A 72,089-nucleotide genomic window follows, 5' to 3' on the forward strand; every position below is an offset into this window, starting at 1 on the left:
GGGCAATCAAGTGTCTTCAAGATCTTAATAACGTCTGTAAAATGAAAGAGAAACTTCAGCTCAGATTTACTTTGTCTAACAAGACATGATAAGTATGTATTATGCTATTCCTACTTGTAAGTTTGTAATTTTGTATACACGTATATGGTAAAATCGATATTTCAGTTTGGGGATGACCTTTTTCCGAAACTATTAATCCCTTTTTCATTACCTTTGAACAAAAGTTCATCGATTTATGACACAGGAACATGGGGTTACAAAAAAGTCATAACCCTAATGTACATCTTGAATACTATAATAATAATAATAATAATCCGTTGCGCAACAGCCCATGAAGGGCCTAGGCATACCTACCGACTGCCGATCTCCCTCCCACGCTTTCCTTCGTCACCTCTAAGCGTGGAGATCTTCAACCAGTATTGGAATAGTCGGGGGGGTCAGCCCGACGTATCCCCAGCCGTTATAGTAGGTCTCCGTGACCGGCATCTTGAATACTACTATATAGTAATAATATGTAGATTGTTTTCATCCTGATTTTGAGTTCATTAAGTACAGTGTGTTTCAAAAGTTGCATGACCGAAACTTTGATCGCCTGTAATATGAAAACCATAAGATATATTCACACTGGGTTTTCTGCACTATAAAGCCTCGTCCATTGAGATATTTTCCAATGCTTAACATTATTAGTTTACTCCATACAGAAAATTGTATAAAATAATAACTGGCAGAGTGGTTAGCACATCGTGCTATGACGTCAGGGGTCCCGGATTTGAATCCTGGCCTAGGCATGGATGTTTGTGTGTTCATTCATCAATTTCATCATATCAACATCTTCGCAAATTAGCCAAAAGTGGCACAAAAAGCTATGTAAAATAAAGCAAATCAATAACTGGCGGAAGTCAGAATAAATTATTTTTATTATTTCTTTCCAGAAATGCACTTTTCAGTGAGCAAACTGTGTAAGAAGTTTATGAAGGGTCATAATTAGACATCAGATGACTGATAACATGTTACTCTTGTCATTTGTGATCAATATGAGTCATTGGATGGGTTTTGGCTGGTGATTATATGGGTTAAGTAAACAAAATGCCATTTTAGAAGAATAATTTCTTAGCTGGCACCAGCAGGTCAAAACATCAATTTCAAACCAACCGAGAATGAAAGAGAATTACAATTTCCCATAATAAAAGGGGCAGGCTCACTACGAACAGGCAATTACTAGCAGTTAATTTTAACAACTTTAATATGTTTCTTGCCTGTCATAAAACAGAAAAAGAATAAAAAGAAAGCATACAAATACATGAAAAATCTGATGTTTACACCTGTATTGTCAAGGATGGAAATGTACAATGGCTAAGATCAGGTAGAAAAGTTAAAGAGAAGTTGACACAGTTATAGACATTGTTAGTTATCAACAATTGTGTCAACATCTTCACCGCTAAAAATCTGAATTATAGTTCGGCTTCCTTTAGTCAAAACCATGGACAGAAGTGTGCATGCGCCAAGTGGACATGTTCAGTGTCAAAATAGGGGTGACTGCAGAAATCGTAGACTAAAACCTATGAACTTTTGTTTGAAGCCGTGCATAATCCTGGGGCTAGAAAAATGGAAGATACACACATTAGAGCTTGTTAAGTTTTCATTTTTGTGAAGCAATTATTTGTACTCACTTGTGACGTGTAATATGTCGAGTTATATACTTCTTAGTAAACTTAAAAATTGCAATCCTGTGTGATGGAATGACACACAATCTTCAAAATAGTTGTTACAAGTAGAAATATGTTTATATTGTTTACTGTTCATTCTCGAGGTGATTATCGTATATTACTGGGGGTTCACTGATCCTGTGCGCTATAGGGCCAACCGTGCCTGTTCAAGTGGGAAAACCACAAAATATGCTTTCCCTGGTTTTTAAAACACAAGAGTGTACACTATTCAACTCCAGCACATGACATAAGACAGGCATGTCCAGAAACTTCTTTTTTTTTTTTTTTGACATGGTCATAATTTTCACAAATGATATGTATGCAAGAGTGATGAAATCAGGTTCTAAAGACTAGATAAATACTGCTAAATTTTGCAAAAAAAAATTTAGGTGTGCGAGGATATTTTCTCTGCCACTTGCATCAAATTTATTTTCACTTTGCAGGAGTGCCATATTCTCATTACTCGAGTGTTTACATTTCAATAAATAAGAAGGAAAGCAGGATCACTCTTTACAATTTCTGGTTTTTGTAAATCACTATGGTGTCGTCAGTGTATGAAAATACCATATGAACTGGATTTCTGATGCTAATAGAACTGAGAATCAGTTTCATAGAAAAAATAAATACCTATCACCACTTTTTCTTGACCTGAAACATGAACTGCATTATTTGACAATCAAGGAATCGATGCTATTCAGTGATGGAAGTAACCTATTTCAGAGTTCATTTTTCTGAACTTTTAAAAGCCCACTACAATCATAGTCTATATGCACATCAGATGCAGGTTGTACAACTTTGCCTACAGTTAGGTTTTGTTTGTGGCACTTGTGGAAGTGAAGTTCCCAGTTGGGGTAGTCTGAAGTTTGGTTGACCTTGGCATTGTATATGGCAGGTAATGATACCATCTGTACAGTCACTGATGCTTCTGGGTTATAACAATCTCACTGTCTCTCTACGGATTGTTACAACTCAGACTTGTCTGTGACTGTACATTTTTTGATAAAAGTCATGCATATAATACACATCACTCACAAGGAAAGAGCATTGCTTGGGAAACTTAAGTTTGAGATGGAACTATGTGTAGTTGTAGAGTACCCTATGGGTGTATTGATATGCCAGGGTACTAGCTTGCACTATCTAGTGATTTACGAGTTCCAAAGGATTCCAAGTACGTCTCAGGAGATTAAGATATTGTCAGACTTGCAAGTGTCCTGGTGGCAGCATACAAGTTTCACGCACCGAAGATTATGGGTTCGATTCTAGTTTGATTGACCCTATTTATTAATATATTTCTATTATCTTGAGCAGCTATTTATTCGAATGTGCTACACGAATTGTTGAAATATTTTGTTTTTACATGCTTTTACAACAACTCTGGATTGTGTACAAAATAAAAGATGACTTGGTGCATGCAGTAGATGCTGAAATCTATGAATATCACCAGTGGCTACTCGTATCACCTCTTCTGGCATCTAAAGAAGTTCCTCAGCGGCAAGCTTTTCAGCAGCAACAAAGTAGTGAAAACGGGAGTTGGGGAATGGCTTGCCTCGCATGTGGCTGACTTCTATGAGGGGGGGGGGGTCTACAAAAGTTCGTTGCACATTATGACAATGCTTAAATAACCACGGAAACTATGTGGAAAAATAGATTAACATGTTCTCTGCCACGTCGGTCATAATGACAAACTCGTGCACACCGATCATGTCATGTTGGTTATTATGACCGAAACATGAGGCTTGCACTTTGTTTTCCTAGCGTGCCATTGGTCACGCGTCTAACAATGATGCGCATAAGTAAAAGTGTTTTGGCTGTTCTATTTTCTATAGGAAAAAAAAAGCGAAATTTGCGAATTTGCAAAATAAAGTCCAATAACCACTTTTGAGCAGGAGCAGGAACTGGTGAAACCACCCTGGCAGGAAATGTATTAAGGCATGTGCAATCTGATACAAAATTAGTTTTCAGTAAAAATTTGGCAGTGCAGTTTCTTTTTTGGCAAAATGGACATTACTACATGGGGTGTTTATTATTTAAGCCTCTGTTCAGATATCAATTGTCTTTCACTGGGCTACATCATAAATGCAATTCATGTTTCACTGATCAATTAAATATTCACATCCACACACGAGAACTTGATAAAAGGGATAAAATTAAATAAACACATGCATGCCAAGCACTTTCATATATTAAATTATTTTTGAAAATACATTTATACTTGGCATGTAAGTACTCTGGTACTCACTAAAAACTGTAAAAATGCACCTAAAGGAAAACATACATAATATAGATATTCTTACGACTGGTTGAAAATGCTCCTGTTAAAATTGGGGACACTATTAACATTATGTTTCTTGAAGATGCGTATTGCAACATAACATCACAAAAGCCACACGCACAGGGAAATAACAGTTCTTTACATTGAGATCAATAAAAAAAAATATATATGTATGTATATTCAACAACAAAACATTACTAGTGGGTCAGGGAAAACAAATTCTTGCATCGGAAATTATATTGTACAATTTCTGTATTTCTTTTTGTTCTTTTTTTTATTTATTCATCCTCATACTCACACACACACAAACGCAAACATACACACACACAAAACTTTAGACTATAACAAGCTCATATGTGATGGAAAAGTTCAAGTCAAACTGCACATGCAGTGAGTATGTAATAAGGTTACTACCTTATCCAAAATTATTTGGAAAATAAGCCCAACTACGACTAGACTTCCAATACCTATGAGAAAAACTGAATTGTCTTGTATTCTTAAGAAATGTTGCAAAAACAATGTACTAAATCATTGGACGTTTAGAAACGGCTTACAAATTCATTCTTTGACTTCTCTAATAGTAAAATTGATGTTACAATTATCATTCAATAAACTATAATTATAATTTGTAATCATGTGTTGGTAAGCTAAAAAAACATGCAGGCTAGGAACAAAAGAACACCAAATGCTACTGAAATTTAAACAAGAAAACCCTACAGTCTTACACATTTCCTATGCAGAAGTTCTGCTGTAACATGCATTCAAATGATGTAAAATTACTGTTATCATGTGGTAGGTGTATTTTTAGTGAGTGCATTTATAACTAGAGATATGTTGCTGCAAATTTGTATTCTTGTCTTTAAGAAAATTTGTCTTTTGAGACCATTAAGCCAAAGATTTTAAATTCCTGTCCCCCCAGACAGTTCAAAACATGAACAATTTTACATGCCTTTACATAATGTTGGTCTTTTTATTTTGAAAAATATACATAGCTCTAAGGACAGTTTATGGTGCTTCAAATTTTAAAAATTCCTATACTTATATATAGAAATAATTCGCGCTCATGCACGAAGTTATCACTTGTAATTTTCCTTTGTAACAAGATGTTATGTACTACTCACGACCATTATACCTTCAACTTATACCTATGCATTTCATATTACTATACTAAGTTTTTTTTACAAGTAACAGCGACAATCCTATCTTGTGTTTCCTTTTTAAAAACTGGACTAGGGCGGATGCAACAAAAGATAATATATCTTAGGTTGCAAACCTATTTAGAATTTACGGAATGCAATACATACTCGCTTCCAAAATATGATTTAAGCATTCAGTATCAAAGCATTTTTGCATAATAAACAAACCAACTAACCTTGAAGAACCCTGCCAACTTACACATTCAAATTCCTTCAAAATAACAGCCATAGTAGGAAAAACAAAATTTCCTCCTACGCTATCTGCAACGTTCTAAAACTTTTAAAATGTACTAGCATTTTTATTTGGTACAATATAATTAAGACGTTAACTATTAACAACATTTTACAGGAAGAAATTTCTTTTAATACACATCATTCACGATCACATTCACCCACACAATTTACTTCTCAAACTACTCAGCATCGATCAGACGATGGTCAGGAATCATTTGGATCACTACATTTCCCCCGTTGGAAAAAAAAAAGTGTTTACATTTACATATATTTATATATATATTATATACCATTAATTGTAATTTTTAATATATATTTTTTTTTTACACATTGGGTTTCCAGTCCAGTGGATGCCAGTCATAAAATGTACCATTTGGTGATTTCTTTTGTCAAGTGAATATCAGTGCATGAAAACAGCCTGCTGATGTCGGCACTGCCAAACGAATGAAAGACTTTCTTGGAACCCCTTTTTCCTAATTCTTTGGGTTACACTGGTGGAACTAGCTTTTCAACAAAAACCTTCAAATCTCTCATTTCCTAAAAGAAAAAGAAGAAAAAAGAGAGTTTAAAAGAAATGTTATTGCATAATGACTCTACATAATTTATGACTACAACTTGTGAATCACAACGATTGAAATACAATATGGAATCACAAATTGTTACGGGATGATATCTTCGTATCATAGAATCTTTGCATGAAAGATAGGATATATTTCGGAGGTTATTCAATCTGGAAACATAAAAGTGATTCTTCTTCTAATTTTTTTTTAGGTTTCTGCACATGAGTTATGTAAGAATTTGCATGTATCTACACACAAGCCAATGTCACTGCAAGTGTAAAATATGATATATTACGAAATACAGTGACAACACAAATCCATTTTACTTTTGGATTTGAAAATAGCACATAACTGTGAATTCTTCATTGTACCTCAAAAATATTTTTTGTGTAATATTCTGTAAACAAATGTATCTGCAAAAGACCTAAAACATACTTTTAATGTAGAAACTGATATTTGGGTTGTATATTCAAGTCCATGACAAAAAACTTCAACTAAGAAAAATTTGAATAAAAGCATTGTTCTTGGCAAAATTTGGGATATTCCTTACATTGCACAGGTAAAATTGTTTCTGGAACTTAGATGCATAAGCTAGAATGTTGTAAACTACCATAGGTAAGATTTTTTTACACAATATTTTATTGAGTAATGTATTCATTTTAGCCTCTTAATTGTGCATAACTGATCGAGGCAATTCCATAATCATTGAAATTTTTCTCATCTAATAAACAAAACTACCTTCTTTTAAAAGATTCTTATGTACTGCCAATGAATGGATAGGGGACATTGAAATATTGAGAATGAAACATGACATATGATAATGAGACATGTCTTGGATTATTGCAAAGCAGTGTAGAAATATTTTGTTGACAAAACCAAATTCTTTTCATTCTGTGTTGAACACGTAGCGATACGAGGGTTGTTCGGAAAGTTCTAAGAATCGGTCAGAGATGATGTTGCACTCGGAACAAAAGCATGTGCTTTAGAAGGCCACATCTGTTCTCAACGTGCAGGGAAAATTTCATCGTCACTCTTCCAATAATCTGGTTTCCATAGGCACGTGAAGGAGCAAAAGTGCAAGTGACATGAAAACATGGAACAAAAGGAAGTTTGTGTGGTCATCAATTTTCTGGTGAAGAAGGAATTAAATGCACCAGCCATCAAAGCCGAATTGGACACAGTGCTGGGAGACTCTGCCCCATCATTTGCAATTGTTAGCAAGTCGACGACGCTGTTCAAGCTGGGACGGGACAGCTTTGAAGATGACCCCTGCAGTGGATGTCCGCCAACCGCCATCACACCAGAAACAACCGATAAAGTCCATGATATGGACTTTAGGTTAATGTGTCATTCGTCATTAAATGGTTAAAAAAAATAATCCTAAAATTCACAATAGACCAAAATTGAATAATTAACATGAAGATACACAAGTTCTTACATAAAGTTTAGGCACTTTTAGTGTTAATACTCAGGAAACCTAATTTTGCTTATTAGTAACAAAATGCATTAAAACAGAAAACCTCCTACCTCATCTGAGGATGTATGCATCATTCCTCTGTATGTTTTGAATTCAGATTGCTTTACAATTTGCTTCAGTAATGAAGCTGTCATCTGTCCCCACTTGTAGGGTACAATTGGATCACAATCACCATGACACTGGAAATAAGGGATGTCCTTATTGGCCACAGCAGCCTGCAAAAAAAACACAACCAATCAATTTAACAACAGAGTAGTTCGGTAATACATGAAGACACTTAATTGTAAGACTTAATATTAGTTTCAATATAGAATCTATCAGGTTTATTTTTTACAGACACCAACTAATACTTATCCGGAATCTGTGGTCCACAAAAATGCCACATGGCACTGTTGAAGTCTAAATATCCTGGAAATTGTGCAAAATGTGTAATTTTCTTAATTCTTGCAATACATTGGGGGATAAATTGATTTTGTGATTAAACAATTGTCTCTTGTGGAATTATGAATAAAGGAAAACTCTGGTAAATTGATATAATACAGTTCAAATGGAAGATTATGTTGCAATTTGTAAATACTCAACAATTTTGAATTGTTACAATTTTTGAGTATTGGTGGGAATCGGTAAGAATATGATTGTTGTTGATTTGGTGTTTTAAGTCCACTTTATGCACAGTAAAGCTAATCGGGACTGGACCTATAGTTTAAAGTGGGATCCGAACCACTATGTACCTCCACCGGGAACCCTTGTTTACAAGGCGACGACGCTACCACTGCACCATCAGGGAGGCCTGTAAGAATATGAGCATTAGTATCGGTTCAGCACTAAATACTATATTTTAAGTCAAAATAAAGTGAAGCTGTTATGTATAATTCTTTTTGTATGTATGTATGAACAGGGAGACTATTTCAGTTGTTTACCGCTCGAGCGTCAGCCACTCGACGGCCCCTTCATGCAACAGGTCCCACCAAATTGCGTTACAGGAAGTCCGTAATAGAAACCGCATGTTTTGTAATGTTTCCACTTTTCACAATTACACAATTACAATTTAAATAAGCACGTGCCTTGTCGCAAGGATGCTGGGAAAGGTGTCCTACCAAATACAAATATTTCTAGCACCTTATTTCTGACATCTTATCTTAGCACATCGCTACTTTATCCTCAGTTGCTGCGAGAGCGCCGGCAGTTTATCAGGGGAGTTGTCAGCCGCGAGAGGCACTTCACACTGCAAGAATGCGACACCTGTCGGCAGTGATGCCAAACGCAGGGACATGTCCCTACGCATAGGGACTTTTCACTATATTTCGCCCACGTAGGGACAGATTTTGTTAAATGAGGGAAAACGTAGGGACTTTTTTCAATCTTGGATAATAACATTTTATTGTGCAAAGCTTACTCGCCAATCAGTTGCCCTTTCTTTGTGCTCGGTTTGGAATGAATGGATTAGTTTATCTGGATACTTTAGCGAGGAGGAGAAAAAATAACTAACTAACAAATCTCAATCAGAATTTTGGAACATGTTATCAGTTACCAAGAACTTTCAAGGCAAGTTCTTTTTTGAAAACATTTCCACTCTCACGAAAATAGTGCTAACATTGCCACATTCTAATGTGGAAACGAAAAGAATATTTTCAATGTTAAGTGATACAAAAAAAAAAAAAAAAAGAAATAAAATGGGACCAAAATTGTTCACTGCAGAAAATACAGCATCACCAACCAGCATACAGCAGCAGCATGTATGACTTCAAATAACATAATCAACAGTAAACGACTCAACGATATTCATTAGGGGTGTGCGGGATCCCGAAAAGTCAGGACTGGGATCGGGAAAAAAATTTCCCATCCTGATCCTGACTTCGGGAAATGACTTCCTGACTTTTTGGGATTCCAAGCAGTCAGGGAAATACCAAATGGTCACTTTAAAAAGTCATTAATTCTCGACCTTTTCTGCATTGTAAGTTTCTGGAACTTATCGGAAATTGTAAGTTTTTATTCTAGAAATGCAAAAACCTTACACTTAAAGTGAAAATGACGTGTAGAATTCAGAGATTTCTAGAGCTTCGGGAAATTTCTAACATTTCCCGACCCGAAAATTTTCTACTTGGTCGGGAAATTGCAAATTTTTCCATCCCGAATGTCGGGATTTAAAAAAATTCCCATCCGATGCCGTCCCAACCCAAAAAATTCTGTCCCGCACACCTCTATTATTCATTAAGGCAAGAATTTACAATACCAGACCCTTCTGTAATTTCTATGCTACATCTTATACTCACGAAATAATTAGTCGTGATGATTTATCTCAAGTTAACATGTTGGGGGTGTGGTGAAAAAAATTGTTCATTAACGTGCAGAAGTTGTAAAATAAGCGTTTCAATTCTCGCAATGATTCTCCGTATACAAGTATGGTAGCCATATTTGTTGATATGAACAATTGACGTTCGCTGTCTACAGCATTGCCACACTCTTGATTTCATACTTGGAGAGCATGGATTGTGTAAGAATGGCGGAAGAGAACAGTAAAAAAAAAGTTGTTAATGTTGTACAGATTGTTAGGTTGAGTGTGCAGGAGGATGGCCGTGGGCTAATTAATAAACTTATGGATTTCGGTATATTGCCCAAAGAAGGTGCTTACATGTGACAGCGACAATCACGATGTAGAAGAACATGTGGAGTGTGGACTGATTTGATTACAAGTAAGTTTGGCAACAGAGCATCGATCGTAAAATTGCAGGATACGAAAATGGCATCTTTGATGATGAATGTTTGCCGTTAAAGTGCTACGAAAACAAGATTTTTTATCGGTTGGTAATCATAATTAGCTCAAAACCATTCACGGATAGCCCCACTGACCATTCTCGGTAAGGTTAGGTTAGACAAGGCAAACATAGTTAAAATTTGGGGTCGAAAAACCATGCACGGGTAGCCCCACAAACCATTCACGGATAGCCCCACGAACCATTCAGGTAAGGTTAGGTTAGGATAGGCAAACATAGATAAAATTTGGGATCGTAGTAATATCAGGAATGTATATTTCGTTTTAAGTATTGGAAATACAAAATCTTCCGGTAAATAATAAGCAATCATGCAGATCGCGGATCGCTCAATTTAACTTATTTTGCAACCACCCATTTTAACTTCAAATTCATGATTAGGAGGCCTCAATTAGTGAGTATGCGAAATATTACAAAAATCGGGGAGGGGTTCTGTATTGTAAATTCGCTCCTTCATTAATTGTGGAAGCACCGAGCAGAAAGATTTGGTAAGTAAATGTGTATATTTTATCTTCTGTTTTGCATGCTCATGAGGTGTTGTTTTTTTTTAGTCGCTTTACTTGGCGTAGGGACATTTGGTTAGTTGTATGGACATTCTGACTACGTCTGTAGGGACATTGCCGAAAAATGGTTAGCAACACTGTCTGTTACCAGACGTTGTGAGTGTACGCTCATGTTCACTTCTGTATGTGTTTATCAGAACGAGTGTTGTTTATACTGTGTATTGAGTTGGGTCTGCTATTCAGTGCTAGTGCTTTATTGTGTGTTAATTGTTATTCATTCATTAGTTATGCCGCTAAACAAATATAGTCTTGAACAAAGAGTTTTTATGTACGATAATATGGTCAGGCAAATACGAGAGACAGGATATCTTGAACCTAAGAAACGTATTGTATTGCTGTTGAAGGAGGTCATTTTCAACATCTCTTATAACACATGAGATTAGTGATCATTAGAGCCCGGATTTCTTTGCAAAATGCATGTTTCATGTAGCATGCAAAAACTTATGGAAAATATTTTTTTCTTTCAAACGAACTTGTAAAGAGTCTTTTGAGATGCATATGATAGCATATATAAGTACATATTTTGAGTGAATTTTGTTTTGCATGCATATTTCGAATTTTATTGCTACATACTAGCATATTTCATAGTCTATCAAGAGATAATAGCGTTGATTTTGTTGCTCACAATAGTTTGTAAATTCACTTTCGACTGCACGGCGATAACCGAATGGCGAACATACCAATCTAATATACAATATACACTATAATTTTTAAAGTTTTTTTTCAGCATTTTATGTAGAGCTTTTTAAACAACAGCGATCTAGCACCTTCTGATGCTTTTACAACTGTCAACTAGCGCGAAGCCTTTCTCGCGACTTGGCAACTATCTGGAAAGGGTTTCTGCTGTCAGTATCAAAGGAGTTCACGAACGTGTAAGTGTTATTTTGTATTGTGTTAAACATGCCACCTGAAAAATCAAGTAAGGCAGTATTGTTGCGTAAATACGTACAAGAATTTGGAAGTAGTGTATTTAAAGAAGATGGGTCAGTTTTGTTCTGTGTGGTTTGCGAAAAAAGTGTTTTAGCAGAGAAAAAATTTCAAGTTACTCAACATGTCAATACAGCAAGACACAGGGAAGCCCTTCAAAGAAGATCGCACAGTAAACAACAACTGCTTACTACCGCATCCACTAATTCAACATCTGAATGCACAGTAAGGGATACATTCTATGTAGATCTGTGTTCTGCGTTTGTGAGTGCTAATATTCCTTTGTGGAAACTGAGCAATGCCCATCTACGAGGTTTCCTTGAAAAGTACACGGGAAAGAAGGTGCCAGATGAATAAACGCTACGTAAAAACTATGTGCCTGTTTGTTTAAATGAGGTCATGGGAGAAATTCGGGAAGCGTTGAAGCACGAGAAAATATGGGTGTCTATCGATGAGACTATTGACGCGGCGGGACGTTGTGTTTGCAATGCTGTTGTTGGTGCAATGAAGGCGAGTGGTAAACCCCACTTACTGAATATCGAGGTGTTTGAGAAAGTGAATCATTCCACAATTGCCAAATTCTTTAACGATTCGTTAACTTTGTTGTGGCCAGATCACATCCAGTATGACAATGCGCTACTGTTTGTTACTGACGCGGCCCCGTACATTGTCAAAGCAAAATCTGGTTTGAAAGTGTTGTATCCTAAATTAGTCCATCTGACTTGTCTTTCACACGGTCTTCATCGCGTAGCAGAAATAATCAGATACCAATACCCAGAAGTAGAAGCACTTGTATCAAATGTAAAGAAAGTATTTGTGAAAGCTCCTTTGCGAGTACGTCTCTTTCGCGAACTGGCGAAAAATGCTCCGTTACCTCCGCAACCGGTATTAACACGATGGGGCTCGTGGCTAGAAGCTGTGTCGTATTATGCAGAAAATTTCAATGAACTGAAGGCAGTCATAGACTCACTAAAACCAGAAGACGCAGCCGGTATTTGTGTGTCACAGAAATGTTTCTCTAGAAGTGGCATTGAGAACGAAATTAAGTACATACACAACCACTTCTCGAGTATACCTGCAATTATTACACAGTTAGAGTCCCGTAATAATCCTTTGCAGCATTCACTCTCCTTGTTGGGCAAAGTATTGCAAACTTTGTCCAGTGAAACTCACGGTGTTGCCAAAATAGCGTCAGAAAAACTTTGCCAAGTATTAGACAAAAATCCGGGGTACAGAACAATCTGTGAAATTGCAAATGTACTGAATGGTGAAAATGTGCACTTGGAAGAGGACCTAACACAGGAGGAAGTTTGGTGTTTCTCATATGCACCAGTGACTTCTGCTGATGTAGAAAGGAACTTCTCGATCTACAAAACGTTTCTCACTGATAAACGCAGAGGGTTTACAGAAGAAAACCTAAGGAAGACGTTCATAGTTCATTGCAACAGAGGTCATTAAGGTAAGATGTTTGGAAAAAAAAATAATTGTTCATTCATATCTTAGTGCATATTTTTGATATTTTTCGTGCATATTTTGCTGTTTGTTTGTGCATGGAAATCCGGGCTCTAGTGATCATCATTTTTATTACTTTTAAATATCATTTTACGCTTTTGGTTTGCTATATGCACCGGGATGCTGTCTTCCCTATCTGTCAACTGAGGATAAAGTAGCAATGTCTAATCTAAGATTAGATGTTAGAAATATTTGTATTTGGGAGGACACCTCTTCGAGCATCATTGCGACAAGGCACGTGCTTATTTCAATTGTAATTGTGAAAAGTGGAAACATTACAAAACAAGCGGTTTCTGTTACGGACTTCCTGTAATGTAATTTGCCTGGATCTGTTGCATGAAGGGACCGTCGAGCAACCGACGCTCTGGCGTTAAATGACTGAAATAACCTCCCTGTACGTATTGCTAGCTCGCACTTTAGATTTTTGCTAGTTTATGATTGTTACAAGAATTTCAACATGCTTTTTGATGTAATTCTTCAGAACACATGCTCCCTTCACAAAACATTTATTTGTAGTATGTTCCATGTTACAGTTATAACAATACAATAAATTTAGCAAAAAAAAAAAAAAAGAAAAGATATACAATGGATCTTATGAATAATGTTACATCGTTTGAGCCAACACAGTTAACTGTGAAATGTGACAATTTTTCACGACTAAAACTATATTCTAATGAAATCCTTCACAATGTACTTCGTTCAGCCCTCAACTATGCATAAATTAATTTGTTTTGAAGTGTAGTTCGCCTAGCAGTCTTCAGATGGCAGCACCATATAGCCATCCGTATTCGCGAGTGCAAACTTCAGCATACACCAGATACAGAACGCCTGACACAACAGCAAGAAGCACAAGCAACATGCAAGTGCAACAGTACGGTTAACGTACTGATGAAGGATGAACATTACGATTCCAGTAATGAATTTCAAGTTTAAACATTCATGCAAGCTTATTCATGCAACGGCGAAGATGGGATGTAAGCACTTTGGTTTGGTTTCACTGCGTACGATGATGATTGATTTAGCGATACAACGAAGCCAGACAGTGAAGAATGCCACGTTCCATTTCATTGAACCCTGAGTTGCCCTATTTCTTAGGAAATAGGAGTGTGTTAGAGATTTGTGGGGGCAGAATTTCAGCACCTTTCCTTGAGTCGCCGAAAGAAGCTATTTCCAATTGCCGGATGAGAAGCTCTGACAATCACGAAGGTGCTTTCCTTTATTCTGAAGACCATTCCATTATCTTACCATTCGGTAATGCTGCAACCAGTCAAATAATAACAGGTACATGCAGTGGAAATTATGGGCGTCTGGTGAATTTGAATGTGTCCCATACGACGTATGTTCCGCAAGTAATATGGTGCAAAACTCTGTAAACATGCTTGCATCTTTGAATTAATGTTGTGCATTTATCAAGACCACGCATCACAAATGAAGCATTCCTAAACTAATTGATAGTATATTGTGAATCTTTTTGCGTAATATTTGAAGGTGCTAAAATTTACATTAATCAGAACGTTCACCGATTCGGATTACTTCCTTACTTTAAACGTTTCATTGAGCGTGCACAACTATAAATAGGATGCATAATTCAAGTTTAAAATCCCGTAGAACAAAAAAAAATAATTTAAAAATAAGAAAATTAAGATTTCGTTGTGGCATTCCACAACTATGCTGCTGTTCTTGTGAAACAAGTGATCTTAAGCGTACAGTTCCTTGTATATAAAAATGCAAATAAGACCAAGGACATTAATCTGCATATCTCTCTATTCCTAAGTAATCATAATTTTAGTAGTCATCTCACATCATAGAGCATCTGGTCGAGTAGGTTAAATGATAATTAAAATATTGCATAAAAACTTTAAGATTAAAATCTACGTACTTTGTCGTACCTGAAATATTTAAGATGCATTTTTGCATATTTTGGAGATTGATGTTCTAAACAAATGAAAAAAGAATACCTATGAGAAATTATTGTATTTCGCTGGTCAAAATTATTCTTGGTTAAGGTATTTGAAAAAGCGCATGAAGCTCTAACACTAATTTCTTCTTGATCTCAGTTATTCATTTTATCCAATCTCGAATCCAGTAAATTATTCATGATTATTACTGATGAGATAATGTACAAATAAAACAAACACAAAGTTAATTGACCTCGTTGTTAGTTGTTAATTTGCCAATAGCATATTCTCATGATTGATACTTAAACTTGAATAAATCAATGGCATTGTTAACATTACCTCTTGCATTATTATTGAACTACGGTTATGAATAAGAAAGAACTTTAAATATATATTTTGATGTACGGTGATGGGTGTAGTAGTAGATTAGTAGATGCAAATGATATGTTGTGCATTTTCTTAAATGAAGTACTGTGCAGTAACCATATGTTGTTGGAAATATTATTTTGAACTACATAAACTTCCCTTCCATATTAGACCCTGCATGGTCTAGACCCTGCATGGTCTATGTAATGAGGTTCCTTACGGGCATTGAAGTGTCACATAACATCGTGACAATTACTTCGATCGAAAAACTATTGTGCGTTCTGCAAAATTGAGAACTTACATACCAGCCTCTCTTACACCTTCCAAATCTACGAACCAACACAGAACGTCACAGAAACTAGCAACAATTTTTTGACTGAAAATTAAAATTCTCAAATTTTAAATATAAATCCCATATATCAGATCGGGTAATACAGGCATGTCAAGTATCTCTGTGATACTCAATGGGCATTTACATGACAGCTTCTGCTTCACTGATAACCTTAATAACATATGTACATATCTGGCACCACTACTTTCATTAGAAACTACTTATAACAAGTGAAACATATACAATGACTCTTTTTAATTTAAACTCCAAGGGGATGTGAAAAACATTCGAATTATCCAAAATTCGAATCAAGAAAAACATCACATCATTAAAGATGGTTTCAAGGGGAATAAACTTCTTTTTGAATTATGTAGTAATTAGAATTATCTCAAGATTGAATTAAAGAGAGTCCACTGTATTAATTAAATATCTTCTGAAAATCACGTGGAATATCATGCCATCAACCATAATAATTTTCTCTCCAGCAATGCCATGACACTTGCCTCCCATAGATGTTATATTCTGTGCCCAAATTCTTAACTGAGTAAGGTTTTGATTGACTGATTTATTTATTTTACTTTGCTTTTGTGCCACTTTTGGCTAATTTGCGAAGATGGAGATGAGTGATGACATGATGAAATTGATGAATGGACACTCGCAAACATCCATGCCCAGGTCGGGATTTGAACCTGGGACTCCTGGCATCTGAGTAAGGTGAAAGCTTGCTTGTGGACCAATTCAGCTATACTCATTGAGGGCTTAGATACTTGACATGCCACACAAAAGATCATTCGGATTCCCTACTGACAGGACCACCACATCTAATCAAGTTGAAATTTTACACTGCATAAACGTAACATCCCATCATCGCATCAAAGCTTCAGAAAAAACATATCTCACCTGTGTACACTATCGAAAAAAGAATTAATACACAATTCAGTAACCTTGAAAACACAAACAACTACAAATGTACTTCCACCTTTTGCATACTTACAGCTGGAAAATGCTTATGAAGTGGAAGCCAACACGAGAGTGCTATAACTCCGGCAAGCTGCTGTGTGAACTTAAGGGCGGAGTACAGTGCAAGGGCACCTCCTTGTGAAAACCCACCAAGCACAATCCGGTTTGAAGGTATGCCATTTTTAATCTCCTGGTCAATCATTCCGTGGACAATTCCGGTAGCTCTCTTAATTCCCTCCTCGTCCTCAGGTCCATTAGGGTCAAGGGTTCTAAGGTCAAACCTGCAATTGACATGTGAAAGATTCATTAATTACATGTCCAAGGCAAATAAATGTTAAAACACCTATTCAGTGGGGGAAAATAGTCAAAGGATAAAAATTACTGACGTAAGTGACTAAAAGAACTGACAAAATACAGAATTAATTACTGACCAATTTAATTACAGTCATACATTAATTACATTACATAAATTAGCATTTTGAAAAAGAAATTGGATTACTGTAAAAAAATATATTATCTGGCCTCCAAATTCCTATGACTAGCCTTTGTACATTTTTTTTATTGAGCACAAAACTAATGTTTTTATGAAGATTAAAATAGGTTTTTACTGTACAAAAACATTTACTGAAAAAATATTCCACTTAGAAACAACAATTAAGAGAACAAAACATAATAACTAGAAGGTAAAACTTATTTTTATTTATTTTTGAGGATAAAAGTAGTAATTAATTAATGCTTTCATTTCTCAATAGTTTTCTGCACTGATTTAGCATGCATATTTCTTATTGTCTTCTTCCATTAGACCATGTTACTTGCATACACATGGATTTCCGCAGGAATTTTTCCAGGGAAGGCCAAGCAATGTATATTTCCAGGAGAGGGGCCAAACAAGGCACACATTCATAGCGTTGTACCAAAAAAAAAATATCCTTCAGTTTGAAATTATTGAGTTCCTGCAATTCCCTTTCAATAATTAACACATATCTCTGTGACTGGAATGAAATTATTTATTTACGACTTTGTTTACATGGCGAAGTTCAGGCATTAATGCCTTCTCTTCCACTTAACCATTAATTACAGGGATCATTTTTTTGCAGTAAATTGTATACAATTAAAAAATTAAAAAAGATAAATGAAAAATAAAATAATAAAAGAAAAATAAAGTAATGAAAGTAAAATGAAAATAAAAATGAAAGCAATACAGTTTGAATACGAGCAGTCAAGCCCTGGATTAACCATTAATTAATTACGTACATTGCTCATTATTTTTACTAACACAATGAAAAAATGTAGTTTAGAAGAAATTAAAAATAAAAGCAATACAGTTTCTACATGCAGACACACACACACACACACACACATTCACAGACAAGTACCTACATAGAAAGCATATTTCGTGGGCTAAATGTATAACTTATTTCTTTCTGGGAATTTAATCTAGGACCAATTGTTTAGCATGTATAATTTTAATTGTCTTTTGAATGTTACAACTGAGGAGGCGGCTTGGATTTCGGGGGGAAATTTGTTCCAGTGTCCTGCAGAAGTAACGGTAAGCGAATTGGCGTAGAAGTTAGATCTGTGGATAGGGATGGATAAGAGAGATTTTTCACATGATCTGGTGTTGCGGGAGTGAAAGTCCGAAAGATATTGAAACCGCCCGGAAAGGTGTTTTGGATCTTTTATTTCTAGGACTTTGTACAGTAGGACAAGGTTGTGGTAAATCCGTTTATCACTTAATTTCAGCCACTCGACCTTCGCACAATACAGTGTCAAATGTTCGGAATATTTTATGTCGAAAACGAAGCGGACACATGCGTTCTGGATTCGCTGAAGGCGTTTAGCTTGCACACAATTAACGTCCGAGTAAACAGTGTCACAGTAATCAATAATAGGAAAAACAAGAGATTGGACAAGTTTGGTTTTTATACGTTTGGGGAGGAAGTTTTTAAGCCGGTAAAGAGAGTGTAGTGCACCGAAAGCTCTTTTACACACGGAGTCTACGTGTTCTCTCCAGGTAAGATTATTGTTTAGCGTAATTCCCAGATTTTTAACCGTGGTAGAGAGAGGCAAGTGTATATCGTTGACCGTAAGATTAGGGAGATTTAATTCGTCAATTCTGTTCAGAAACTTTGGGGGGCCTACGAGCATACACTGGGTTTTGGTCGGGTTGACTTGCAAGCCGTGGTCTACAGACCACTTGTTGATTTTTTTCAGGTCGTTGTTTACACGTTCGGTTGCATTCAATATTTCTTGAGGAGGGAAAGAAAAGTAGTAGTTAATATACAGTGTAAACAGGAGGGGGCCCAGTACGGTGCCTTGAGGGACGCCACAGGGGATGCTTTTCCAGGATGATCTTCGCTGTGGGTCGACGACACATTGTTGACGTTGGGAAATATATAATTTTGATTGACTTTCATTTTTCAAGGGGGGGCGCATGGGCCCTCTTGTGGACATCCACTGTTATACATTATCTGGAATTGCAAACTGAAGTCCTGCAAGATGACTCCAGGAAGGAGTTGAAAGCACGGGACCAATTTTAATGCCCCTTTGTGTTGTGTATTGTTTCAATAAATTAACGATGTATTCCCCAGCAGTCTTCAGGTATCACACAAAATGTAGCAGTGAAAACAAGAAATAACAAATTGCCGTATTGTTACTTTTGTTATTTAGTATGGCTTTTCTGCCACTTTTCTCCAATTCCAACCATGATTAGATGAAACTACCAAGCCATCATCAAAACCCAAACTTTACTGACCAATTTTCTAAAAAAAATGAAAGATGAAAAAGTTGACTCATACTGATTCTACTGATCATTTTTCACCCCTGTGTGCATCATATGTTATTTCAGTCCAAAATGTGTTCTCATTTTAGCTTTATTAGTACACTTGACCCTCTGTCCCCATCAAAGTGAAATATTTTACATACTTTATGAATGTTTTCAGTTGTTTTTAGCTGACGGAAATGTGTTATTGTGAAGTAAAGCATGTCTGATACCTAACTGTGAAGCAGAACAGCCCAAAGACTTTGCGTAAGTGCAACACAACATTCCACAACAGCCGCTACAATTTTACATTGTTAGGTTAGGATTGTTAAATTTGGACTGATAGTTATTTTTTATGTGTTCTTTCGCTATTTGAGTGTGCATAAAAACAGTCTACTAATACAAAACAGTGATGCACGATGGTAGGTTTTTATATACTTGAGATCAGATATCTCTGTTATTTTTTTTGTTTTTCTGCACACTGGAACCAATTTTACATTATGTAAAACTTCAAAATCCGTCGATTAAAAAAAGTCAACATAATTCTTCAGGAGGTAAAGTGGGCCAACAGCCCCACTATATCTTCTACAGTGGTATTTCAAATCTTAATGACCCACATACGAGGGTTACAGCAAAGGCAACATTTTTTTCGCGAGAATGCGGGACCAGCACAAAAATCCGAAATATACAAATGGAAGGGGGCAGTGTATGGTATTGTGGAATGTATGTACAGTGCAGATCTAGTGTACCAAGTGTGGGATAGGGAAGCAAGAAAACATCCTTAGAGATAGCATCGTGCCACATGTGTTACAAGTCTGAAATCACAGGAATAAAAGAGGTGCATACTATGGTATGACACTTTCTCCCACAGTTTCCACCTGTGACATTTCCTTCCCGAAGAATGGCTATTTTTACACGAACGCTGTTAACGCCATGGCACGATGGTTGACTTAACAATGAATTACCACTGCCCTCTACAATAACCATTCATCATACTGCCATTTAGTGGTGTGTCCACATACTACGGGTGTCATGTTCACGAGCGGCAAGGAACAGCATTAGCACCTTGGGAAATACATGTTAACATCACCAAGCCTGGCCTGTGTAACCTATCCGAGTATGCATATAATAGCTTGAATAGACAAAATTTAAACTGCCTATCATATTTACATGCTTATTTCAGCTATTATATGCCTGCATGGATAGGTTAGGTAGGTCAGGTTTGGTTCTGTTAGCATGTATTTCCAAGTTGCTAATACTGTCCCTAGCCGCTCGTGTCATGTTCTCAGGAACATACAATCTTATTGTGCTACCATCGTTTAACTTTGAGAAAAAATACAGTTGCCATGACTTTTGCTTTAACCCTCGTATATTAAAGAAGGAGAGAAACGTGTCATTTATTAAATATAATATTTACAATGTTGCTTAACATCTTGCAAATTATATTATTATGAAACAGGTGGTAGAATGGATGATACTTTATTAACATGCCCTTCGACATATTCAATAAGTTTATACAAGCAACATGCACGTAGCAATTCTTTCAACTTACCATGATGGCATTCGGAAACCTGCATTCAAAGTGACGGGCATTGTTTGACTGAAATGTAAAGAAAATTCTGTTTACACTGTTTAGCAAGATATAATATAGGCTATGAATATATGTTTACCTAATTTTCTGGCACATTAATTTTGAAAGCACGTGGAGAGATTATGATCATGGTATTACACTTACCCTACACAAAAAATAAAACTCTCCTCTGAAATCACCCACTCTGGTCTCCCACGTGGCAGTCAGATGTCTTGCTGACTGAATCATCACGGTTATTCAACATAGGCAAAATATTTATGAAATTATTGCAGAGCTGAATGAGGACTACATTATAAAATATTGTACGGATTAGTTACATTTTTAACTTTTTATTCTTATATGTAAATACCTTAGATTGGAATTTGTTAATGTGATGTTACAATAGGGTGGTATGGTTCAAATAATAAAATTATGAACCATACCAGATATAACTAAATTAGGGATGACTGACTAGTCACAGGCAGCCCTATTATACGAATTATAAACACACAGAGAAAAGTTTAAAATTTCCATATCTTTACTTATCACTGAATCAAGTTGACTGAATTCCCCATTTTTGTAAGTGTCCAGGAATATTACTACGACCCCCCCCCCCCCACTTTCTCCCTGTAAATAGTGATAAGTCCACGAAGTGAGGACAAGTTCCATGCAAAATATTCAAGACCTTATGAAAACATTACATACAATTGCAAAAAATAGAAGCTACTTGCAGAAGAGTAATTAGTTGATTTCATTTTTGTTATTGAGTGTCGCTTTCTGCCACTTCTGACTAATTGTGATGGTGGGGATGAAATTGATGAAGGAACACCCAGAACGGGATTTGAACTCGGGGACCCCTGGCGTAGCAGCATGCTGTGCGAACCTCTCTGCCATGGAGGTCAGCAACTGGTGTCCCAATAGTTTTAGCCTTCAAAATTTTGATCATTAATTTGTATTTTTCTCATTCAGTTGCTATTCTGTCTTTTTTGGCTAAATCACAATGGTAAACAAGAAACTGATGGAAACACAAAGAAACCATGCCCAGGCTCAAACCCAAAACCTTCGGTGACAATCATTAAGCTAAACCTACCAAAGACACTTTTCAAAGCTATTGATTTCCAAGATCCTTTTCCTCGAAAATATGGTACAACCACACAACACTGTCCTTAGAAATGTACAGGGTGAGTCAGAAAGGCAACTCCATGTTTGATCACATGTTGTGCTGACACCACCCGATTTACTGGGAATTGAATAGTCAAAAGTCAATGACAGTATTTGCTACATTTATTTTATTATACTGCTTTAACCTCTTCTGTTTACCATACTTAAATGGCATTGGCACTGAAAGTGCAAGAGCTTGCCTGATGGTGTGGTAGCACTGTCACCTTGTAATGAATGGGTCCCAGATTAGATCCCCAAATGAGGCAGTAGATCCAGTCATCAGCCTTTCTATGCATGAAGTGGAATTAAAACAAACTTTGCAGGAACTTAGCCACTGCACCACTTACTTGTGGAGATTACGAGTGTTGGTCATAAAGTCATTTTTCTCGTAGTGATTAACTTGAGCTGGTGTCATGAATGCCTGCGGTGGGGTTAGTCCTTCTCTACACATGCACCACACAGAGTGGCACACTTATCCCAGCGGTGGATGAGCTGGTGGACGCCCTGGTTGTTCTTTAGCTGCCAAAGAACTGCTTCATCTAAGCAATCACCTCATCATCGTCCTGGAAATGCCTTCCATGCAGCGGGCTCTTCATGCGAGGGAAGAGGAAGAAGTCACTGGGTGCTAAGTTGGGTGAATAGGGCAGGCGGGGCAGAATTTCGAAATCCAACGCAGCTGTGTGTGTCACCTTCTGCTGCGCAGATTGAGCTGCTCCATTGTCATGGAGCAGACGAACACCCTTGAAGAGTTTTCCTCGGCGCTTTGATTTGATGGCCTCCTGTAACTTGTTGTAACCTGACCATTCTGAGCATAATCTGTGAGAAGCATGCCCTGGCAGTCCCAAAAAATTCTCAGCATCACCTTTCAGGACGACTTCTGCATCTTCCCCTTGTTTGGGGGTGGCGACGCCGTGTGCTTCCGCATTGAAAGCGCCTGCACCACTTTATGACACTGCAATAGGATGGGGCATTTTCGCCATATACACTGATCAGTTCTGCATGGATCACCTTGGCGTTATTCCCCTTCAAAAATAGGAAACTAATCACTGCACGAACTTCCACTGTCTCCACTGGGGATGCCATCTTGGAAGTGACGCTCCAGCAGCGTTAAACAGGACTATGGTGCTGCCTAGTTCTGTTGGGCTGACACTAGAGGGACGTGCGCTTACGTGAAAGAAAACAAAAAAAAAACCTTTGTTTGAGTCTGGTTTTTCGCTACGACAATAAAGACTTTATGACCTACCCTCGTATGTTGCAAAACATGAAAACACTTAGGGTGACCAGACACATACATTAAAAAAGGAGGACAGGGCATGGCAAAAAAGGAGGACACCGCAAAAAATTGCAACACATTTGGCATTACCATTAATTTCATAAATATTCCAACATATAACAACAATCTATTCCAGCCCTGGATCTATATTTTTGCAAAACAATATTGTTCCTGTTTATAGTACTTCTTCTCATTTGTATAGACTAGTGCAACTGTAGGTTGGAATTCTTTTTCTGTGAGGTGAGATACCCAACTGAAATTCGCCCCTACAAACTGTAACTCTTGGATCTGCTACTATTTTCCAGTTCCGGGATTTGAACCAGGGGCCTTTTGCATCATAGCGCTGTATGCTAACCACTCCGCCATGGAGGCTGGCACTTTGGTATTTAATAAATGTAAATATTACTTAATAATCAAATTTCTCATTACGCGTTTTTGTGCCACGTATGTATGACTCGAAAAGAAACTGCAGTCTGGGACGCGTTGAAGGCTCATTTGGACAAAATTATAGTGGTGCCCAATGAGTCCAATGAGCATTGCTAGAATACTTATCGTGCCTCAAGTGATATGCTTTACATGTAAAATAACACCTGGTTGATCGTTATGTGTGTAAGCATTTTCCCAAAAAAAGGAGGACATTTACAGATTCTCAAAAAATCCGCCCGGATGCCGGACAGACACCTAAAAAGGAGGACATGTCCAGATAAAACAGGACGTCTGGTCACCCTAAAAACACTGGACTCTGAAAATTTCTGTTGGCTAAAATTGACTGCTTCCATGATCACCTCAATGCTGCTACAAGGTCTACTTTGAAGTTTTCTTGTGTGGATGTCTCCCATTGCAATATGATATTGCAAAATACATCTTGCCAGTCTCACAGCCTCCCGATCATTATGTAAGCAACTGCTCCCGTTTGTACTGTAATTTGCTGCTCTATGTTGTTGTTGACATTGCCCCAGCATGTGAAATCTTCTTGAAAACATGATCTTTCAAGTGCCACTATTCTATTCCTGGTAAAGCAAATAGTGTCTGCACATCATTTCTGACTCACCCTATATCTGTATGACATTATCTGCAAGTGTGTTAGTGGAGTATATTACATTACTATAACTACACTATATAGCATTCATTCACTTTGAATCACATTATTAGCTTTGTCAGACAACCTTCTGTGCATCTACTTACGCAGTAGGGCAAATGACCTTCATGTGAGGTGGTCTTACGGCTGCCATTGCACTTGCCCATCCATGGCTGTAAAAATAAATCCACAAATTAGATTTTGAGCTTTATTTATTACTTGAATTATTTTATGAAGTATAGTGAATCGTCTATCAACAGAGAACAATACATACAATTTCAAAAGAAAAAGCATTAAATGCCACATACTTGTACACACACGTTCTCACCTTTAAAATCCTAACAAGCCAAACAAATGCTAATGCCGCACAAAAAATCTATGCTATTCACTTAACCCCTCTGCCCAGGATTTAAATCTTCCACCTGCTGAACCTCAAGCGATATTTAAATCACTCACTTCTGCATTTTCTGGTTATATCAAACACATTTTTAAAACTAGAGAATATATATAGATCAATTTTTCAGAGTTATTTACAGAAACGTCCTCACCCATCTTGATCGGTGTGAATTTTATTTTGTTCATGCATTGCATGAATTCTAGATGCATTTTGTTCATGAGTATAATATTTGAAAGTAAGTAACATTTTCACTCTTAACACAATTTTTATCACACTAACACTTAAAAAATGGCAATAACTAACACTTGTCATTACAAATAACTTATAAAATTACTACACATTTGCAGGTGAGTGCCACTCATAAATTTACAACTTGGTCTTTCTGTGGTAAGTTTGGACAACCCGGTCATTGTTGATGTTAGACTGATAAAAAACCTTGTGTGAGTAGTTATTTCTATTTCCCTGTAGATGGCATCTAACAGCAGTTTGACGTCAAGCATGCAGCAAACATACACATGTTTGTGAATCAATTGCAAGTGGAGGCGGGGGGGTAAATTCCATTTTGTATTATCAGAATTAGTTTTATTCCAACCATCACCAGTAGCTACACAGAAGTGCGGATATGAGGCATTTACATATTGAGTATGTCTATATATTCAGCAAGTAATATACCGTGCGTCCATTTCGATCTGCAGCCGAGAGATCGGGAGAAGCGTGGCGGCGGCGCTGACGGAGATGCCCGCTTATTTTTGTAGACATATGCAGACATTTATATAAATATTGCAAAACGAGCACTAACCTGTGTTATAACATGCAAAAGTTCTTCTGTAATTCAACCAAGTTCTGCTCTTATATAGGGGAGACCGGGGTAATTAGAACAGGAAACAGCCTGTAGAAGTTCCACTGTAAATTACTCAGAAAGTTACTGATGGTTTTTTTTTTAAATTTCTACCATTTAAAAGAACATCTTTTGTATATTTTTGAAAAAAATAATGACCATACCTGCATTGCAAATACTCGTCCAAAAAAAAAAAAAATTGTCATGACACCATAAAATTGTTCCAATTACCCCATTTGGGGTTAATGGAACATAAGTTAGAAATTTCAACTGAATAGCTTTAGATTGCTGTTGGGGTAATAAGAACATCATATATAAATGTCCCATTTACCCTGCAAATTTGAACACAATAGCTCTACTTCTTCTGGAGTTATCAATGCTTGTTTAAATAAAATCCCAAGTTAACGTCTTTTTTCATAAAGTTCAATTTCCCAGCTGTGAAGCAAACATGTGTGAATGAAAATCAGTGTTCTATGATTTATTTGAAAGGTTACAGGCCATTCTACAATGTAGTAAAGAAAAAACTTCTAATAGTTACATGTACAATCTAGTATACCCAAGCGAAATCAAGCAAATTACGCAATGTTCTAATAACCCCTTTGCAGAAATTTTGGGGGTAATTAGAACTTTTCTTATAAAAACAAGGCAAATTGCCCATAGACAACCAAACTCACATGAAAAGATGTGTGCCCTTATGTTTTATTATACGGGTGAAGAAAATTTTGCAAGGTTTCTTTCATTCACATCCAGTATATGCAGAAGCAGAGAAACACCAAGCATGCGTCACATCATTTTTGCAGGTGTATAATAAAAGTCAAATAAAACTTACTTTTGTGTAGTTATTCCAATAACAAATTTTCTGCATGTAGGTTTAGTGTAGGTACATAGGTATGACATGTTATTACACCAGTCTTTTCGTTTTAAATTATTCTACATTAACATGCTCCAATAACCCCATGTTCTAATTACCCCGGTCTCCCCTACACAAATAAATACGCTATAGAAACGATGTTAAGAGCCACAGATAATAAAGCATTTTAATCATAGTTTTGACCAGTAACGTCCTGTTTAAGTTTATATCCTTGAAAGAGTTTTGTGGCCATGGGAATCGTTTGGAGGTTTCGAATGTGCAACACTGTATCAGGATTACACTGCAGACGAAACCGATAAAAGTGAATGGTTTTCGTGAGCTTCCTTGCAATCCGAAATATCAGAGCTCGAGTTTTTTGTTCCTTCGCGACTAGATGAAGACAGAGTTGTAAATATAGTGGCGAGCAATGTAAACCAAGAGCGTGTTAATTTCGTACTGTGCGCAAGAGTGTTATTCTTGGTTACTTGCAGTTACTTGTTTGTGTTATTGTAGTGTGTATGTGTGACGTGTCAGTGAGACGATTGGAATGCCAGCCGCAAGATTCACGTTAGAACAAAGATTTTTTATGTATGACACATACGTGAAAACAAACTCGTGTCGAGACGTGTGTAGGTAATTTGTACAGAAATTCCCATGCGTTTCAACTCCACGCAGAGATAAAGTTAGACATCTTGTCCTTAAATTATGAGAAACTGTATCTTTAAATTTTAAAACACCTAAGCAAAAACGACGGATTCTAACCGAAGCAAAACTCGATGATATTGGTGCAGCGTGTCAAAATCATCGGCACATACAGTCACTAAGCTACTAAAATTAAAACCATACTCTTATAACACAGGTTAGTGCTCGTTTTGCAATATTTATATAAATGTCTGCATATGTCCATAAAAATTAGCGGGCATTTCAGGCCGCAAATGTCGGCATCTCCGTCAGCGCCGCCCGCCACGCTTCTCCCGATCTCTCGGCTGCAGATCGAAATGGACGCACGGTATATATATATATATATATTCAGCAGTGGTTGTCAAATTATTTTCAAGCCACTTTCCCTTATTCCAGTTACTGATCTCTGGCACAATGAATTTTAAGGTGCATAAACTTGTTTATTTTTTGTCAAAGTTTCCAAAAAATATACTAGAGTTTGCACCAAAAAAAAAAAAGTGACATGTAATTGTGAACATTTTACAACTAGTATTTTCCATCTCTTTCTTTTACATGAAGAACTTCTTTCTTCGTAAACTTGGGAAATTTGTCACGGTATCCAGTGACATGTGAAACGCAGTTCGATATAAATTATTTTTTGTTTATCGATTCATTTTATGTTCAAATATAAATGTGTGAGGTTTGATTTATTAAGCCACTTTAGCGTGCTTTTCAACGGACGAATTTGAATCTCTTATAAATATGCAGTACTACGATTCCAGACAAGTTTTTACCCGGATTTCATAGAGAGAGCATCTCCGCGCTACACTCCCGTGATTATTGTTTTGTGTCCGTGGACTTAGTTTTCTTACGTATCGTGAGCGAGTTGCAGTTAGAGAGTTACCAGTGTGCGCCTTATTTTGGTGAAGTATTACGCGGTGATTTGTTTTCACCAAGCTTGGACTACATAATAATGGAGGGCTAAAGAAGATAGAGAAGAGAGGCCGTCGCCTCCCCGGCACCCGCAACGATGCGCCGCTACCATCCGGTGAAGCCAGCCAGCCAGCGCCAAAGACGACATCAAAGCCAACCACTGCCCAAAGCCTGAAGGACGATCCAGTTCGATGCCCAATCGAAGACCGTTACCAGAGAGAGATGATTGCAGATCGACGTCCAATTGATGCCCGACACTAGAGAGATTCCGGACCACATCAAAGCCAACCACTGCCCAAAGCCTGAAGGACGATCCAGTTCGACGTTCCAACCAAAGCCCGTTACCAGAGAGAGAGAGAAGGACGACTCCAGATCGATGCCCGTTACCAGAGAGAGATGATTGCAGATCGACGTCCAATTGATGCCCGACACTAGAGAGATTCCGGACCAGCGCGTGCCCGAAGTACTGAGGAGGTGCAAGTACACCATATCGTCGCAATTATTCTTCGTCGCTAACGACATCGGAGAACAATTTCGCCACAAAGGAACCGTGAGCAAGTCCCGCGTCCAGGAGAGATGAATGACCACGCAATGTAGCACAGTCCGGTACAGTATTCTTCAGAGGGTCTATGTCCATGTAAACGTGCATTGTTAGTATCAACACCGTACTGTTAACGCCGAAGTCTCACTTATTTGCAAAGTGACTCAGAAACCCCGAACCTAACTTCCGTGTCTGATAGTTTTTTTCGTATTGTTATAAAAAAAGGTCATTTCATGTTCAGATGTTCTAATTTAATTGTCTGCATTCAGGGTTAGAAGCTCCATTTCATTACTTTAATATTTAGTGTATATTGTCAAAGTGTGCTCCATTTTTTGTGTAACCGACTGCCACGTCGCGCCATTTAATTTGTCAATACTTGACTGAGGAGTCCTTTTTAATTGTGGAAAGCATAATTTTATATTACAAGGTCGTGCACGTGAAGTAGTATTATTTGTTGCATAGTGGTTTTTGATGTAATTTTTTGTTTGCGCCGACGATTGATTTGTGTATTCCGGCAGCTGGAGCCGATTAAGTTTTGCATCACTATGTAATGGTGTAGTTGTTCTCATTGGACGAGAGAGGCTTATGTGTATTACCCCCTTCCGAGAAACTTGTTAAATGTCGTGCTTATGACTGGATGCATATGTTCATTCGAATGAAAGATTTAACCACGCCAACCCAATTGCCTTAGATACCCGCTTTCCAAGGGCTGGCACATAAATTAATTTAAAAGAGCACAGGAGCTGGCAGACAAATACCCTAAATTCACATAAAGGTTTAAAACTAAAAAGGAATGATATGTTAATGAGATCCATGATTTGTATCTATACTTAACATGTAAAAATACCTCAGATGTGTGAAAGAGAGATAGAGTGAATGAGTGAGAGTTTGAGGAGGCTATGTAAACAGTTGTTGATTGCAATATTTTTTTGTTGTTACAATATATATTCACTTTTTACCGTTCGTCAGTGTTGTTATTTGATGTTTTTCAGGAATCGGATATTATGCTATTAGTGTGTTATGATTGTTCGAATCTACATATCAAAGGTAAACAAAACAGTGTAACATTTCAAGGTATTTATCTCCGCCTTGAAATAGTACGACAATAAACGACCGTCTCAGTACCGAACTTGAAAACCTGGACCGTAAGAGTCACGACCGTTTCCCGTACACATAACGACGTTTGGCCCCGTGCCGGGGAATGAATTACACGTCATTTCAGGGACCGTGAGTGCACTCGTTACAAATTCATGAAATTGCTGAACTGTGATTCATTCACTTTGTGCAGCAGTATATCAGCAGAAACAAACATCCTGCACACAGTACACAGAAAATTTGGAGAGATCTAGAGAAGACATATGAACATAGTTTGCTTAAAGTGTGAAAAGAACTGCTATAAAATAATATCACATCACATGGATAATATCTGGTCCGACTGATTGCTTTGTGATGAATGCCACAAAAAAATTATGTTTCAAGTGTCAATTCTGTATACATATGTTGAAACACTTCGAAAGAGAGGTATAATTGGAAGCTTTAATTATATGATAGTTTGGTTGCGAGACTTGTAATTCATATAATAAATGGTTTATTACAACAACTGAATCATATAACACATTAGTAACTTACTCTAAATAATATCCCAGGTTTCTACTATGATCAATAGCTCTTAAGATTTCATGCTACACGTATAGCACAGAAACTCTGCATTCCCAGGCACAGCAGTAATGGTAGCAACACTTACTTTCATACAGAATGACCATACCTGAAACCTTTACTGTTTGTAGATTTGTGTTAACCTTTTCTTCACATTATCTAGGTGTTTGACTTGCCTTTTGCAGATCTTATGAATCATGCCTCATGGTTATGTTGGCTATTAGTCCTATACTCTGTCCCAACTATTTTCTATCTCTGGAGCAAGAAAGCGAAAACAAGTCTCTGTGCAAGAAGTGATGTGAGATGGCTTCACCAATGAACATGTGAGAGGGAATGGGATTGCATGGAGGGGCAATTGCAGTTACCAGCCTTTGCAGCAGCATGTACTGCTTCCCTCTGCCCACTCGATCCCTCCCCCCTTCTCTGTCCAGCCTCGCTCCAGAGATAACCAGGACAGAGTATAGTTCTAGGAAGAAGGCCTTGCATGAATCAAATGAAAATAACTAGCCTCATGGGCCTGGTGAAATGCAAACTTAAGGAATGCACTAAACGTTTCAGTACCAGTGCTTTATGGAAAGTTCCCACATGGCATCCAGCATGAGGCCAATCCTTCTGGGAGAAATAAACTCCACTTTACATGTTCTTCCACATTTCTTCATTTTTTTAAGAACGGTTAAGGAACAATTACAATTATATTGCATTTTCCAAATTAGTGCAGCTTGAAGTCATTGTCTGCAAGTAGGAGATGATTTTTCATGGAATACACTAGCCTCACGCATCACACAGAAATTGATTTTAAGGAATGCCATAATAAATTTAACAATTTCCACGCATAGGCTTAAGGAACAGCCAATGGACAAAACTCATTTAACAAGTTAAACTTGTGCAGCTTTTGTCTTAGAGGGCTTTACTTAGAGTGGAGGTAATACCTTTAGACACATTTGGATCAAATGATCATAAAACCCTAGCAATACTTTCACTACCAAGTCCTGTGCTTGGTTCAACCAAGTGCTAAGCCACGATTTATTTCATGTAAGCTCAAACTTGACACATGGAGGAAGTTAATCCTCTTTACAACTCCATGTGTGGAGTGTGACAAGTATCAGCTTCCTATAGTCTATGTGGTAGCTCTTTCCTGCCAATCGGCTACTTTCACTTTTCTGGCCAATGCCCATGAATTGTATCATTCCATGTCAAATCAACCATAAAGTAATATTTTTGAACCTTTAGGATCCAGATTTTTAAGATTTTTTTGTTTATTCATTGAACCTATCAAGAGGACAAATACTGCCAAATTTCAGAGTTTTAAGGCTCATAGTTTTTTTAGTTGACTTTCAAAAAAGCAAAAATCTCAAAATTTAACATTTTGAAATCTTTAAATAGCTGTAGATCAAAAACTATTTGACCTAGAGAGATCAAATTGCTGTCATTCTCTTCTGCTTTTAATGGGCTTTAATTTGAAATGCAACATGACTGTGTTACTTGCATTTTAAAACTTTTCAGAAACCCGAAAAAAAGTTACGAAAATCTCAAAAACACCCCTTTTAATTTTTTTTAAAGATATGTTTTGAAGACATCAAGTGATTATTTGGGTGCAGAATTTCATAATGGGATGGCAGTGGGTTCCTATGGAAATTTTTGTTTTTGTATTGTAATGTGTGTGATATCTGCTAAATTTGTTGACTTCCATTTTAAAATCATAACTATAAGGTGAGTGGTTGATGTTGAAGTCTTCATATTATTCTATTTTATAATTTTGGACTACAAATAATATGAAAATACCAAAAATGTATCACTTTTAATATTAGACAAGCAAATTGAAAATATATGAGGAGAAGTCATTAAATAACAGGAATTTTATTCTAAACTTCATGGAGATTTATGAACAAGGAAAATTTCTTTTTCTGCCGTTTTTGTCAACTTCACTGGTACTAAATTATTGATTTTAACATGGAATGACCCACATGCATCCATGTGCACATTATTAGATTGAATCTGAGGATGGACTCCACCTCACCCTTGTTGCCAAACTAATTCCTAAACACTGCAGTGCATAATCAATTTAGGTAATGATTTGAGCTATTCTCAACTTTTTGATCCTTCAGGCTCTCACTATCAACGTCCAAACGGAAGATGCTTATTCCCTAGAAACTAATCTAGATATTTTGAGAACATGTTACAGTTATATAATAGGGGCATTCCACGAAAAGTGGTCATACTCCATGTTAATAACAATTAAATTATTTAAAAATTATTGTTTTAATTGCATTATGGTTTAAATGTTTGTGAATGCATATTTCACCAACAAAATTTATTAGTATCTGTATATATGGTTCACAGACAAATGAAATCAAATTTGCTACATTTTTAAAATGACGGACACACAACACATATTTGTTAATGCTTTTTCATGGATTCAGGCTATGTTATCATACTCAGGTTTCTATTCATTTGTTAGCAGACACCACAAAGTACTTAATTATTCTATGAAATCAGCTCATTATGAATATTTTAATCCAATCTTATGTCTAGACTCTTACATTTTATGTATGAAATGCCTTATATGTAATGCTGGATGCCCCAATAACTGTAAACTCTTCTGGAATTAGATGTTTGTGGCGTTTTAGTTTTGCTTATGATCTTCTATTTTAAAAAAATCAATAATGTGTTCATTAAATATGTGACTTTATACTTGCCTCAAGACCAGGGCTAGAAATAATACGAGTTCCATATAGCTGGAAAATTATTTAAAAAAGCAACAACTTTATAGCACGTTAACAGATATCTACTATAAAAAATCTTTCATAGATTTCAGGTGCATGCAAATATTAATGCCAATGTACTTACCCTGTGTCACCTAGCCCATGCAAAAAAATCATCTGAAAAAGAAATACAAAGTTTCAGTACACAGTTATGGTTGGCATTTAACAGAAATTAAAATTTTAAATTCATACAAATGAATTTCCACTAACCATTAAAATAATTTTATCCTTCAGTCTGTGTCAAGAAAGTTCGTTAAAAATTATTACAGGGTTCCCATGTGAACTTGAAATTTATTTTCCCTGAGATTTCCTCGAGTTTTCCAGGATCTTCAATTTTTTTCCAGAGTAGTCAATACACGGTGCAGTATTGTTTATTTTTTTACAATAGCCTCCATTTCCCCTCATAGCCATAACATCAGCACCTTATTATTATTATTATTATTATTAGAGATGAGATGGACAGCTGATTGATTGATTAAAATTTAAGTGCTTCGGCCTTTGTGGCCATTTTGCACCCTTGTAAGTATAAGGGGAAACTCCCATCTAAAAACCCTTACCTTAAAATTAAAAAAGGGTTGTAAAGAGACCTTTGAGAAAGGTTAAAATTGCAAGTTGTAAAGGGACTTCCACAGAACAAACACAACATTTAATAAAGGCAAGGATAGTTTAAAAACTTCCTCCGAAACAGTGTAAAAGGCCCAAACATTTGGTACAAAACTCATCTCCCAACATGGATGGATGATAAATCATTGGGAAGGTTAAAAGTCTGTCTGAGGAAATAAAAATCAGCACATGAGAGAAGAATGTCCGAACACTTAATACAACGTTACAGGTATGGCACAGCAGAAGGTCCAGCCCTTGCAGCAAATGGCAATGTGTGAGACGGCTGTGTCAGACTCGAAGCAGTGTTAAGATGACTTATTCCTCACGAGAGAGAGAATGAGAAGTTTGCCATCTGCATCAGCAGACTTGGCGGTAGTATCAGCTCTTTGTTACCCTTGATGCCTACATGACTGGGGACCCAGCAGAAGCAAACTAATTGTTACTCTATTGGTATGGGCATATCTGTGTATAATTTTTTATTACTTTTATGAATAAAAAAATACAATTTATATGCCATGGTTTAGTGAAGTTAATGTCTAAATAAGCAGTTCATAATTAAAGTAAATCATCTTGAATCACTTGGTTACATACATTAATTGAGGAGCCAAACGAATGTTCTGAAAGAATCATTTGCAATTTTGCATTGGCTCATTTATTGGAATCAGTAAATTTTATATCAGTAGTAGTATATCAGAACTGGGAAATACTTTCACTTTCTGAAATCAAAGTAAATGAAGAATCCCTGTGCACATAGAATTAAGGACTACGGTTACAGATATTTGACTGAGTTAACACCTTTTCCAACTGTATTGCAGTTCATAAAATAACATTCCAAACATACCACACATAGAACAAATATTTTCACACTTTTGAGAAACAGAAAGTTACATATGGACACAATATCAATTATTTGTAATTGAAAATAAACATACATTACGAGCCTATATCTTCAAATCAGCTTGTGTGAAGAAAATCAACATGTAGGAGCACACTCTAGCTCTTCAGATGGACTTTAATGTGACTCATTGATCAATTAGGTGATTTTCCCTGAGAATTTTACATTTTTCAAATTTCCTGAGATTTTCAGGTTTTTCCAGGTGTGTGTGAACCCTGTACTTGACTTGAAGGCCATGCCAAGCATTAGAGCTGCTTAGAATTTCCCCTAGGATTTATAATTAAGAAGAAATTAATTGAAGCTCCCCCAACCGATATAGCCTCAAGGCTCAAACAAACATCATCAACCTAATAATTTCCAGATCAAGCACTGGCTAACATCTATAGTGAAACCAGCAATTGGTTCATAATGTTTAATCAGCAGTTATGATTATTTGTTACAACTGGTATTACATATCATTCGAGTTAGCTCTTAACCCTTCCCACTCAAAATAACAATACAATATCTATCCACCCACCCAGTTTGGATTTTTCTGTATTTTTTAAAATTCTAATTTATTATTAATCATTTTTAATGGTTTACTTACAGTACTTAATCTTAAAACTATTAGCAAGTATAGAGTTCAGATAAATAAAAATATATATATAATATATTTTGTATTTTTTAACATTTCAAAACATTGAGCAGTATGTATAGTTAGGATTCTTGCACAAGTTTTACAAAAATAGTGTGTTTCTCTCTGTTGGCCATGAACATTTCTATTACTACAAGCAGCACAATTCTCATTCTTCACAATTATATCAAACACTGGAAAATTAACACACCACATATTTATGCAGCTGGTAACGGTATCCATGCTGCCAAATGTGAATTTAGTTTCACTGAATATTGATAGTGTGTGCCGAGTGTACTCAAAGTTGCACTCAAGTCGGACTTACGAGTGGAACAGCAAAATATTAATGTTTGACCAGGTTTAAATGACAAGTGGAAAGGGTTAAGACATATAAAATGTATTAATGCAGGGTTCCATCACAGTAAATATGGTGATTTTTATTTATTAACAGTTTCATGCATCGGAGACACATTTAAATCCGATATTTTATCTTTCTCGTGGTTTGTACTTACCAATTATGTATTGCGGAACATAGTGGAAGGTGCCAATATGCTTTTTGCATGAAAACAAACACTTTTTCTGCTAAAATAAACCATTTTCCTTAATGCTACGGAAAGCACGTCACGGTGCGATATCGCTTGCTTTGCGAATTGTAACGCTTCTTTTGTTTTCGAATATCAATGTTTCCAACTCTATTGTGCATGAAAGTTGTAAAAAAGCCCCAAAAACCATCCACGGGTAGCCCCACAAACCATTAACGTTAGCCCCAAAAACCATGCATGGGTAGCCCCACAAACCATTGACGTTAGCCCCAAAAACCATCCACGGGTAGCCCCACAAATCATTGACGTTAGCCCCAAAAACCATCCACGGGTAGCCCCACGAACCATTCACACGAGGTTAGGTTAGGCCTGTTAGGTTAGGTTCCATTAGCACCCATTTCACCCCTAAATTCATCGAAAAACCATTTTCCTTTCTCGACAAAAAACCGCGCGTTTCTCGAAGAAAAAAAAACTCGCGTTTCTCGAAAAAAATCGCGCGTTTGGAAACCCTGATTCCACTAGCGAGATTGCGTGACTTCCGACGCTAGAGCCATCTGCAGTTACATCTTGGAAACAAAGGCATAATGTTGATGATTTTCACAAAATGCGCAATATTATTACATGAAAAGTGATTATTTATTGTTCTGCTGCATTGTAGGATGAAGTTTTAGGAAGAATATATATCGACGGAGGTTATAAACCTTGGAGAAACTCATTTCCGTAAGTAGTTTCTTGTGTAAAATTGAAGAAATGTGTCTCCGATGCATGAAACTGTTACCTTTTATTTTAACCAACAAACCAACTTCAATATCTTGTCTTAATTGATTGAGTTTGTCTTTAAGTCCACTTTTATGCACAGAAGGGCTAATCAGGACCAGAAACACAGTTTAAGAGGGATCCTAACCAGTACATGGTTCCTCCCAGCATCGAACCCACGGTTCTTTGATAAGACATTGTCACTACACAATTAGAGGCGCCAGTGTAGTCTTAATAAATTTACCTCATGTGGTTAATTTATTCCATGACCCACCTAGCAAAATATATGCATAAATTATGTAACTAATGAATCAGAACATCCAAATAAATATTCTTCATAATAATAGAAATACTTACTTTTACTTTTAAATACGGTGAAATGTGTATGTATATCTTTGAAGATGCTATGTGGCAGTCCAGAAATATCAAAATAAAATTCTGTCGACCGGAAAATTTTGCTAATTCAAACCTTACTAATACTACAGAAACTGTGAAACCTCATCTTTACACAGGAGACAAATACTAACTTTACAGACACTGAGTGACTAGCTTCACCAGTGGCGAAGCTAGCTTTTGAGCTATTTTCATTTTTCACCAGGTTTAAACTTGTGCCTTCACATGAACTATGACTTGTGCTGGCCCATTCTTTAGTTGTTGGGATATATCAAGCTCATGTTGGTGCGAATTTATTTTCGTGTGGGCAACAAGTACTTTACTTACATGCACACAATGTAGTTGGAGAAATACTGTAAAGGGTTCTGATATGGACTGCTGCTGATATGTTACATGACGTTGGTATTAGAGTGCTGCAGGGACAGCATTTCACTCAAGTGCCAAATAGCTGGCACAGAGGACACTAAAGGTAAGAAAATTCAACACAGAATAATACATTACTGTTTTATTTAATTAAAATTATAACAATAATTAAAATAAAATCAGCATTATTTATGGGCAGTGTGTGACTTCTTTGGATGAATGAATAAAAGATAATGTTTATTTTAAAAAAAAAACTGGATGTGAAAATTATTTTCCACTTACTCCAAGATGAGAGATTTTAATTACTTCATCGATCAACATTCTATTTCCAAAATGCCAACAATTTATTAAGATTACAAAATAGCTTTAATTTACCTACATATGTATGTAATTGTAAATGTTAAGTTACATCATCAGAAGTGAAAATCGTCGACACTTTTACTTGGAAGGAGTGAAAGCAGCACTCTTTCGTTAGATAAATAATAGTCACTCATTTCGGATAATAGTTATGTATTGGTTAACTACTATGAAATAATATACGGACAGAAATGTAGATACAGGCATATTATTAAAAGGAAATTTTCAGAAACAAACGCTGTCCACGCAGTTGAGTTAGATGCATATGAACTTACCGTCGCTGTGTGTTTCGACTGCGCTGCCACAATAACAGGGCTGTTCGACATCTCGTGCTTGGATTGTGAGGAAGATCCCGCCGTAATATAAACACAATTTTAGATTTCAACTGTAGTTAAATAAAACTTTCACCGGTAAAGTGCAGGTCACAAGAGTAGCAACAGCAACCATTCATGAAACCCAAACGCAACGAAGTGAGTCAGTCGACAAATGACTGTCTAGATGCGTTGAGCAGTTATGAAAAATTTAGAGCACTACCCATGATTCCCAGCATTTAATAATTCCAGTTGTAGTAAATTACAGCACATACAAGTCGCTATAAGTGCGAAACCAATCATGTTCAAGAATAATTTATGGCCAAATAAGATCATTACATTCGAGAGCGCAAGAAAATAGATGATTCGTTTGACCTCCAAATTTTTTGTCAAAGTGAAATCAATAGTAGCCGAATCGTCTGCTAATATGTGCGTCTGTTCAAGTCTGTACATACAAATATTAATAATTATCGTATTTTTCGTGAATAAAACTCGCACTTTTCATTCTATTTTTTACAATTCTAATCGAACATTTCACACATAGTTGAGTGCCAGTACGTTTCCTTACCGATGTTGTTTTGTTCTTTACTGCTATTTGCAATGCTTAATTTTGTTTTGTTACTTGTGTTAATAATCGCACTATGTTAATTGTCATTAAAAATTATGTGACGCTTAATGCCATGTACAAACATGATATCTATCCATTTTTACATTACTCATTTCAAGTATAGGGTGTTTAACAAGCAGGGGCGCCGACTTGTCAAAATTATTGGGGGGGGGGGCTCTGATCACTGAAATAAATTAATGAATGACTCCTTCCCTACCTTTTTAAAGTTTTGGCTTCAGTGTTGAAACCTCATGAATTCCTCAAAAATATTAAAATTTTCATTTACAGTTCGAATGCAAAATGTCAATTGTTCACGGATGGATATGTCACAAGTTTCGTCAACCATAATAGCAAAATATTCCCAACTTCTAATATCTGCTACCACGGAGCGCAAAATAGATCTCCTTAATATATCAATGATCTCGTTCTGAATGTCATGTGAGAGCCATTTTGTCACGGGCTGCTAATTTAATAAATAATCTAATTAACTCAACTGACTCAACTGAGCTGAGCTTAGCAACGCAACATCGAAGAATCTCTCGCCTCACCTGCTGGGCGAATTAAACATTACATGAAATATAATACGGTCAGGATAAGTGCCTAACAGTCGGTGTTACCAAGAATAAACCTAGGAGGATTTGATTTTAAATACCTGAAATGACGTTACATAATACTACGGTGTTTCTGAATATACACATATATTAAAGCACAGATAAATACACATTACATCTTGCCCTCATTCACTCGATCTCACATTCATACTCTCATTCCATGGCATATGGCGACAATATGACAATTACAAAGGTTAGATTAATTACTACTTTGACCATACTCTTGCTATGTCTTGGCTACATTGCCTTTTACAATTTACCGTTTAGGATTTTAAGTATAAAGTGAATAATGGTTCCTTGTGCGGACCCCTTCTATCTTTTCTGAAGGTATACATATATTCAATGAACTATTGTTTGCTGTTAACATAAACTCTCATCTTTAACATTTGATTACTCCGCCGGAAAACAGATGTCTAGGGATGCCATAGCACTGATTTAAGTTAAGCAATGATTTGATTTACGCAGATTCGCGGTAGATAGTCGTCATCTCTCTCACACACGCACATGGTTGGATCTTACCTTCGCTGCATTCCCTCTGACCTGGGTTGGGTGAAAGTGGTCCTACAGTTCTGGAAGGCCTCCACACTCCCGTGTTGCACTTCACGGTTATCCTGGTTTCACTCGTTCACTTCGCAGGGACGTCCAGGACGGTACACGTACACTGTCGACTCCATACGACAACTTGCACAATAATAGGTCAGTTCTTCGCGGTCACTCGTAAGTACCGATACGCGACTTGGGCGATGAGACGAACATACGCGATGAGCCATTCGCGGTTTCACATGAATATCAAATGTTATTAACTTTCACTACTTTGGACGTTGTTTCGGACGATTGACACAGGTGGACGTGTCTGGCGTTATTCTCACATAACCACACGTATGTGCACGGATGCGTTGACGGCGAGGGGGAGAAGGATCCCCTGGTTCTATTCTGCTCTACTCCATGGCTCTGAAACACTCACTCGAGGAAAACCAATCCAGACCTCGAGTCTGCTTGCAACTCGCAGCTCGGTCGCGCGTAGCTCACACTCCGGTGGCGATTGTAGGCAAAACTGTGTAAAACTGTTCCAAATCATCCCTTTTATTCCAGATTTGAACGTAGTGACGCGCTACCCTCTATGATCAGGTGCTTGTTTATTGTTTCAGGTGCTTTGACCGTTGTCCTCCTATCCTGGTCAATGCTCACCCCGGTCCTTAACCTTTGGTAGCAGCCCCTCGCGCAGAGATTAGGCTAACTCTTCCTCCATTGTAGTCAGTCACGAAAAGCAAAGGCATCTCAGTAGGGTAGCTTCTCCCTTTCAATTCAGCGATGAATCTTTAATAATTCATAACTCCCGTAGTTCTGTTCTGATTAGGCTCAAATCTTGGAATCAGTACTTTCATGATGTGGTCTTCCGCTGGTTAAAATCTCATCAAATTCGGTCCATTGGTTTAGAAGTTGCATTTTTCTTGTTATTCCCATAAGAATGCATGTAAATCCGAATTCGGGCGAAAAACGGTGGTTGAGCAAGCTAGTGTTGGCTAAGGCAGTTCGCTAGACACCTGTATTCGCGACGGATATTAATAATACCAATTGCAATTAATTCCTACTAACGGGCAATTAGATTAATTACTTGTCACTCAATATTTGACCGTTATAACATTCCCCTCCTTTTAATTATGAATTTTTTTCAGAGCGAACTTGCGAGTGACAGGAAAAAATTCATACCACATATTAATGATATTTATTAATGATCGCACACATAGGCGTCTGAATAGGGACTCGAACCCTGGACTGTATAACTTTTAACTCAACATTAGAATGAAGTTATACTTTCTGCAATTGTGGCATAATTATGAGAATATAAACAAATATGATAAAGTATACAAGAATACAATATAAAGTACATTTTGACATCGAAATCCCAATGTATTACTACATACATACTAACTTTGGATACACCCTGTAGTTTTATACATATTAATGTGAATACTGAATAATAAGCTAAATAAGATATAAGTAATTATTTGATTTGCAATTTGTTCCCTCTCACACATATGTTTGCATACTTCTTGCATTAATTATAAGAAAGGTCTACATTTTTTGCCTTTTAATATCAAAAAAAATAATCTCTAATTTTCCTATTGTTTACTTTACAATCGGGGTGGCCCTAGTGCAATATTTTCTTCAGTGTCTCCTTTGACATGAGCCGGACTGGCAAAGGAGTCTTCTAGTCTTCCGTCGGACCTTGAATATCGGTTATCTGCTCCAGAGATCGCTGTTCTTGACTCAGTCTACTTCGTCCAGGTTGGTAATCTGGGGAGAGTGAGTCCAAGTTACGGCTAGTAGACGGTCTATTCCAATCAAGTAAATTAGCACCAGTCTGTGGGGATACGACTGTTCTAACCGCATTCACAGCACGATTCCTCTCAACTTGACTCGGGTTGTTTTGACCCCGGCAGTGTTGCCATCTCGCGTTTTCTCCATCTCTATCCTCTCTGAAGTGTTGTTGTTGTGGGCGGTGATTGCTGTACTGGCCTCGCTGGGGATAAGCTTCTCTATTGTTCCTCCCAGAGTTCTGTCTCCGACTATCGTTTGTTACCAAATTTACTTTCGGGCATCCCTCTTGCCTTTCTTCATCAAAATTTCTAAACTTTCTCCTGTGATTCTTGTTTTCCCAGGATGCTCTTTTCTCTTGCTCCAGCGCGTCCAAATCGCAAAGAATCATCGACATCGTGTCCAGGTTGGAAAGTGCGTCTCCGGTTAGCTGACGTTGCACATAATGCGGAAACATTGCACGTATTGCGGCTAACATTTCAACTGGCTCAATTCCGGGCTTCAGGGCGTGGAAATCACTCACTCGCTGTCAAAAGAACTGTTTATAGGTGATTTTCTGGCTCTCATCAAACCTGCGATTTCTAAGCAAAGTGATTTTGCGTTCTACTAGCTGGCGACCTTGAAATTGTTGCAGAAATGCTTGTTCAAACTCTTCAAAGCTATTAAATAGTGGATTCCGCTGCTCGAGCCAGATCCTTGCACTCCCTTTGAGTAATTTTCGCATTAGCCTCAAGCAGTCTGGGCTATCGACACCGTACAACAAACAATCTCTCTTGAAGTCCCCTATGAAGATTGACGGTAAAATCTCGTCGTGATCGGGGTTGTACGTTTGAAAATGATCTATGCTGACCTTTGAGAATATTCCTCGAGTATTCGACTCCGGGTTGGAAACACTGCGTGTCTCCTGCTGGGCGAAAGCGTTCAAGCTCGGCGAGCTCCCGCTCCGGCCGATGACGTCACGCGCTGCTTGGCGATCCAAGGAAGTTGGTGCTGATTGACAGGTCAGCTGGTTGGTCACGTCTGCTGCGACGAGCAAAGGAGTTGGGTTCACATCCCTGGACGTTGCCTCCAATCGGCGAATCTCTTCGTCCTCATTTCTTCTCCGTTGCGTGATTTGGAAATCCTTCAATTCACGTGTCTCCGCTTCCAGTCGTTCTAATCGGCTGGTTATGCCCGTCTGATTCTCGGTCGTTCTTGCGTCCAGCGTTCCAATAGTTTCTTGAACCTGACGTAACTCTACACGCAGATCTTTCTCCATTGTGACTACATTAATGTTTGTCTCTTCATGTCTCCTTTCGCATTCCTTCTCCGACTGAAGTACTTTCTCCTTCATTCGGTCATTTTCGGATAGCAGTACTTGGAAACGGCGGTCCCATCTTTCTTCCCACTCTTTTCTTCTTCTTTCTTCCATTTCTTCCTTCTGTTTTCGGCGTTCTTCCTTCCTTTCTTCCTGCTCTCTCCTTTCGGCAGCCTCTATCTTCCGCCTTTCTTCTTCTTCTCTCTTCCTCTTCTGTTCTCTTTCTTCATCTCTGGCTTGGATATAGCTGATTAGCTGAGAGAACATGGCCTGCACGTCCATCTTCTCTGGAACTGGCAACCCTGTTACCGACTGATCTTTCCCTAGATCCTTATCAACGTTGCCGGCTGACGAAGCGCCTGCATCTGTAGAATTCTCAGCCCCTGGGCGGTCCATGGTATTGTTCGTTAACCTCTGGCGGAGACGAGTAGTTCTTTGCATGCCAATCTTCTTCTTCTTCTTCTTCTTCTCGTGGCTGGCTATCGCCGAAGGAAAAAGATATCGAAATTCTTTTCCTGGTTTCTGGTTTCAGATTCCGGGGATCGCACCCCTCACCTGCTTCCGTGTCATAACGCGTGTCCTTTTGTCCTTTATCGTCCGAAGTTAATAACGCCCATTGTTAATAAAATAATAAAATCCTCTAATAATTCTGCTATGGATAAATGCTATAGTCGCGACAAAGTATTTTCACTATTACACCATAAAAAACACACAAAATGGTTCTAGCTACACATCGATTGTATATTCAGTTAATTAAAATCACCGTACAAATTACACATTAATACTTTAAATGAAAACGTCTTTATAGATTCTTATCAGGATTTTCAGTTACAGGTTGCAATTATTTAATTTTCAACAAAAAAATCTTAGTTCCCCCTTAGCGTTAAATTCTGGTACCCTGTCGTAGACATTCGTAGGCTGAAAACTCTCTTTAACAACGAGTATTAAATCCCTTGGGTAATAGACATAACTGATTGTTAACCATTACAATCAAACTTAATAAAATTCACATTGAGTAGATAAGCAACTAATTAGAATACTCGTGACCTCCAGGTTCCTTACTAGCCTGCCTGTAACATCGTTCTACGAGTCTAATTCCTATTTGCTTCCTATTTGCCTACTCTTCTATTTGCCTATTCGTCGATTATTTGGGCCTACTCTTTACACCCCTAAATGTCTATTCACATACTCGTCGATTATTCGGCGTACTTTTTTACTTGCCTACTTTATTTTATTTGCCTACTCGTCGCTTGTTCGGGCAACTTTTTATATGCCTACTTATCTTATTTGCCTACTCGTCGAATGTTCGGGCAACTTTTTTACTTGCCTACTTTTTTGCCTACTCGTCGAATGTCAGGGCGCCATATTTTGTCACGGGCTGCTAATTTAATAAATAATCTAATTAACTCAACTGACTCAACTGAGCTGAGCTTAGCAACGCAACATCGAAGAATCTCTCGCCTCACCTGCTGGGCGAATTAAACATTACATGAAATATAATACGGTCAGGATAAGTGCCTAACAGTCGGTGTTACCAAGAATAAACCTAGGAGGATTTGATTTTAAATACCTGAAATGACGTTACATAATACTACGGTGTTTCTGAATATACACATATATTAAAGCACAGATAAATACACATTACATCTTGCCCTCATTCACTCGATCTCACATTCATACTCTCATTCCATGGCATATGGCGACAATATGACAATTACAAAGGTTAGATTAATTACTACTTTGACCATACTCTTGCTATGTCTTGGCTACATTGCCTTTTACAATTTACCGTTTAGGATTTTAAGTATAAAGTGAATAATGGTTCCTTGTGCGGACCCCTTCTATCTTTTCTGAAGGTATACATATATTCAATGAACTATTGTTTGCTGTTAACATAAACTCTCATCTTTAACATTTGATTACTCCGCCGGAAAACAGATGTCTAGGGATGCCATAGCACTGATTTAAGTTAAGCAATGATTTGATTTACGCAGATTCGCGGTAGATAGTCGTCATCTCTCTCACACACGCACATGGTTGGATCTTACCTTCGCTGCATTCCCTCTGACCTGGGTTGGGTGAAAGTGGTCCTACAGTTCTGGAAGGCCTCCACACTCCCGTGTTGCACTTCACGGTTATCCTGGTTTCACTCGTTCACTTCGCAGGGACGTCCAGGACGGTACACGTACACTGTCGACTCCATACGACAACTTGCACAATAATAGGTCAGTTCTTCGCGGTCACTCGTAAGTACCGATACGCGACTTGGGCGATGAGACGAACATACGCGATGAGCCATTCGCGGTTTCACATGAATATCAAATGTTATTAACTTTCACTACTTTGGACGTTGTTTCGGACGATTGACACAGGTGGACGTGTCTGGCGTTATTCTCACATAACCACACGTATGTGCACGGATGCGTTGACGGCGAGGGGGAGAAGGATCCCCTGGTTCTATTCTGCTCTACTCCATGGCTCTGAAACACTCACTCGAGGAAAACCAATCCAGACCTCGAGTCTGCTTGCAACTCGCAGCTCGGTCGCGCGTAGCTCACACTCCGGTGGCGATTGTAGGCAAAACTGTGTAAAACTGTTCCAAATCATCCCTTTTATTCCAGATTTGAACGTAGTGACGCGCTACCCTCTATGATCAGGTGCTTGTTTATTGTTTCAGGTGCTTTGACCGTTGTCCTCCTATCCTGGTCAATGCTCACCCCGGTCCTTAACCTTTGGTAGCAGCCCCTCGCGCAGAGATTAGGCTAACTCTTCCTCCATTGTAGTCAGTCACGAAAAGCAAAGGCATCTCAGTAGGGTAGCTTCTCCCTTTCAATTCAGCGATGAATCTTTAATAATTCATAACTCCCGTAGTTCTGTTCTGATTAGGCTCAAATCTTGGAATCAGTACTTTCATGATGTGGTCTTCCGCTGGTTAAAATCTCATCAAATTCGGTCCATTGGTTTAGAAGTTGCATTTTTCTTGTTATTCCCATAAGAATGCATGTAAATCCGAATTCGGGCGAAAAACGGTGGTTGAGCAAGCTAGTGTTGGCTAAGGCAGTTCGCTAGACACCTGTATTCGCGACGGATATTAATAATACCAATTGCAATTAATTCCTACTAACGGGCAATTAGATTAATTACTTGTCACTCAATATTTGACCGTTATAATTTGTAGTCCGAACGTCCCATCCACTACCCTAGTTTATGCACATCGTCTTTTGAAACTCTTTTTAGTAAAAATGTTAATAAAACTCATAATTATATACTTAGTATATAATACGTCATGTGTTTTGCTGTCTCTGGTCATAGCCACCCCCCAAAGTTGATGGTTTAGCGGTCTCAGCCCCCAAAGTTGATGGTCTATAACATTTCAAATGTGTATTTAAAGTTGAGTTCATGTGGCACAATTCAGAGTAAACTTTACAAGAGAAGCAATATAATACATTAGATTCTCTTAAGCAAAATTATTTCGGGGTCTCTGCCCCCACATCGATAACATTGGGGGGGCTCGAGCCCCCAAGCCCCATGGAGTCGGCGCCTATGTTAACAAGTAAGAAATGCGTATTAGTGTATTTTGAGTCCAAATGGACACTAATTCAGATTTCATGGTGACGTATATAAAAAACGCTACTGATAAATAACCAAGTGCCCTTGAATTTAATAAGAGGTTGGTCGCTTCACTTTCTTTTCAGTTAATAGTCAGTGCTATATTTCAGCATATTTTCGTATTTTCTTTGCAAATAAAGAAAGTAGGGCCGAATGAAGAATTAAGGTTCTCTCCATCAAATCAAGTTTGATTGGAAACGTCTCTGCACGGAGTGATATCCCCACGAAAAGAAAAGAAAGAGTTTGGCCGGGGGAAATATAGGAAAAAGTGAAGGAAACAGTCTACAATACAACTCGTCTTTCATTGGCATAGAAAATTTAGACGCATACAGGCATAGCCGTTATTGAAGCAAGCTTTTTTATATTCAACATTATAAAATATTCTGTTTCCTATCAAGAATGAATAATTTTTGATCAGATTGTCAAAAAGAAAACAACGCTGAGTACGTGAAAAAGATGGAAAATACACACTGACAAGTTTATTATACTAAAAATAATAATTCCTCTCATAAGTGGTTTGTTGAAATAAAATGAAACACAAATATTAATAAAGAATTTAGTGAGTTGTGCCACTGTTAATACTACTACAACAACAATATAGGCTAGTCTGTTTGCGAGCAATTGTGTATATCATGGGAAGAGTCATTGCCCCCACCCTCCCTTCTCAAATAAAATTAACCTGTGGAAGAATATTTTGGGAAGGAAGGAAAATTGGGAAATTCATTTTTGGAAGTATTCAGTTTCATGGAGTAAATACTTTGTTTAGATTGTTCGTATTATCTCCTGCTGCCAAGGAGAGCAATGAACAAGTTCCGCCTTGCTGCCTCCGTGTTCACATTTCCACACTGAAAGTCTTAACGAAACGAACGCATTCAACGAAAATAACTGGGCTCGTGAATCTGGACCAGTTATTTTACAGACTTATGGGACACGCTAGGCGAAAGCGCAGGCGCAGCGTTTTGTTTAGAGAAAGTTTCCGCATGGCGTCAGCGGAAGGAATGTCCTTATGGCAAAAATAAACTCTATTATGGCCACTGTTACTCATTTTAATCACATTCTAAGAACGGTCAAGGCATACTTATCTTGTGCATGTTGCTTCATATTGGTCTCCGTTTAAATTATAATACATTTTCCGAACTAGTGCAGTTTGAATCCATCAGCACGCGCTTTGTCTGCAAGGAGCAGACGATTTTCACGGAACAAACCAACATCCTGGCCCGTGCGTTTGGTGAATCTCGTTCTTGCACGAAACGCACGGAATGCGACTTTTGGGACAGCATAATGAAACTCACGAAACGCACGGAAGCACTTATGGAACGGCCAGTTACCATAACTCGTTTAACGCGTTAAACTCGTGCGACTTTCGGAACGGGCCTTTTGTACACCAATGAATGAAAACAGTAGGGTCAAGTGCCCATATTTCGGATAGGTTCCTAATTTCGGATACCAAGAAATTTCCACCTTAGAACAGCAGTGCCGAAGTACAGATAGTGCCAACTAACATCCTACTTCGCCCGACCCTGTGGCCGAGCGGTGGGCGGCCCCTGTGGCGGAGTGGTTAGCACATCGCGCTACGACGCCAGGGGTCCCGGGTTCGATTCCCGGCTCGGCCATGGATGTTTGTGATTGTCTGTCCTGAAAAGTCTTGAAATTGAAATATGAAATGATATGAGTGAATTTAGTGTGATGGGGGAAGCTTCCGCATAGGGGCTTTCCTTTTTTTTTAAAAAAAAAAAAAAAAAAAAGCGGTTAGCACATCGCGCTGCGACGCCAAGGGTCCCGGGTTCGAATCCCGGTCGGGTTTGGTTGTTTGTGAATGTCCATTCATCAATTTCATCATTTCATCACTCATCCCCATCTTCGCAAATTAGCCAAGATGCACAAAACGCGAAGTAAAATAAACTAAATCAATCAATCAATCAATCAACATCCTAATTCGTCCCAAAGTTTCACCCTTGTGCGTGACCTTGAGCAATGTTTCTTTAGTGTGTGGATGATATTTCTGACTTTTCCGGAGTTTTGATGTAATATTTCACCATCCAAACTTAAGGCCTACAACTGGAAGTTTAGTATTTACTCACTTCTGTCTAAATTTTATATATTCTTGAGAGATTCAGCAAACATTATTACGTAGTTTCAGTCACATTATTTCAGAGTGGGAACGCACAGAATCGCCATATTGAATATGCGACTGGGTTTCCTAATTTCGGATGCTACACGGGTACCTAATTTCGACTATCCGAAATTGTGCAACCTTTCCAAATACTGATTAGTAACCCTATCCGAAATTAGGAAATACCCTATCCGACATTAGGCAACCTTTTTGGCAGACTAAAAATATGCATACAATTCTTTGTTTCATAAAATATACCAAGTATTTCTTATAAATGTTAATATAACTTTCAGAAACATTAATAAATATATGTTCAATGTTTATCAACACATTTATGGCTTATTTTGTTTACATTTAGGTACTGAAAATCTAATTTGAAATTAAGTATCCGAAATATGGGCACTTGACCCTACGGAAACAGAACGTACTCAGAGGAGAAACCACGATATTTTTTTTTGGGGGGGGGGCAAGTACCAAGAAAAACGTAACAATAATAATAATGCTAATATTAATAATGTTAATAATAATAATAATGTTATATTATTATTATTATTAATTTGCTTTATTTTACTTTGCTTTTGTGCCACTTTTGGCAAATTTGCGAAGATGGGGATGAGTGATGATATGATGAAATTGATGAATGGATGGACACTCACAAACATCCATACCCAAGCCGGGATTCGAACCCGGGACCAACATTATTATTATTATTATTAGTAGTAGTAGTAGTAGTAGTAGTAGTAGTAGTAGTAGTAGTAGTAGCAGTATCAAAGACGTTATTACCCTGGTAAATTATGCAAAAAGAGGTAGAAGTTAGCACTAAAGCATTTGTGTTCGAACAAACGATTTGAATTATTTTTTTAACACGTTCAATTTCACATTAATAATGGAAAACAAGCACACAAACTATTTTTGAAAGATAGAAAATGCTTGATAAATGCATTCCAAATATAATTCTTTTTTACATTAACATGTTGAACTTTCATGCACGATATATGTTTCACACACATGCAACATGAAGCGACGTGGACGCTAAATTGTGTGCGCATTCAAAGTTTCTTTAATACATATTACAAACAACATACGTATATTATTTAAATACATTACACAACCAATTTATCCATCTCACAATAAACCAACAGCAAAAATGACATAAATTGTCTCTCAAATGTGCACGCTCCCTTTCTTCAAAACAATTGTTCATGCATTTAAGACAAAAATCAATTAAGACAAGTCTTATTTCTCTGTCTGGGAATTCCGAATGCATTACACAGAACAATAATACATTGCGAGCGAAACGAGCAAGAACATTTTTGGATCCAATATTTCTTTAGGCTAAAATCAATATTGATTTAATAGGGCGCAAATAATTCCACGGGACGCCAATGCATTCTCTTTTACAACTTTTGTGTCTCGCCGATGGTGTCGTGGTAACATCGTCGCCTTGTGATCAAGGGGTCACAGGTTCAATACCCGGTGGAGGCACATGGCACAGTGGATCGGATCCCACTTTAAACTGTAGGTCCAGTCCCGATTAGCCTTTCTGTGCGTAAAGTGGACTTAAAATCAGAAATCAATCAATCAATTTTACAACTTATTTTCATCTACATCGTTCGGCGCCCATGGCCGACTCCCGCCGCCCCCTAACTACGGTTCTAAACTTCATAAGACCAAGAGAAGAAGGCATTGCGAGCGAAGCGAGCAAGAAAATTTTACGAATATTGTTTCATTTGCTCAAAATTTGAAGTTGTGGGCGGTAATTGCCCCCGGAAGGTACACTTGGCCGTCAATGTTTGCCCCCTTGTCCCCCTAGAACTCATTTCCGTCCAAGGTTGGGGGGCAATTACTGAACATAATTCAACTTGTCTCTTTCGTATATGAGGTCTAAATAGTACTAGTGCTTCGTGCAGAGCGAGAATGAAAGCGAAACAAATAAATTATTTCGTAACTTTACTTTAACTTTTTCTTATCGCTGAATTAGCATACTTGCCCAGTGGCGTATTTAATGGTAGCTACAGGCTTGATCAGACCTCCAAATGTGTTCGGACTCTAAAAATAAAATATTATCTATGTTACATATGATTTGATTTAGTTTATTTAAGGTCTCATCTATGTAACAGAAAACCGTTACTTATGGCAGTAAACACTTACTTTTGGAAGCATAATAACAGTAAACCGTTACTTTTTTCAAAAAGATCAACTGCCTACGTCTACAGTACATTGGATTCATCGATTGAATGTATGAATGTGAAAAAGTAAAACAAGAATAGTTGGTCCAGTATTCGCTCATCTGGTAGTAGATTTGATTTAATTTTTGCTATTTAGAGTCTCTTTTCTGACACTTTTGGCTAATCGCGACGATGAGGATGGGTGATGATTTGATGAAACTGACAAAGCCACACTCTTAAACACCCACGTCCAGGCCGGGGTTAGAACCCGGGACCAGTGATGTGCCGTAGACTATAAGTTTACGTCTACATGCGTTGTGTACGCGTAATCTACACGAAGATTACATTGACTATAGTTTACATAGTCTACTGTAGAGAATGCAAGCACAGGGAAGAAAGAAATCCCAGTGGTCTTTGAAAGAGAAAGTATTATTTTCTTCAAACATGTCGACAATCTGGACCTATAACCATGGCCGTAGGCAGGAAAAAATTTCGGGGGGGGGGGTTCATTCATAATTGTTCCCATGGGCGTCGCCAGAAATTTGAATAATATAAATAATAACAATAATTGTACAATAATAATTAAAATTTCATAATAATAAAACCATTTTATTCCATAATAATAATACTAATAATAATAATTATTATATTATTGTTATATCCTTGAGGGGGCTTACTCAATCCAGCAGATGAATGAATATCCAGCACAAGTTTCATTTTTTTTTTTACGTTTCATACAGTGTGTACTGAAATGCACAATTATTATACTTCGTCATTAAACTTTAGATACCTTCAAGAGAAAAGCTTTAAAAGTTAGATGGAAATTTTAGTCAGTAGGTGGAATGGGCGATCCTAGAACTACCTTTTGACCTACTTTCTCACCTTAATGGATTTCTCGCGTAAGGCACGAGCAGTGTTGCCAACTTCTTACTCGAAAAATCACCAAGGTTTTTGTTTTATGCACTAAACTAACCTACAATGAGAGAAAAATGGAGAGAAGAAAAGCTCTGGTATTACTTTTTAAGCTATTTTTTATGCTAACTCGTTTTTTGACCCACATTTGAAATGACTTACGATATTTTCCTATAAGGCTACCTCTCTTTTACTGTAAGGCCCCCCCCCCTCTTTCCCCTCTTTTTTAGTGTAATCTACTACGACCTGCTAATAGGCTTTTGCTCTCAGCGTAATCCGTTTTACGGGGTAAACTAACCTACAATGAGAGAAAAATGGACGGAAGAAAAGCTCTGACATCAGTTTTTTTTAAGCTATTTTTTACCTTCTGCAAATCTTGCTCTTATGCTAACTCGTTTTTTGACCTTCATTTGAAATGACTTACCTATAAGGCTGCCTCTCTTTTACTGTAAGGCCCCCCCCCCTCAGTGTAATCTACCACGACCTGCTAATAAACTTTTGCTCTCAGCGTAATCCGTTTTACGGACTAAACTAACCTACAATGAGAGAAAATTAGGCAGAAGAAGAAAAGCTCTGGCATCAGTATTTTAAGCTATCTTTTACCTTCTGCAAATTTTGCTAACATCGTTCTTTGACCTATATTTGAAATGACTTACGATATTTTCCTATAAGGCCGTCTCCTCTTACTGTAAGGCCCCTTAGTGTAATCTACCACGACCTTGCACTCTCAGCGTAATCTGCTATATTGTTTTGTTATTAAAACTCTCAGGTGTGATCTTCTACAATGTGTGTGTGTGATAATCAAAATTTATTTTTTTGTTAAGGAAATCCCTGGCCCCCCAAAAAAGAAAAATATCCCGCCAGGGGTGCGTGGTGCCCAACACAGTTCTAATGGCCACGGCTAACAAAGCCGCGCCTTTGTAGAGTTTCATGGTTTTTTTTTTTTAAAACCCCCCATGACTCCCTACAGAGGACCTCCGTGTGTAATGTGTGTGTTTTATGATTGAAGAGAAGAAAAATTTTTTGGTTAAGAATAGAATGTGTAAGAACTAAAAAAAAGTTTCCGTAGGGGGTGCAGCACCTGAAAGAAATAAAAAAATATCCTCAAAATAGTGTACATAATATGATAGAAAAATATAAAAAAAGTGTGAATGCAAAAATTAGTGTGAATGATTGTTTTTTTTAAAAAAAAACGACAGAAAAATATTAAAAAAAAGTGTGAATGATTGTTTTTTTTTAAAAAATAATAGAAAAAATATAAAAAAAGTGTGAATGCAAAAATAAGTGTGAATAATTGTTTTTTTTAAAAAAAAAAAGTGGTGCAAGAAATAATACATACTTTTTTGATTGAGAAGTCTAATGGTGCGAGCAGGTTTCTTCCTCCTCATGGCATCCCCATTCTCGGGTGTGGATGTTGCAGTCGAGTAGCCTCAATTTGGTGTCGTAGGGATCAAGCGCCACTTTGTTGATTGTGGATGTATGCAACTGGTCGATGGTGCTCGTGATCCGATGTTCGGTCATGCGTTTGATTTTTTTGTCGAACAAGCACGACTTGTAATCTTCTACGGTCAGTTTGTTTGTGCTCGAACGCCCCACCCCCTTTGCCTTTTTTATTTCGGCCTCATCCTGAATTTTGATGGCGTACATTTTCGCTCGAAGACCGGCAAACTCTGCGATGATGCGGCCGTTGACTTCATCCTTCATCTTCCCGATCGTCATTTTCTGGCTGTCGTCGAAGAGAGCGTGATCTTTGGGATAATTAGAGAAGTCGAAATGCTGGCTCATGTTTTTCAGATCTTCGTATAGATCATCGGTGTGGATGTTGTACACGAAGCTGTCCGTGTCGGTGTACGCCACCTCGATTGCCTCTCCATAGCGTGGTTTCATGATGTTGTAGTGAAACTTGTACATGGCCAGCTTCGACAACTCGAGGATTGCGACTCCCACGGCGATTGGTTTGTCGAATGTTATGTTTCTGAGAGCACGTTCGATCAATACCAACGTGTCGCTCAGTATCGTGAAGTTCTTGTACGTGGGCTGAGCGACGAGCTTGTTTATTTTCTTCGGGTCGGAGACCAAGTTGATATTTCTTCTTTTCCTGGCATCTTCCATGCTCTTGCCGTAGATGCTGTTGTTCATCAATTTGTATAGGTCTTTGTCTGCGGAAGAAGAAGCTGATGCTCGACGTTGAGTGTTGCCGTCGATATAGGGTGCTAGCCACCTGGTCTGTCTAAACTTCAATCCCGAGTGCACCTGCTTCAAAACCAATCCATGCTGGAGGTAGAATTGTAGGAGACGATAATGCACCACGTAATTCTCCTTGCTCTTGAAGGTGAGCATCAGCTTTTTCTCCGGAGCCGATTCCATCACAGGTGCCATCGCAAATCCATGGTGTTCTTGATGAAGCGATGCAGGATATTCCAAATCTACTTTTAGGAAACATCCATTTTCATGATCTTCGCTCCATTCCAAACAATCTTGAAGTTCCTGCTTGCTCATCCATTCGTATTCTCCGATGGGCAGAGTCTCGGACATAGCATAACCATACAGGTTGTTCATGTCCCAGTATGCCAAGAAGTTTGTCGGTTTCTCTGCATCGAAATCGGCAACATATGGATTGTTGGCCTTGACGTATCGAAGGGGACACTGGACGATTCCACCGCGTTTTGCCTCTTCGACAAACAAAAGTTGATTGACGTCCTTGATGAGTTCTATCTTCACCTTCGTGGATTTTAACATTGCCTGCCAAGAATAACCCGGTGTGGTGTAACTGAAAGCGGGGTCCAAACCATATGCTGCCATTCCTCTCGAGCGATGGAGATGAAAACGATCGCTCAATAGCGTGACATCCAGCTTCAGATACAGATCGTGATAGTCGGCCATGGTTTGACAAGAGAATGTAGACCAGACGAGCTGAGCATGATGGTAGTCCTCTTCGGTGCAACAGGTGTCGCTAAGACGACTGTAGAATACTTCTCTCGGTGGTAACGATGTTTCTGAGAATTTGGAAGCATCCGTCATATATTCGTACGGGTAAACACCCTTGCGTCTCAACAGTGCTAAATGTTGGTCGCCGAAACATTTCCTGGTGGCGACCAAATCATCGTCGGTGAGTTGAGACGCGAGTGTCGCCAAACTCGAAGACAGAAAGTTGTAAGAGTCCAAGAAGCGAATTTCTACGCGATTGCCATTTCCAACGTCCACCTTCTTGCTGAATGAAATGAATTTCTCATTGGTGCGAGCTATGACGCTAATGGGTTGAGCGTCGCATCCCATCTCCTTTATGAAGATTTTGGCGTCGTAGCCCTCCAAATTGTGAATGAATACAGGAATAAAATTTGGTTTCTTGATTTGTAGATTACAGTTGTTACACAGGGGGGCCACATATTTTCCCGTGTGATGATTGTGGTGGCGAACTTTGACATTTTCGAGGGTGAAGTTACTTTCGCACACACCACACTGAGAGGCAAGGTCGTATGCCTCCTTCTCTTCCTGGGTAAGAGGCTCCATTGCTTTGTCTTCTCTTAGTCGAGGAGCGAATTGTATGGCCATCCGTTTCAAGGTTTGAACGAATTTTTGTGGAGCATCATTGCTACGATGTAAAATAACATTGCCTGTGTTGTTGACCATCAATCCAAAAGCGCAGGCTTCGTGATGTAGAATTTCGGTGGTGCTCGATACGCTGGGATTCGGTTCGCATGTGGCGAGCGGAAGTTGGAAACTTTCAAAGTCGGCGCATATCACCAAGGGATGCCAGAGTAACGCCTTGTAGTTGGAAAATGTCATGTCATGAGAAGGCATTTTGATAGCCGTAGCCGGATGTTTACTGCACATTTCATGATGATCTTGGAGTTCTTCATCAGCATTTTTTTTCCCTCGACCGTAGAATATACTCAGGCATCTGTCGCATACTTGAATTTTATGTTGATGTGTGGTAATTTGACTTCTTATTAATTTTGGAAGATTCTGAATTAGACAGTAATGATAATTATCATCATTTTCGATCAGGAGTAATCTGATGACGCGATTACTTTTAATGTTGCTGTGTCTGAGAACGTAGATGGTGTTGTTTTTGTCTAATCCGAAGATGTGTACTGCTATATTTTCGTTTTTATCTGTCTTGTACTGTGCCTCAAATTTACTAATGTCTCGTAGATTTACGGGGTAATTAATGCCAGCCATAGGTTTTTCAAATTCTGAGAGATATTCTGGCTTGTTGTAGTGGTATAAACGATGTTTGTTATTATTGGCTGGGTGATGATCGGCAATGATGCACCACAAAAAGCATCTGTTATCTTCATTTTGAATGTTGATGATGGCTTTTTTACCGGCTATTTCCGGGGGCAAATCGATGTAGCTGGATGCCCCCATCGGGTTGTATCGTGCCACCTTCAAAGTTAAAGTGTGAGGTGAACCGCAAAGTGTCCAACCCGATCCACGTTGTTCGAAAGTCTCGTGCTTGTTCAACAAAGCGTCAAACATCTGGCTGCAAATGGCATCCACCTTATCGACGTCGGCGGCGTGGAGGCTCTTTACACCAGTGTAATGATGGAAAGTTTCTCGCTCTTTTTTTACGTTTTCATACATGACGGAAACGATGAGGTGGATTTTCAACGAGCATTGCAACAAAACTTCGGTGATAGACGAAATTAACTTGCTTTTGACCGAATGAAAAAAGTTGTTTAGATCAGATGTTTCTTCAGATTGGAAAGTCTCCTCGATTAAAATATTTCTAATATTTTCGCCGGCACTCTTCTGCTTTTTTCGTGGCGCTTGATCGTCAACATCGAGCTCTCTCTTACTTGATCCTTCCCCATGCACATCCTTCCGATGTCTACTCAAGTGAGAGATGGATATATATATCCCACATTGGTCGCATGCACGTTTCGCTTGCTTCTTCTCCATTTTTTTGCTAAGAAAAAAAATGAAGTTACTAAATTGCACACATTTTTTTGTGGTGTTATTTATATTAGACCCCGAAACCCATAAATGATCTACCATAGATAAAGTTACTATTTGTAGTAATTATTTATATTAGACCCCCAAGCATAAATAATCTACCATGGATGAAGTTACTATTTGTGGTGTTATTTATATTAGACCCCAAAACCATAAATGATCTATCATAGACGAAGTTACTATTTGTGGTGTTGTTTATATTAGATATGTTCTCAATTTTTTTCTTAAATAACCAGCATGAATCTCTTTGGTTTTCGAAAACAAACCAACATGGAGGCTGTACACCGCACGACGACAGATCTACCTTCCATGTTAACTAAACTCAATGGTCTGTTGATCATTCACCTCAACAGCATTTGGACGAAATTAGATGATGATGTGGGCAAGATGTTTTATGTTTTTAATAATAATTTACATTTCTACGAAATTCCGATCGATGGGAAACTTCAAATCACCGTGAATCCGGAAAACGCAGGCGAAATCAAAATTTCTACCGGCAAGAACATTTTTCGAATCAAGCACGACAAGATGCTTTCTAACATTACGTACGATGTGTCTGCAGGAGATTATCTTTACGTTCAACTCCTAGGAGATTACGATAAACTTATTCCTCTCTTCGTAGAATTACGAATCGTCTATCCTATTATAAATAACCGTTAACCAAAAATGCCTAACGACATTTTCGGCAACACCAAGCGTGTAGACCATGCAGAAGAGATTCTCATGTTGGACATTCGAGTTAAGAAGTTGAGGACCGATTTGATTGCTTTGCAGGAAACCTTAAACAAAAGTTTAGAGTCGGAAATCGCTACGCTCCAAACGCAATGTCTCGACCCCATTCTGAAAATCGATTCCGAACTGAAAACGCTGATAAAAAATTATGTCGACGTACCTTCTTACGACAACGTTCAAAATATACAGTTGAGCGTGGATTCGCTTCAAAATGATTTGGCCAAATTACAGCAATTTCAAGCGAAAAATGAAGATTTGGAAAAATTGAAACTCGAAATCGAAGAACGAACTTCCGCAATAGAAAAGAATTTCACTGAACTTCAAACCGTCGTGAACGATATAGACGCAGAACGCTTGCATGTCGTCGTTTCCAAATTACAAGAAGAATTCACCAGCACGTTGGAAGAAATTAAATCCAAGTTGCAGACTTTGGAAGATACAATGACGAACCTACCATCGTCGGACGAACTGCAGGTCATCGGTAAAAGCGTCGCGAACATAAAAATTCAATTGGAGGCCTATCAAGATTTCGAACACATTCAAACCACCATCGCTACGCTTCAGGCGTCTCTGGAGTTGATCAACGAAGAAATTAAAAATATTCACGCTGAAGCAAGTGTGTTGACGAGTATTCAGGACACGTTAATCACGGTTCAGCAGAAGATCGAATATTTAGAAAATTTGAACGTCGAATCCAATCTTGCTCATTTTCATCACGTACTCGACAACATACAGGGTGACTTGGAATCGTTACGGACGAGCGTACCTTCGAGCGAAGATTTGGAAAAATTGAAAACGGCGGTGACGGCACTATCCGAATCGAGCGACATCAAAAGTTCGTTGAGCGATCTCGAGAGTAAAGTGGCCAATCTGCCCACCTCCAAAGAATTACATGCTTTGAAAAGAAACATATCACGTATGCTGAAACGATTGGAAACGGAAACGGCGAACGTGGAACAGATTCGAGACGAACTTGCTTCGCTGGTGTCGACGCTGCCCACTTCGCAGAGCGTCGCCGATCTTCACACGCAGTTTACAGAGATGCGAAGCATCGTGAACGATCTTACCGAGAAAAGTTCTAAATTGAATCAAGTCGAGAACCTTCAGAGTATTGTCGTCAACATCAGAGATCAAGTTGGAGTGCTGGAATCCACGCAGGAATCGACGCTGGCTTCTTTCGGTGCCAAGTTGCAAGAACTCAACGAAAGCTACAAGCAGTTGAACGTGGAAGTGAAAATCAAACCGTCATTTTCTACCGTAACGGATACCATAGTCGAGCATTTGGTGCCCGTACAAAACACACTGGGTCAGCTTCACAGCAACCTCGTTAGCATCGATACTAAATTCGCTAAACTGCATTCTCTGCAAGCCATCGAAATCAACAGCGTACCCAATCAACAGAGAATCTCCACGTTCGTCGAAGGTAACAAACTGTACATGTTGCATCCTTATCATCCGTACTACAAGTTTCTCCTCGATGGCACGATTCAGATAAACGAATTTTCGTACTGGTCTCACGGTAGAAAAGCTAGCGTTCCCACCATGACTTTGATATCGAATCGTGGTGTCCAGAAAGCAGGAAACATTCCTCTGGCACGTTGGAACGAAACGCGCAACATATATGAAATACACGAAGACGAAGATCTCACCGTTTTCGACGTGAGTGCCGGCGATAAGCTGATCATTCAAAACACGAGCGAAGTGCCACCCTCTTTGAATCCCATCACGCTTGTGCTTCTCTTGAAACGTAATCTTTAAAAAAATGTCTAGGCAAGCCATCGTCGAAGAATTGCATAAATCTGCACGCCGCAACTACGAACGTTTGGCTGTGGTAACCAAGGGCATCGACGACCTCTGGCAAAGCGACCTCGTGGAGATGAGTAGCGGCAATTTGAAAAACGTACATAAATTGAACAAGGGCAACAAGTACCTCCTCACCGTCATAGACACGTTTTCGAAATTCGCATGGGCTCTACCTTTGAAGGCGAAAACGGGAACGTGCGTCACGGAAGCATTCAAATTAATTTTTCGCGAAAGCGGCGGCAGACGACCACGGTTTCTGCAAACGGACAACGGTAAAGAATTTTACAACGCCGTATTCCAAAAGTTTATTCAAAAACATTTCATTCGACATTATTCGAGCTTCAGTCACATCAAAGTCAGCATCGTGGAAAGATTCAATCGAACCTTGAAAACACACATGTGGAAACGATTCACGCTTCGGGGAAATTACAAATGGGTCGACATCCTGCCGGAACTCGTTGACACCTATAATGATACAGTACACAGAACAATAGGCATGAAGCCAGTTGACGTTACCAAGTCCGACGAGCAGCGTTTAATTTCTACCGTTTACTGTCCAAAGTACACACCCACGACAAAAAAAGCTAAATACAAAATTGGAGACCAGGTGAGGATCAGCAAATTCAAACGCACCTTCGAGAAGGGATTTACAAAAAATTGGAGCACGGAACTTTTTACGGTGGTTCGAGTTTTACCCGGAAACCGACACACGTATATAATAAAAGATAGTAGCGGCGAAATTTTGAAAGGAAGATTTTACGAAGAGGAACTCTCTAAAACAAAACACCCTGACACGTACCTCATCGAGAAAGTATTGCGTAGGAAAGGTGACAAACTGTTTGTCAAATGGCTGGGACTTCCAGAAAAGAGTTGGATCGACGCGAACGAAGTGATCTTGTAAGTACGTGGAACGTGGTGAAGCGTCTACCGGATCCGGAAAGTCAAACGAGAAAAAAAAAGAACGGCAAGTTGCTTCCCGACAGCATCCGCTGTCTGATCGTAGGTCCTTCGGGGTGTGGGAAAACGACACTGCTCGTGGACAATTTTCTCCTCGCACCGAATTGGTTAGATTGGAAGAACAGGCACCTGTACGTGTTCTCGAAAAGTTTGGAGCAATCCAAATACCAGCAACTGATGAAACTGTACGATGGTCTGGACATTGCAACGTTCGCCTCGGAAATAAAACCACTCGACGATTGTCGTGAAAATTCAGTCGTCGTGTTCGACGACGCCATCCTGGAAAATCAAAATGAAATTCGCAACTTTTTCACGCAAGGTCGTCACAAAGGAATGGATTGTTTTTACCTAGCTCAAACGTTTTCCAAAATTCCAAAACAGTTAGTACGCGACAACGCTAATTTCATAAGTAGTGCAGGTGGCCGGGTTCAACGTCTTCTTGTGGGGCTCGGTGGGGCTCGCAGTGTTGCCAACCGCTTATTCGAAAAAATCACCAAGGTTTTTGGTCTAACCTAACCTAAAACAGCAAGGAGTTGGCAACTTTGCTTGAGAGTTCACAAACCGGAAGTGGGGCTCGGTGGGGCTTGCAGTGTTGCCAACTTCTTACTCGAAAAAATCACCAAGGTTTTTTTTGGTCTAACCTAACCTAAAGCAAGGAGCTGGCAATCTTGCTTGAGAGTTCTGCAACCGGAAGTGGGGCTCGCAGTGTTGCCAACACCTACTCGAAAAAAAATCACCAAGGTTTTTCTTGGTCTAACCTAGCCTAAAGCAAGGAGCTGGCAATCTTGCTTGAGACTTGCGTTACAGTGCATAAAGCAAGGTTGCCAACCTACTGGTATTTTTGCCATAGTTTTTTACAAAAAAGAGAGAGAAGAGAGGGAGGGAAGAGTTAAACAACCGACGGCCTACCTACAGCTTTTCTTGTCTAACCTAACCTAAAGCAAGGGGCTGGCAACTTTGCTTGAGGCTTGCCTTACAGCGCATAAAGCAATTTTTGCCAACCTACATATACTAAACAAAGAGAGCCGGCACTGCCGTAAAAGAGAGAGAGATGGGTGGATGGATGGTAGTGCAGTATGTGTGTGCGTGTGTGTGTGTATAATATGTAGCATTATTAACTAGAGTATGTTGGCAACTTGCTTATAACTAAAAAAAATAGAGATGGCAACGTTGGTGTAAGATGAAGAGAGAGAGAGAGAGACCCATTGGCTGGCAACAGTAACGAGCGAATGCGCCATATTGTAATTTTCCAACTCCGTATATCGTGACCTTTGTAAACCTCTCTCGGGGGAACGATGTGTTACACACACACACGCGTGCGCGTGTATTGTGACGCAAGCAAACAGACAAAATAATAATAATTGTTGTTTTTTTAGAATTTCTGGCTCTCTGGCGTGGTGCCCAACCAAAAAAAAAACGTAAAGGTTTTCCCGTACGGCCTTCGAACGTAAAATTGATTGACGTGCGGGCGAATCTCTTCCGGAATGTTTTTCAATTTGTACATCTGACCATACATGCTATTCATCATCAATTTAGCCGTGTTCTGTTTGGCGTCTATTTCGAGCAGTTTGCCTGGCGGTAAAGTCTTATTGTTTTTTAAATTTTTTGATTTTTTACGCAAGGCCATGATCTTGCGTATGCACGTGGCGTTTAGCGTGTCTCGTGAAAAATACACGTGAAGATCAGCTTCTGTACAACTGGCTGGATTTGTAACGCCGCGATAAACATCAACTTCCGTACCGGGCAGAATGCCTGTTCTGGCGTGGAATTTGCGCCACTCCCAAGTTTACGTTGAAAGGGGAGAGGCCAGCTGCTATTTTGGCCATGCACATGCCCCCTTAACTTGCCCCGTAGGACATGTTTTGTTCTCTTACGAGAATTAATATAGTTTGTCATAGAACCCTCCAATTCATGACTTAGCAAAAAAAAATCTCTTTGCGGATTCATCACGTACACCTATATGTGAGAAAAAGTATGAATAGAACCTATGTTCGGAAATCCAAAATGGCGACCGGAAGTGGGGTTATCTAGGAAACGGTAAAACTTAGGAAAAATCTGTTTGCGGATTCATCACGTACACCTATATGTGAGAAAAAGTATGAATAGAACCTATGTTCGGAAATCCAAAATGGCGACCGGAAGTGGGGTTATCTTGGAAACGGTAAAACTTAGCAAGAATCTGTTTGCGGATTCGTTATGTACACCTATACGTGAGTAAAAGTATGAATAGAACCTATGTTCGGAAATCCAAAATGGCGACCGGAAGTGGGGTTATCTTGGAAACGGTAAAACTTAGGAAAATTCTGTTTGCGGATTTATTACGTATGCCTATACGTGAGAAAAAGTATGAATAGAACCTATGTTCGGAAATCCAAAATGGCGACCGGAAGTGGCGTTATCTTGGAAACGGCAAGACTTAGAAGAAATCTGTTTGCAGATTTGTCACGTACACCTATACGTGAGTAAAAGTATGAATAGAACCTATGCTCGGAAATCCAAAATGGCGACCGGAAGTGGCATTATCTTGGAAACGGTAAGACTTAGGAGAAATCTGTTTGCGGATTCATCACGTACACCTATATGTGAGAAAAAGTATGAATAGAACCTATGCTCGGAAATCCAAAATGGCGACCGGAAGTGGCGTTATCTTGGAAACGGCGAGACTTAGGAGAAATCTGTTTGCGGATTCATCACGTATGCCTATATGTGAGAAAAAGTATGAATAGAACCTATGCTCGGAAATTCAAAATGGCGACCGGAAGTGGCGTTATCTTGGAAACGGTAAGACTTAGGAGAAATCTGTTTGCGGATTCATCACGTATACCTATACGTGAGTAAAAGTATGAATAGAACCTATGTTCGGAAATCAAAAATGGCGACCGGAAGTGGCGTTATCTTGGAAACGGCAAGACTTAGGAGAAATCTGTTTGCGGATTCATCACGTACACCTATACGTGAGTAAAAGTATGAATAGAACCTATGTTCGGAAATCAAAAATGGCGACCGGAAGTGGCGTTATCTAGGAAACGGCAAGACTTAGGAGAAATCTGTTTGCGGATTTTTCATGTACACCTATATGTGACTAAAAGTATGAATAGAACCTATGCTCGGAAATCCAAAATGGCGACCGGAAGTGGCGTTATCTTGGAAACGGCGAGACTTAGGAAAATTCTGTTTGCGGATTCATCACGTACACCCATATGTGAGAAAAAGTATGAATAGAACCTATGCTCGGAAATCCAAAATGGCGACCGGAAGTGGCGTTATCTTGGAAACGGCGAGACTTAGGAGAAATCTGTTTGCGGATTCATCACGTTCGCCTATACGTGAGTAAAATATGAATAGAACCTATGCTCGGAAATCGAAAATGGTGAGTGGAAATAGGGTTATCTTGGAAACGGCAAGACTTAGAAAAAATATGTTTGCTGATTCATCATGTATGTCTATACATGAGTAAAAATATGAATAGAACCTATGTTCGGAAATTTGAACGAAGCGAACAGAGAGATCGAATACGACGTGGACGTAGGCGATGGGTTTGTTCATCCTCACAGAGCGGACCTCTACCTTCAATTCGACGTGGTGAAGAAGGAAAGCGGAGACGCGTTTCCCGCAGCAGCAAACTTGATACTCGTGGACAACTTCGTGCCTCACCTGTTCTCGCAGGTGGAGGTGAGGAAACACAACATCGTCATCGACAGAATAGATTATCCAAGCATCACGTCGACGGCGGTGGGAACGTTGAAATTATCCAAAACGGACGCAGCGTACTATCAGGCAGGAGGATTTGAAGCCGGGACCAAAATATCGACGAGAAGTCATACGGTGCTTTTTCCCATGTGTTTGCTTCCGGGATTCTTCTCGGACTACAAGGAGATCATGTGGAAGAGAGGACTGACTGTTACGTTTCGAAGAGCTGCCAACAACAACGACGTACTGATGCACTGATGCGACGCAGTTCAACAACATACAGTTCGACATGCCAGATTTCATCGTAGTGCTTTTTCAGACCGGGAGGGACAAAAATCAGGAAAAAGATTCCAGGAAGTTCGACGATTGCAAGATCAAGAATGTTTATCCGAAGAACAGTAGAAACGAAGTGTTCCCGCACGAGAATTACAACCTCGACGTGACCAAAGACGATTACCTCAAATTTTACGAAGCGTTCTCGGCTTACAAACGCGTGACCGAGGGAAGCGAATTCAAAGCATGGAGACCCATGACCGTCATCAACACATCTAAGAGAAAGAAGGTTGTGGTTAACGATCGAACCAACATCAAGATCGTCTGCGAGTTTCACGATGCCTTGCCCGAGGATATCCTATGTAGTGGAACGTGGAGAGAAATTTTGGTGATTTTTTCGAGTAAGATGTTGGCAACACTGCGAGAAAATAAGGCTTATGCCTTACAAGAGCAAACTATTAAGGCGAGCCTCACTGAGCCTCATTTTCGGTCGCAGAATTCTCTATTTGGGTCTACTAATGTTGCTAACTCACTAGGCCGTATCAATATTGCGCGCTCAAGCATGATTTAATTTTATTATATTTTCAGATTGACCACAAAACAAGGTGTTGACAGGCAGTGCGTATATATATTGTAAGAAGATGTTTTATTATCAACCTCTACTTCTTGCAGTACATCCTGGACACAGCGTTGCAGGTTAACAAAGGATTTTTGGTTAGTATATATTTTTTTTCTTAAAACTGTTCGGTTACTCGCTCGTTCCTGGCATCATACACAAAAGTTTTCTCCGCGATGAGGATGACGCTACACAGAGTGTCGGCAGGCAAGGCATCGTGGAACTCGCACACAATCTTGATGTTGGTGCGATCGTTAACAACCACCTGCTTTCTTTTAGATGTGTTGATGAGGAACATGGGTCTGCGAGCTATGAACTCGTTTGGATTGTAGTACACGTCCACGTTACCGGAAGTCACTCGTTTGTAAGCTGTGTACGCCTCGTACAGTTTCAGGTAGTCCTCTTCTGCGATGTTTAGGTTGTAGTTCTCACGTGGGAAAACTTTGTTCCTGCTATTTTTGAGGTAAATGTTCTTAATCTTGCAGTTGTCGAACTGGCTTGAATTTTTCTCCTGATTGTTACCTCTTCCTGTCTGGAAGAGTACGACTGCAAACTCGGGCATGTCGTACCGAATGTTGTTGAATTGCGTGGTTACGTCAAATTCGAAATGATTGCCGGAAGCAGGTTTTTGCACACACTGGTAGCCATAAAACTGAATGGACACTTGAGGATTCTTCAGGATGTCGGCTTTGTACTTGAGAGCATAGTTTGATTCGTATTCTACCACTGGCACGCGCAGCTCCATGGATCTTACAATACACTTGGCAGCGTCGGGTAGTGTGTTGGGAAGCAAGGTAGCCCCGTCCGGGCCCAAAGTGCTGTATCGCATCAGTGCGTTGTTGTCGTTGGCAGCTCTGCGAAAAGTAACACGCAAACCACCCTTCCACATGATCTCCTTGTAGTCCGAGAAAAAACCGGGCAGCAGACGCATGGGAAACAGTACTGTGTGACTTTGAGTTTTGATTTTTGTACCTGCTTCGAATCCCCCTGCCTGGTAGTATGCTGCATCGGTCTTGGAGAGTTTTAGTGTTCCCACGGCAGTCGAGGTAATCCCGGGGTAGTCAACCCTATCGATGACGGTGCCGTGCTTTCTAACTTCCACCTGCGAGAATAGGTATGGCACAAAATTATCTACGAGTCTTAGGTTTGCGTTGGCAAGAAATGCTTCGCCGTTGTCTCTCTTCACTACATCAAACTTGACGTACAAATCAGCTCTGTGAGGGTGAATGAATCCATCCCCGACGTCCACATCGTATTCTATCTCTCGATTCGCTTCGTTAAGGTTGGCAAACGTGCGACGGTTGGGAGGGAAGGACTGCAACTCGTAACTTTCGATTTGTTCCATGATGGCTATTTATTATATGTTAATCTCCACGACGACAGTGCTCGCGGCTCCTGCAAAATCAACCACCTCCCTCTTCTTGTCTGCCACTGCTAATTCTATGTTGTCTATGCGATTACGAGATACAGGAAAGTATATCGGTGGGGAGGGTGTGTAGATAATTGGCTCCATGAACTCAGAGTTTGGTTTGAACGTAGCGATAATACCTGTCTGCTTGTGACTCCCTGGGATGCCGTCAGAGGATTTGGTGATCATATCTTGATTATTTTTTTACAGAGCAGTTCGGGTAGGTTGTTATTTATAACCCCACCCTATTTTTTTTTGTTTTGTGTTCATGGCGATGGTCGTACCTAATGCGGCGACCCGTTCGCCCAACGAGACGTCTCTGCTGACGAGTCTCCCGAAAGCTGCGTGCTCTAATTTTCTGTCAGCATCATGACGTACATCGAGATCGGTATTGGTATTGTAGGCAATATCGTGATTCTTGCATGCAGCATCCAGGGGATTCACACCCTTGTCGCCTTTTTTTAGTCGCTGTTTGAGTTTGGTACCGGGACCGCCGTACTGGTAACCTGGCAAGTGCATCTTGAAGGGTAGCTTGTTGATGATGTCGTTCACGAGACCTCGACCTTCGGCCACGTTCCAAAATTTCGGAGGTAGGGTGTTGATGATTTTGATGAGGTACCCTATGCCTTTGTCGTCATTCACAATGAAGTTGGCAAGCTTGGAGCTAACCATGTCCACAATTCCTACCTTCTCGTTGCGAAAGTTGCTGTTGCCAGCATTCTCCTCTCCTGCAATAACCAACAACCTGTCTATGAGCTTGCGCACGTCGTCAACCCACACAAACTCTTTGGGCAGGTTGTTGTAGAGTTTGACGCCGCTGCCTGTTTTGACCTGGTTCCATATCGGCTTGATGAGGTTCTTGTATTTTTTCGCCGCTGCTAGATTTGACGCGATTCTGCGTAGCGTCGTTGTTTTGGTACAAGGCATCCGTCATGATCAAAATTTCCTTGTAACTTTGGTAATCTTCGTCTGTGTAATCTCTTGGCTGCTTTTTTGGTGATGAGTTCCCACAGTCCAACCGTACCGGGATACCTGTTCCAGCTGTTTTTCTCACCCAAATTGACTTTCACGTTGTCACTCTCGAACGTGACTTTCGATTTTCCGATTTTCCAAACCACGCCCTCGTTGAGTTCCATGGTTGGGTACAATCCGAAAACCTCGTTTTTCTCGAACTAAACTCAACGACCTGTTGATCAATCAATTTTCGGAACGCTGCTCTTCTTGCTGGAACAATGACGATTTCGGATTCGCGACGATCGACATGACGAGGAAACCCAACGACGGAAAATACAGAAACAAAATTAACGACTTTTTAAACGTTGCAACGTTGTGAGACATGACGAGGAAACCCAACGACGGAAAATACAGAAACAAAATTAACGACTTTCTAAACGTTGCAACGTTGTGAGAAACGTTTCTCACAACGTTGCAACGTTTAGAAAGTCGTTAATTTTGTTTCTGTATTTTCCGTCGTTGGGTTTCCTCGTCATGTCTCACAACGTTGCAACGTTTAAAAAGTCGTTAATTTTGTTTCTGTATTTTCCGTCGTTGGGTTTCCTCGTCATGTCGATCGTCGCGAATCCGAAATCGTCATTGTTCCAGCAAGAAGAGCAGCGTTCCGAAAATTGATTGATCAACAGGTCGTTGAGTTTAGTTCGAGAAAAACGAGGTTTTCGGATTGTACCCAACCATGGAACTCAACGAGGGCGTGGTTTGGAAAATCGGAAAATCGAAAGTCACGTTCGAGAGTGACAACGTGAAAGTCAATTTGGGTGAGAAAAACAGCTGGAACAGGTATCCCGGTACGGTTGGACTGTGGGAACTCATCACCAAAAAAGCAGCCAAGAGATTACACAGACGAAGATTACCAAAGTTACAAGGAAATTTTGATCATGACGGATGCCTTGTACCAAAACAACGACGCTACGCAGAATCGCGTCAAATCTAGCAGCGGCGAAAAAATACAAGAACCTCATCAAGCCGATATGGAACCAGGTCAAAACAGGCAGCGGCGTCAAACTCTACAACAACCTGCCCAAAGAGTTTGTGTGGGTTGACGACGTGCGCAAGCTCATAGACAGGTTGTTGGTTATTGCAGGAGAGGAGAATGCTGGCAACAGCAACTTTCGCAACGAGAAGGTAGGAATTGTGGACATGGTTAGCTCCAAGCTTGCCAACTTCATTGTGAATGACGACAAAGGCATAGGGTACCTCATCAAAATCATCAACACCCTACCTCCGAAATTTTGGAACGTGGCCGAAGGTCGAGGTCTCGTGAACGACATCATCAACAAGCTACCCTTCAAGATGCACTTGCCAGGTTACCAGTACGGCGGTCCCGGTACCAAACTCAAACAGCGACTAAAAAAAGGCGACAAGGGTGTGAATCCCCTGGATGCTGCATGCAAGAATCACGATATTGCCTACAATACCAATACCGATCTCGATGTACGTCATGATGCTGACAGAAAATTAGAGCACGCAGCTTTCGGGAGACTCGTCAGCAGAGACGTCTCGTTGGGCGAACGGGTCGCCGCATTAGGTACGACCATCGCCATGAACACAAAACAAAAAAAAATAGGGTGGGGTTATAAATAACAACCTACCCGAACTGCTCTGTAAAAAAATAATCAAGATATGATCACCAAATCCTCTGACGGCATCCCAGGGAGTCACAAGCAGACAGGTATTATCGCTACGTTCAAACCAAACTCTGAGTTCATGGAGCCAATTATCTACACACCCTCCCCACCGATATACTTTCCTGTATCTCGTAATCGCATAGACAACATAGAATTAGCAGTGGCAGACAAGAAGAGGGAGGTGGTTGATTTTGCAGGAGCCGCGAGCACTGTCGTCGTGGAGATTAACATATAATAAATAGCCATCATGGAACAAATCGAAAGTTACGAGTTGCAGTCCTTCCCTCCCAACCGTCGCACGTTTGCCAACCTTAACGAAGCGAATCGAGAGATAGAATACGATGTGGACGTCGGGGATGGATTCATTCACCCTCACAGAGCTGATTTGTACGTCAAGTTTGATGTAGTGAAGAGAGACAACGGCGAAGCATTTCTTGCCAACGCAAACCTAAGACTCGTAGATAATTTTGTGCCATACCTATTCTCGCAGGTGGAAGTTAGAAAGCACGGCACCGTCATCGATAGGGTTGACTACCCCGGGATTACCTCGACTGCCGTGGGAACACTAAAACTCTCCAAGACCGATGCAGCATACTACCAGGCAGGGGGATTCGAAGCAGGTACAAAAATCAAAACTCAAAGTCACACAGTACTGTTTCCCATGCGTCTGCTGCCCGGTTTTTTCTCGGACTACAAGAAGATCATGTGGAAGGGTGGTTTGCGTGTTACTTTTCGCAGAGCTGCCAACGACAACAACGCACTGATGCGATACAGCACTTTGGGCCCGGACGGGGCTACCTTGCTTCCCAACACACTACCCGACGCTGCCAAGTGTATTGTAAGATCCATGGAGCTGCGCGTGCCAGTGGTAGAATACGAATCAAACTATGCTCTCAAGTACAAAGCCGACATCCTGAAGAATCCTCAAGTGTCCATTCAGTTTTATGGCTACCAGTGTGTGCAAAAACCTGCTTCCGGCAATCATTTCGAATTTGACGTAACCACGCAATTCAACAACATTCGGTACGACATGCCCGAGTTTGCAGTCGTACTCTTCCAGACAGGAAGAGGTAACAATCAGGAGAAAAATTCAAGCCAGTTCGACAACTGCAAGATTAAGAACATTTACCTCAAAAATGGCAGGAACAAAATTTTCCCACGTGAGAACTACAACCTAAACATCGCAGAAGAGGACTACCTGAAACTGTACGAGGCGTACACAGCTTACAAACAAGTGACTTCCGGTAACGTGGACGTGTACTACAATCCAAACGAGTTCATAGCTCGCAGACCCATGTTCCTCATCAACACATCTAAAAAAAAAGCAGGTGGTTGTTAACGATCGCACCAACATCAAGATTGTGTGCGAGTTCCACGATGCCTTGCCTGCCGACACTCTGTGTAGCGTCATCCTCATCGCGGAGAAAACTTTTGTGTATGATGCCAGGAACGAGCGAGTAACCGAACAGTTTTAAGAAAAAAAATATATACTAACCAAAAATCCTTTGTTAACCTGCAACGCTGTGTCCAGGATGTACTGCAAGAAGTAGAGGTTGATAATAAAACATCTTCTTACAATATATATACGCACTGCCTGTCAACACCTTGTTTTGTGGTCAATCTGAAAATATAATAAAATTAAATCATGCTTGAGCGCGCAATATTGATACGGCCTAGTGAGTTAGCAACATTAGTAGACCCAAATAGAGAATTCTGCGACCGAAAATGAGGCTCAGTGAGGCTCGCCTTAATAGTTTGCTCTTGTAAGGCATAAGCCTTATTTTCTCGCAGTGTTGCCAACATCTTACTCGAAAAAATCACCAAAATTTCTCTCCACGTTCCACTACATAGGATATCCTCGGGCAAGGCATCGTGAAACTCGCAGACGATCTTGATGTTGGTTCGATCGTTAACCACAACCTTCTTTCTCTTAGATGTGTTGATGACGGTCATGGGTCTCCATGCTTTGAATTCGCTTCCCTCGGTCACGCGTTTGTAAGCCGAGAACGCTTCGTAAAATTTGAGGTAATCGTCTTTGGTCACGTCGAGGTTGTAATTCTCGTGCGGGAACACTTCGTTTCTACTGTTCTTCGGATAAACATTCTTGATCTTGCAATCGTCGAACTTCCTGGAATCTTTTTCCTGATTTTTGTCCCTCCCGGTCTGAAAAAGCACTACGATGAAATCTGGCATGTCGAACTGTATGTTGTTGAACTGCGTCGCATCAGTGCATCAGTACGTCGTTGTTGTTGGCAGCTCTTCGAAACGTAACAGTCAGTCCTCTCTTCCACATGATCTCCTTGTAGTCCGAGAAGAATCCCGGAAGCAAACACATGGGAAAAAGCACCGTATGACTTCTCGTCGATATTTTGGTCCCGGCTTCAAATCCTCCTGCCTGATAGTACGCTGCGTCCGTTTTGGATAATTTCAACGTTCCCACCGCCGTCGACGTGATGCTTGGATAATCTATTCTGTCGATGACGGTGTTGTGTTTCCTCACCTCCACCTGCGAGAACAGGTGAGGCACGAAGTTGTCCACGAGTATCAAGTTTGCTGCTGCGGGAAACGCGTCTCCGCTTTCCTTCTTCACCACGTCGAATTGAAGGTAGAGGTCCGCTCTGTGAGGATGAACAAACCCATCGCCTACGTCCACGTCGTATTCGATCTCTCTGTTCGCTTCGTTCAAATTTCCGAACATAGGTTCTATTCATATTTTTACTCATGTATAGACATACATGATGAATCAGCAAACATATTTTTTCTAAGTCTTGCCGTTTCCAAGATAACCCTATTTCCACTCACCATTTTCGATTTCCGAGCATAGGTTCTATTCATATTTTACTCACGTATAGGCGAACGTGATGAATCCGCAAACAGATTTCTCCTAAGTCTCGCCGTTTCCAAGATAACGCCACTTCCGGTCGCCATTTTGGATTTCCGAGCATAGGTTCTATTCATACTTTTTCTCACATATGGGTGTACGTGATGAATCCGCAAACAGAATTTTCCTAAGTCTCGCCGTTTCCAAGATAACGCCACTTCCGGTCGCCATTTTGGATTTCCGAGCATAGGTTCTATTCATACTTTTAGTCACATATAGGTGTACATGAAAAATCCGCAAACAGATTTCTCCTAAGTCTTGCCGTTTCCTAGATAACGCCACTTCCGGTCGCCATTTTTGATTTCCGAACATAGGTTCTATTCATACTTTTACTCACGTATAGGTGTACGTGATGAATCCGCAAACAGATTTCTCCTAAGTCTTGCCGTTTCCAAGATAACGCCAC

General features: G+C 39.3%; 1 protein-coding gene across 1 annotated transcript; it reads right to left on the bottom strand.

Moving 5' to 3' along the window:
- Positions 1 to 3,866: 3,866 nt before the first annotated feature.
- Positions 3,867 to 38,274, bottom strand: Apt1 (Acyl-protein thioesterase 1). The gene is made up of 7 exons (XM_083129426.1): positions 38,051 to 38,274; positions 33,339 to 33,370; positions 24,724 to 24,789; positions 21,087 to 21,134; positions 16,808 to 17,054; positions 7,496 to 7,660; positions 3,867 to 5,945 (listed from the first exon to the last, which is right to left on the bottom strand). Exons 1-7 carry the CDS (start codon positions 38,099 to 38,101, stop codon positions 5,895 to 5,897), a joined length of 660 nt encoding a protein of 219 aa, XP_082985552.1. The 5' UTR covers positions 38,102 to 38,274; the 3' UTR covers positions 3,867 to 5,894.
- Between the last annotated feature and the right edge of the window lie 33,815 nt (positions 38,275 to 72,089).

The sequence above is a fragment of the Lepisma saccharinum genome, chromosome 1 (assembly GCF_977018435.1).
Source record: "Lepisma saccharinum chromosome 1, izLepSacc3.1, whole genome shotgun sequence".
NCBI classification, from domain to species: domain Eukaryota; kingdom Metazoa; phylum Arthropoda; class Insecta; order Zygentoma; family Lepismatidae; genus Lepisma; species Lepisma saccharinum.

Coding starts and splice junctions, on each gene's coding strand:
- Apt1 (XM_083129426.1), bottom strand. CDS start 38,101: ATGTCGAACAGCCCTGTTATTGTGGCAGCGCAGTCGAAACACACAGCG. Junction 33,371..38,050: donor AGTCGAAACACACAGCGACG/GTAAGTTCATAT, acceptor TTTCTTTTTCAG/ATGATTTTTTTGCATGGGCT. Junction 24,790..33,338: donor CATGGGCTAGGTGACACAGG/GTAAGTACATTG, acceptor TTATTTTTACAG/CCATGGATGGGCAAGTGCAA.